At 50.6% G+C, this 71,244-nt stretch overlaps 1 protein-coding gene and 1 pseudogene across 1 annotated transcript; one reads left to right on the forward strand and one right to left on the reverse strand.

Moving 5' to 3' along the window:
* Window positions 1–18,510: 18,510 nt before the first annotated feature.
* On the reverse strand, window positions 18,511–41,700 carry IRF8 (interferon regulatory factor 8). The gene is made up of 9 exons (XM_072731381.1): window positions 41,611–41,700; window positions 37,921–38,095; window positions 32,724–32,907; window positions 29,940–30,028; window positions 28,412–28,517; window positions 27,227–27,274; window positions 22,332–22,718; window positions 21,555–21,670; window positions 18,511–20,787 (listed from the first exon to the last, which is right to left on the reverse strand). The coding sequence occupies exons 2-9, from the start codon at window positions 38,092–38,094 to the stop codon at window positions 20,611–20,613; spliced, it is 1,281 nt and encodes a 426-aa protein (XP_072587482.1). The 5' UTR covers window position 38,095; window positions 41,611–41,700; the 3' UTR covers window positions 18,511–20,610.
* Window positions 41,701–65,874: 24,174 nt separating this feature from the next.
* Window positions 65,875–66,284, forward strand: LOC112924541 (enhancer of rudimentary homolog pseudogene; annotated as a pseudogene).
* Window positions 66,285–71,244: the final 4,960 nt, after the last annotated feature.

The following is a 71,244-nucleotide window of genomic DNA, read 5'->3' on the forward strand; positions in this document are numbered from 1 at the left end:
CAGGGGGCGAGGTGAGGCCCTGAAACCAGAGCCCCCGGGGCCAGTTCCCCTTCCACCGCCTGCGAAACATGGGACTTCCACTAACGATTCCTCTTTGGGCGTCACTTGTTCCTTAGGGCAGGACGTGTGGAGCCGGGTGCCTTCCGTCCTCAACTTCACCTTTTCACTTTTCTTATCAGAAAGGTGCATGACTAATCTCGGGAGCCGGGCGCCTCATCCGCATGGAACCACCCTGATGCTCAGGGTCCCTGAAACTTCGCTCCTCTCCCGCATGTGGGTCAAGGTGGGAGCCTGAGGCGAAACGAAATTCAGAATGAGAAGAGCCGAAATAGAAAGGAGAAGAGTCGGGCCGGGAGCCAGTCACACGGCACCTGGAGCGGCTGCTGTCCCTCCTGGCCCAGCTCTCTGGAAGCAGAGCCCGCTTGTCCACTTGTCCCATGTGGCTACTTAAATTCAAAGTGTTTAAGTCGTGACAGCCTCCAGGCTGGTGTCCCGGGTGCCTACTCTTCCCTATCATCCACATAAGAGCTGGAGAGAATGTTCTAGAACCTGGCTTTTATGGGGCCCACACCCATCTCCCGCGGCCAGACTTGGGGGTGGACGGCATCCTCCAGAAATGGACCCCACTGTCCAACCACCCGGACCCAGCCCCACCTGCAGGCCCCTGCCTGACTCAGAATCACTCGGCCTCCCCAAGCCTCGGTTTTCCTGTCTATAAAATGGGACAACAGTAAGGCCCACCCCACCGGGTTAGAACTAAGTCCACTCACCCATAAATTGGGGCTATTCGTTCAAATGTTAACTAAGACTTTCTGAGTACCTATTCATCGACCAAACAATATTACCCGATATTGACAATTTTATTTATTCATTCATTAGAGACACAGACAGAGGGAGAAGCAGGCTCCATGTAGGGAGCCCAATCCTGGACTCAATCCCAGGACCCCAGGACCACGCCCAGAGCCGAAGGCAGATGTTCAACCTCTGAGCCACCCAGGCGCCCTGAGGTATTCCACTCTTGCCGTGCTCTGGGCACTACGCCCCATGTCCTTATGTGGTCAGTGCAGTGATCCAGTGGGGTAGTTCTTATTACTCCTATTTTAAAGATGGGGAATGTGAGGTCATCATGGCAATGGGACCCAGGCTTGAGGCTGCAGCTGCTGCTGATGTAGGGTCACTCTTCAAGATAAAGAGTACAGAGCGGACACCCAGCAAGTAAAGGACCCAAGAAAGGCACATGGAGCTGAAGCTTCGTTAGCCCCATGGTCCACGTGTAGCTAAACTGGGCCTCCTGTGCTGGGTAGGTCAGCTCCTGGGCCTCGACCTCTGCCACATACAGAGACACTCAGGGACAAAGTGCTTGGTCACCCTGGAGCCTCACGGGAGGAGTAAGGGAGGGGAGAGCATGAGGCCCTTGGAGGGAGGCAGGAGAAGGAGTCCAGACAGGCACATGAGTGGCAGAGGTTGGGAGATGGGTACGGGCCCCATAAAAGCCAGGTTCTAGAACATTCTAGCTCTTACATGGATGATAGGGAAGAGTAGGCACCTGGGACACCAGCCTGGAGGCTGTCACGACTTAAACACTTTGAATTTAAGTAGCCACATGGGACAAGTAGCCATCAGGTCAGACAGCACAGCTGAGTCCCTTCAGGGCTCTGGGCATGGAGTCTTGATGTCCAATCTGTGTGGCTACATGATGGCTCCATTGCTGTGAAGACAGCAGATCAGAAGGGTGGCCGATGTTTGCAGCGAGAAGCTACCCACCACGGGGTGGTCAAAGCAAGAGGTGTTGCTGTCCAGTGGGGAGCCAGGCAGGGTGACTCGGTTGTGTGGTGTCTACTGTCCCTGAGACACAGAAGCAGGGATGGAGGGGCAGCCTCGGGGCGGGGCAGGGAGTGGGTTAGGTACAGCCTCAGGGTTCAGGGGGGCGAGGGCCGGGCTCAGGTGTGAGGGCAGCCTGGGGGGGTGGTGAGGGCCAGCCTCGTGGGGTGGAGGGCCGCCTGGAGGGGGCAGGAGTTGAGATCAGGAGTCTGGACTTTGAGGTGCCAGTGGTCCATCTTCTCAGAGAAGTCAAAGGCTGTTCCTGAGACAGTTCCAGAATCTGTCAAACCAGCGTGAAGATGTGGGTTAGACATCACCAGCCTGTGGTGGCCACTTTCTCATGGCAGCAGACGTGGCAGACGTGGCCCCGGCAAAGCACAGCCTTAACAGGTGGCAGATGAGGTTCCCACGGACGACACAGCAGCACAACTCACAAGGTTTGAGCGCCAACCAGGGTGTTTCTCTTAAGCTGATGCACTGTCTCCAAGCCCCACGGGGCAGTCACCACGACCCCGGTCCCCTTACCCCCAGGGTGCCCTGCGTCTCTCCAACTGCCTCTATCTGCTCTGCTGCCAGGGCCAGAGCTGCCAGGGAACCCCCGCCCTTGGGAGCAGCCTGTGTGTGTGTGTTCACTCCTGTCACCCTCACAATAACCCGGAGAAAGAGGTGCCAGCTGTATCACCCCCAGTTTAGAGGCAAGCAAGGTCCAGCACAAACAGAGCCCCTTGCTCAAAGCCACACAGCTGGTAAGGGCAGAGCCAGGCTTCCAGCCTCTTCTAGCGCATTCCAGCACATGCATGGCCCACAGCCACACCCTGATGGTGACCCCAGCATCGGGGCAGCACCAGGACAGTAACGACCGCGTGTGTGGAGCTAGGTGGCTGCTGGGCCCTGCCCCAAATCTCCCTGTGTGCCTTTCCTCCTGAGGGGGTCTCTGGTCCCCACCACCCACTGCAACCAACCGTAGGTTGCTGCTGCGCTGGAGGAAGCTTCTCTCTTCACACTCTAGACTCAGTTTAAAAATAAAGAAAAATAAAACCGGTTCAAAATTAGCACAAGACTCGCTACAAAGAACACAAGACAGTTTCCTGTGTGTGTGTGTGTGTGTGTTTTTTTTTTTGTCAGTTTTTTTTTAAGACTTCCAGAAAAGTTTCCTCTGCAAAACTGAGACCAAAAGGGTAAAAAAATGCAAATATGCTGGTCCAGCCTTGAACCATCTTCTGTACCCAGTCCAGGGCTGCCATAGAGACTCAGGAGAGAGAGAGCCAAGTCCCCCAAAGTCTCAAAAGCTCTGAAAGGGAGCTCCCTAGAACTGTGTGTGGTCACTGTCACTCTGGACTCCCATAGACCAGGGGCAACTCCTTTGACCCTGTGTCCTGAGCCTGACACCGTGCTTGGCTTGATGGATGGGCAGGTGGAGGGGTGATGGAGGATGGATGGAGGATGGATAGGTGGATGGGTGATGGGCGGATGGATGAATGGAGGGGGTGGTGGATGGAGAGTGGGTAGATGGTTGAGTGGCTAGAAGATGGATGGATGAAGGAGTGGTGGATGCATGGACAGATGGATAAATGGATGGCAGATGGGTGGATGGATGGATGAGTGGATGGAGGGAGGGGTGGTAGATGGAAGATGGGTGCATGATGGGTGGTGGGGAGGTGAGGGCGGGTGGACGGGTAGCTAGGTGGGCCGGTGAAGGAGTGAGTAAATGAATAATGGTTATAAAAACTCCATCACTTGACAGCCTACAGAACCAGCCTGAGAGGAAAGGTAGCCAGATGCTCGTCCCTTAAGATCTGGACTCACACGGATGCACACCTAGTTGTGAACCCCCGTTCCCCCACTGTCACCGAGGGACAGAACTGCTAATCCAAGCAGCACCCCTACCCCCAGCCCCCCCAGGCTAAGAGAGTGCTAGCTGTCTGAGCATGCAGGGCCCTGCGTGAGACTGGAGGCAGGAGAGCGTGGTGAACCAAAGCGAGTTCTCAGGTGAGGCAGGACTCTGAAACCTGGCCTGGGGAAGGGGCAGCAGTGTCTGTGGGGTTCAAGAAGACAGGCCCAGACAAGCATGCAGAACAGCAGGGGAGGTGGGAGTCCTCTCAACAGAAAAGGAAGACTTCACGCCAGACCCCCCTGCAACAGAACAGACAGCTCGGTATGAAGGAGTGATCTCCTCATGGCTTCAAGTATCCAAGCCAGGAATGGTGAACGGGGGTGGATTAAAGTGACCTTCCTCCCACAGGGTGAAGGCCTATGTCCTTTCCTTCAGGCCAGTGGGCACTGTGCCTGCTTCAGGTGGTAGAGAAGGCAGAGATGACACTATGGCCACATTCAGGCCTGAGCTGGGGGGCGAGGGGGGGAGGTCTGACAGCTCCATCTTCCTGTCCCCAGGACACTCTCCTTAATGTTCCTGGGCCGCCAGGCAGGAAGTCCACCTGCCCTTCCGGAGAGGCCACATGGGCAGCCCTGGGGCCGCACTAGAACAGAGGGCCCAGAAGACCCAGCCCTCCCGCATCCCGTCCATGAAGCTGCCTTGGGGCTCTGGAGTGGCTCGTGGGCCAGCTGGGCCACCTGGGGGACCTGGTTGTTACCACGTGGAGTGGAAGAACCAGCCAGCTGAGCCCTGCCTGAGCTCCTGACCCACAAAGTCATAGGTAAAATAAAGCAGTGGGTGTTCACACCACTGAGCCTGGGCCAGTTTGTTTGGTAGTGTTGGAGGACGTCCTGCCAGCTGTGGGACAGGCCATGGCGGGGAGGGGCATGAGGGCTCCATGTGGTCCCCAAGACACTGGGATGCTGCATGGTGCAGCTACAACAGGGCCAGGCCCTTTGAAGGTCACTCTCTGTGGTTCAATAAAACCCAGACCAGTAAGTCTGGAACAGATGTGAGATTGGAAATCCCAAATTTGTTGACTGCAATATTTCATCTCACCCCATCTGAAATGCACTCTTGCCTGCCCTCCAAGGGAAGGACAGCGTGCACTCTGCTGGTGAAACCGGTCCTTTGTGCTGTCCAGACAGCAAATGCCAAGCCTGCACCGCTCACCCCTTTACTCCAGCAGGTGTTCATGGAACTGAGAGCCTGCTGCATGCTCTGCACATCATGATACAGGCTCTGGGGATGCAGCAGGGAACACAGACGGACCTAGTCCCAATCTCCTTGAACCTAGTGTGTGGCAGGCGAGACGTGCTGATCAAAAAGAGAAACTCAACACATATGCATATGTAAGTGCTAGCTGAGGTGGTGGACTCAGCAAGTGTGTGCTGTGGCAAGAGTCTTAATCTGGAGGCGGGTCAGGAAAGGTTTTCCCAAAGAAGCGGTACCTAAGCTGGAACCTGAAGGAAGCAGGAGTTAACCAGCCCAGGAAGCAAGGGGGCAGATTTCAGGAAGATAAAATGGTGTGTGCAAAGGCCCTGGGGTAGACAGGAGGGGGGTGGGGAGTGCTGGAGAAGCTCCAGTGTCCCTGGAGCTTGGTCGGCAAGAGGAGCATAGAGACAGCCAGTACCCAAGGGTTTGCTGGACCAGCATACCCAGAGTCCTACAGGCCACACAGAGGGCGTTGGTCATTATCCTGAGAGTGATCGGAAGCCACAGGACGGATTTAAAGGATAGTGCACCATGCTCCTTGGCTTTTAAGAAGCTCACTCAGATCAACTTTCCAGTGAAAACCTTGAGTAACTGCTAAATGAAGGATATTTTGTGTCAAACCCCTGGAAGGACCAGAGAGCCATCCCTGGTCACTGGTCTCCTGTGCAGACCAGGTGACAGGTGCCCAAGGCAGAGAGGCCAGAGTCCGGGCCACCCCACCAGCTCCTCTCAGTTACCTTGAGAAAAACCCCTAGTGTGTTGGGGCCTGTTTTCTTCCAGAACATGGAAAGGGGTTCAGGAAACTACCCAGTGAGGAAGCCAAGCAACCAAGGGCAACATCCACAGTGAGCAGTCACGTGATGGGACGTGTCGAGAATGGTCCCTCACCTCGGGGGTCTTCCTGCCACGACCAGGAACTCCGATCTAACCATGACAAAAACACCAACAAACCCAGACTGTGGGACAGTTGACAAAGCACCTGACTGGTGCTCCCCAACGCCGTCGAGGGAAGTCTGAGAAACCGTCACCACCCAGAGGAGCCTAAGGAGACAGGACAGCGGAGCCCAGCGTGGGATCCAGAGCAGAGAACAGGCAGCTAAGGAAACGTGAATAAGGTACGGGCATAGCTCATAGTAAGGCACCCAGCCCAGCCCGCTCATTGTGCCAGAGCCACCCTACCGAGGGCAGGCCCTCCTGATGGGGATCGGGTGTGGGGTGGATGGGAACCTCTGGCACTACCTTTGTGATTTTTCTGTAATTCTAAGACGGCTCTTAAACATAAAGTTTTGGTTGTTGTTGTTTTTTTTAATTATGATCCCCAGGCCCCGTATCCAGAGCAGGTTCTGGCCTGGACAGGGTATGGGGCTGATCTTTGCTGAGGCTCCTGCTTGTGCGATGGCCATCAGGGGGCCAGCTTAGGGGCCAGTGCAGCTGCTCCCGCTGGGTCCCTCCCGATGGATGATGGAGCCACAGAGACAGAGTGATCTGCAGTCAGGGTGCCACGGTCAGGATACCTGCCCTGGGGACGGAGACGGGGCTAGACACTCTGAGGTCACTGTCAACCTCAAGATGCCAAGGCCCAGAAGGGAAAGGCCACCAGGTTCAGGAGACCTGGACTCAAGCACAAGAATTACATCCTTGGCTTCGTGGCATGGGAGCACTAGTCTGCAGGGCTGCAGAGAGAGGGGGGCCGGGCCGGGCTGCTGAGCCACATACCCCTCACCTGCGGCACTCCTCACAGGGGGCTGCCACATTTGATCTCCTGTAGTGGGCGCCAACGGAGAACAAGGGTGGGGCGCGGCACCCCTGAGTTCTGACAGCTGTGCCATTGATGAGCAAGCCATGTGACCTCGAGCCGGCCATGCCTCAGTTTCCCCATCAGTAAAAGAGGAATGACCGTGATAATGGTGCAGCCAGGAGAGGGGACATGGGAAATGCTCCCGAGAGGCGAACTGTCGTGCACGGGACAGGAGCCTGATGGACTCATGGGTGTAGACCCAGGCATGGTGCATGGGTGGTGGCACGCATCTGTGGGATTGCTAAATAATGAACCAAATATCTGCAAGAGAAAACACTGAGTGTCGCACAGTGGAACGCAGCGGAATCAGACACAGGACAGGTGAGGGAATGAAAGAAGGCACGTTCCTTGGAACTTGGTGGACTTTGGCCTTGTCTGGTGTGGTAGGCCTCTGGCCCCCTTCGTCCATCCACCTGGCGTCTGGTCAACAAGCTCCTTTCTGGCTTAACTGGAGCACAGAGGTGCCTGCTGTTCACAGTTCACACTTGGGCCTGATGCCCGTGAGCAAGGGCTGCACCGTGCCTCCCACGAAGACACAGCGTGGGGCCCTGGCCTCCACAAGCTCGGGGCCATGTGTGTCGGGCCCACCGGCTGGGCCACCCTCTCTTGGAAAGGCGTGGCATCATGACTAATTCATCTGTGTGCGAAGACCTGTCAAGGAAGAATGAGAGAAGCTAGGGAAGGGGTGCCCGTGCCTCAGGAGCGGCAGAGGTGGCATCACAGGAAGGCGGAGTGATGCTCCCTATGGTGACAGACCGTCAGCGCCCGCCTTTGCACATGGCCCTCCACTCATCCCCGGCCACACTGGGAGCAGGGCGACTCTGTAAGTGGGAGGGCTGGGCCGGGGACACGAGGTTGCAGAGTCTGGGTGCTTCTCCAGCTGATGTGGGGAGGAGAGTGCAAAGGGGACCAGGTATGTGCCTCGGGGTACTTGAGACAGCAAGAAGTAACTGTGGAGTCAAGGGGGTGTCTTCCCTAGAAAAGAGGAATCCCGGAGCTGACAGCCCAGGCTGGCACTCCCCTGCACAGGCTGGCGGCAAGTGGGCATCACCTCCCTGACCCCAGCCTCAAGCCGAGGAAGGAGTGGGGAGGCTTTCCCAAAGCCCCCAGCACATCTTGTCTTCCCAGTGTGGGTGTCATCACATGCCCCTTCCTGAGCCAGTTACTGTCGGGGGCAGGGGGGTGACCGTCACTGTCAGAGGAGGGGTCGGGAATTACGGCCGGGTCGGGAAGGGGGATCCTCGCCCTGAATCATGCTGGGGTGGAGTAGATGCCTGAACAGAATCAGGGCTCTGTGAGCAAGGCAGAGATGGTGAGACGTGTCCACTGCCAAACAGCTCTGTCCCTGTCACTGGCCAACTTCAGGCAAAGTCTGCTCTGTCCCCGAGACTTGGGTGATGTGCTTACATCACTGAGTCTTGGTTTTTTCCATCTCAGCAATGGAAATAATATTGGCTACGATGCTTGGGAGGCGCGGAGGGGAAGACTGGTCCTCGGCAAATGTGAGTCCCCTTCCTCTCGCCCACAGGACACGCAGTCACTGCCCTAATGTACCACATCGGCCATGGAGACTTCGCCGTCATCAGCACAGTCCATGAGCCGAGATCTAGATGTTTCCTCCAGACTCGCAGAAGCTCTCTCGGGTCTGGCCCTCGGGCCCAGGGACACACATCTCGGTCCTCATTCTGCAGATGTTCCAGCCATGAGAAGACCCTCATCTGATGAACAGTTCAGAGAGAACACAGGGTCCACATCAGAGGCCAGCGTGAGGGTAAGTTCCAGAACATTCTGGTTGCTTCTGAATTTGCAGATCCACTCATTCCTGTGGTGGTTCCTGCATCCGATGGCCCTGGAGTGCCTATGAAGTGCTGGGGAGGAAGCCGAGCACCCGGCTGGCAGAGGTCGGGTCGTGTCTCCACACCAAACACGTGGGGTTTTTCAAACCTCGGTGGCATGTTCGAAACATTCCCGACTGAGATGAAACAAGTTGTAAGCCTCATTTAGAAAATCATCCCTTCCCTCCCACACAAGCCACACGATGTGCCTGCTACGTTGTTCAGACTTTCCAACTACAGATTTCCTTTCAGTCAAGCCTGAAAACCCAGAGGAAGCTCAGGAAGGCATCTTGAGAACGGCCTGCGCGCCCCATGGTTTCGGGTGGAAATATGGTCTCTGCTGTGACTACATCGTGGTTGAATTTCACACCAGAGAAAGGAAGGACCGACTTCAGCCTCAGAACGAGGAAGGCCGTAACAGTCACACACAACAGAAGCGGCAGTGGCAGCCGGTCGGGAGCGTGTGGAGGCTGTGTACCCCCATCCCCGACCCCGCACCCCCGGGCCAGCCGAGCGCTGGCCCCACAGGACTTGATGCAGAGGGCATGGCAGAGAGGGAATGCCCGTGAGGATGGGCTGGCAGCAACGAGTCAGGAGGAAGTGGCTTTGTGAGCTGTCGCCCTCACAGCAGCCCGAGAAGCAGAAATTTAACCACACAGAGGGGTATGGAGCTATTTTCAACCTTGGGGTTTTCACCCCGAGTTCCCAAAGCGCTCGGGCACCCAGCTCCTGTGTGACACCATCAGGGCCCTGGGCTCACAGGAAAGGACAGAAGAGAAGACAGAGGGCACCGGGAGCAGCACGGCCCTGCTCTGGACCCTGGGTCACGGGGCCACGCTGGGCCTGGGTCTCCTGTCTGCTCCTGCAGGAGTACGTCCCCTCCAGCTGCTGTAACAGACCCCACATCCCTTCTCTTAGAGTCTCTGACCACAAATGTAGATTCCGGAGGTCAGAGGGACCTGGGTCTCTCGGGGGCTCAAGTGAAGGTGTCAGCAGGACTGGTTCCTTCTGATGCTCCAGGGACAATGTTTCCTCCCCTCATTCAGCTTCCAGAGCCCACCGTCCTCCTCGGCCCACGGCCCCTCTGCATCTCTGAAGCCAGCAGAGCGACACCGTCCAGTCTCTCCCCCATGCAATAGGAGAAGCCCACAGGGACGCCGGCCCCCACCCAGACCATCCAAGGCCACCTCCCCATCTGTAGAGCGCTTTCCACCGTGAAGGGAGCTCCCGCCCAAGTTTGTCCTGAGAACTACCCTCTGGACATCGTGGGGGTATCACCCTGTCCACCTCAAGGTCCTCCCCTCTGGAAGTTTCTTAAGATTCTGGGCAAGGGAGTGAGGCCTCTCCCAAGCTCCCTATCTGCCGCCGTGCTGGCTGATGTTCAGGGCGGCCCGCCTTCCCCACGACCGTGCTGTCCTGTGCGGCCTGCCTGCTCCCATGCATGTGAGGCCCGTCCCCGTCCTGTCCACGGAGGGCTACGTGGGGCTTGGGAGCGCTGACTGGCCTGTCCACGGTCATACAGGAGGGAATGGCAGAGCTGGGTCCCTGACCCGTGTCCTGCCCGAGCCCAAGGCCGTGGCCGCCTGGATGGAATGACGTCCTGGTGTCTGAGGTGGCACTAAACCACACTCAGCTCGGTGAGTCAGGATGAACCCAAGACTTGCCTATCGAGCTCCTCAGCCCACGACTCTCACTCGTTGCTGGTGGGGATACAGAATGGCTCGGCCACTTTGGAAGACAGTTGGGCCTTTTTGTCACAAAGCTACACATCGGCTTAACCTGAGATCCGTAGTGGCGCTTCCAGGGATCCATCCATAGGACCTGACAACCAACGTCCACACAAATGCCTGTAGACCCGCCGGGGCAGCCGCGTTCACGACTGCCGGGCAGGACGAGGACCAGAGCAGCCCAGGTGGCAACGGAGCTCCTGGAGCTGCTGTTGGAGCCTTTGAATGAGGACAAGGTCCAGGCAGGAAAGGTCACACCCGCCGCCATGGGGTCCTACTGCCTCCCGCCCCCCTCCCACGCGGCCCCCTTGCTGTCCTGACCCTCTATGTTCAGCTGCTCCCAGGGCAAAGCCCTCCTGCCCTTGGCCAGGGTCCCATGTGGTCCTGAGCGTGGGTACAGAGCCCACCTGGTGATGCTGGCAAGGACAGGAGCACACGCTCCAGCAGGAATGTGGGAGACTGTGTGACAGCATGGCCAAGTCGAACACGTGCACACAGGTGACTAAGAAATCCGAATTCTGACGTGTGTGTGCACATGTACCAGGACGTGTACGCGGTGCCATCGGTGACAGCCAAACCTGGAACCAGACTGAGTGCCCAGCTGTGGAAGGAGGCAGCAGTCGTGATGAGGGAGACTTAGCTTGTAACTCTAGTGTGTGACGCCCCTTGCCAGGCGTGTGTTCAGGGGCTGAGTGCTGGTAAATGTACAGATGAAAGCAGGGGAGTGGTTACCCGAGGGGTGCGGGTAGTGCTGGGCCTCCAGCTGACATCATCCCCCTCAGTGTCCGTGGGGTGCAGGCAGGGTCAGGAGCCAGGGGGCTCCCCACCCTAAGCATCCTCTCTGTGGCTTCCCACCCACCTGCCAAGGGAGGAAACTGAGTCACACTGCTGCGAACCTGGTGGAGGGGGCAGGGACCAACCTTTGGTGCCGATAGGTCGGCAGGCCTGAGATGGAGGGAAGTGATCCCAGCCAGCATTCTTCACTCTCAGGAAACGAAAGGCACACTTTAGGGAATTACCTTGAGTTTCAGAACGACCTGTGTCCTGCACCTTCCCCCAAAACTTCCGAAAAACAGGCTCTTCTTGAGTAAACTGTGTCTTGGCTGGAAGTCCTGCAGCTTTCGCTAGGCCAGATAGTTGTTGCAATCGTTTTCCTTATGCACATGGGCCCTGCTTTGCTTCCCCAGACCTCTGGAGGGGCCCCTGCCCGCCACCTATGGCAAGCCCGGGCCCAGCCTGAGCCGCCTCCCCACCGGCCCCCCAGTCCTCCCTGTCCATCAGGGCTCTGCCCCTGCCCCGCCACTGTATGCCCCTTCTCGGTCCTGGGAGCCCCCCCCGGCCTGTGTCCCCTGCTGGCACATGGGTCACACACTGCCTGAGCCCGGGGCCTGCCCAGAAGCAAGCACACACTCATGCATCAGGAACTGTTCTTTAAGCTGGTGCCATGTGTGAGGGATTCAGTGCAGAGCAAAGCAGACCCTGTCTCTCCCTCGTGAAGATGAGCATCTCCCATGGGGCTTCACCCTGGCCCCGTTGACGTCTGGGGATGGATAACTCTAGTTGGGTCAGTGGGGAGGGTGTCCTATCCACTGGAGGGTGTGAGTGGCATCTACCCACTAAATGCCAGCAGCCCCCACCTCTCTAGTCGTGACAACCAAAAATATCTGTGTGTCCCCAGGGGCGAGCCCCTGACAAGTGATGAGAATAAGACCACTAATGCAAAGAAATGTGGATGCTTCTCAGACCCCAACTCCTACAGCCCTGGGAGGAAGAAGTAGCCCCAAGGTGTGCCAGGAACTGTCTTGGCTCACACTTAGAGGGGTAGTATCAGGGGCCTGGCTGCGTCCCCTGTCCTGCTCCCTGCTGCCAGTGCATGGATGGGTTTGGAGAAGAGACGAGTGTCATTGACACATGGAAACTCAGGAAAGAGGACTCCTCTGCGTGAAGAAGATGCCAGTGATCAACCCACACCAGCGAGGGCCCCAGGGGAGATTTGCAGCAGCTCAGTATCTCCAGTGCAGGCGGGTCTGAGGCAGAGGATGGCACACGGCTCCAAAAAGCTGAGATCAAGGACCAGGCGGGAAGCATATTCAGCTCTGGGGGCCGAGCAGTCTCCGTCATTACACCACAGCAGGCATGGGAACATGCAAACAAGTGAGCGTAGCCAGGTTTCAGTTAAGCTCGACAACAGGCGGTGGGCCAGGTTTGCCGGACGCACTGAGACCTGGTGGAAGAGAACCAGAAGAGAGTGTGCGGAAGCCAGGACCGGCAGGAGCAGAGCTGTCACCACCCAAGGTGGTGGCACCCAAAGGGACAAGAAGAGGGAACGGTTCCTGGGGCCCAGGGACAGTCATGTGCAGACCGCTGCCTTGGGAGCAGCACGGCTAACTCCGGGAACTGCAGGGAGAAGGCCGGCCTCTCTCCTCCTACCCTCTGACCTGCTGGGCTACTTCTGGCTGACGAGGCTGGAAGCCAGAGGGTGGGGGAGCCTGCTAGCACTCCGGGCAGTCAGCATCAACTGGACACTGGGGGGAGAGGCCCTCTTGGGAATCTCTTAGCTCCCGGTGTCCAATTCCACGCCCACTGAGCAGTCTGCCAAGTTGCTGCCCACAGGGAGAGGCTGGCCCCAGTGCTCCACGTCGGGCACCAGGCCAGGCCTAAGCACTGTGCGTGAATGACCTCGTGCCATCCTCACATCAACCCCTGAGGGCAGGGCAGCTACCCTCACAGCAGCCATGTGAAGTAGGAGTGACACATCATTTAGAGCCCAGGATACTGAAATTTGAGGAGGGAGAGTCATTTCCACGGTGTCTCACAGCTAATCAGCAACCCAGGCAGGATTCGAACCCTCAGCCCATGTATCTGCCCTTTGCGGCTGCACCTGGCTGAGAACTGCATGCTGCTTTCCCCACCTTTATTCCCCTCACTTCCCCTCTCCAGACCTACCCCTCCGCTCCCCACCTGGCCTGTTGCCCGGTCCCCAGTCCCCCGGCCTCCGTCCCGTGGCCCTGTCTGACCCAGTGATGCAACAGCCCGGCCAGCCTTGCAGTTGAAATATTCCGAAATGTACAGTAGACCAGGCCATCTGCTTCCTGCAAGCATTGCCTCTGCCCCTGTCAGGACCCCGAGCAAACGTGCAAGTGCACCAAAGCAACAGTCATTTTATTTCTGGGCTCGGGATTTCTAACTGGCCCGGATTGCTCAATGCTTGTTTTGGACCGTGGAGCAGGGAGGAGGTCAGGAGGAAGGCTCCTGCAGGTGCTACAGGAAGGGAAATGATGAACAGAGGGTGACATCTGGGGCTGTCCAGCGCACCGTGATTTCTACCCCCAGAAGCTCTCCACGAGAATAGCAGAGTCCCTTCCTCTCGTGCTTCTCTGAGACATGCTTATGTTCCAGAGCCTTTGTTCTTTCCTGCTCCCTCGGGTCCTTACAATTTGGAAAAAGGAGGAGAAGAGCATGCCCTCCACGTAGAGGCGGTTGATGCCTGTGGGAGCAAAGCCAGGACCCGGGGGCTGTCTCAGAAATGTCCCTCCCAAGGAAGCCTAGCTCCACAACCATGAGCAGTCCCAGGTTAGCTCAGATGCCCTGTTTTCACTGATGAGATCCCCGAAGTCGACTCACACAGCTCACCCATCCCGGCAGTTGTGGAAAGTCTTCCCATCTCCTCTATGCCCTCCACACGCAACCTAAGACTCCCTGCACTCTGGCGTGGCGCTGGCTGGCTGTTCCTGGTCCCCTCGCTCTCTCCCTGCACATCAGCTCAGTCCCACTCCAGCTAGAAGCAACCCGTCTGGGAAGGGGGGAGAGGCAGAGCTGAGCTTCCAGTAGAGCGCTCTCCCCGGAAGACCTGCAGGAGGGAGAGGTCTGGGAACGCCCCATCATTCCCCATCATTCCTGCTGCACTCATCTAACCCCGCAGGAACATCTGGGAGTGCTCTCCTTTTCCATTTGTGCAGGAAGGAGGTGATGGGAAGGGAGTGAATGTGTTTTGAGCACCTGTGATGTGCAAGGCAGCTTGGAAGACCCGTCTCCCTGAGCCCTTCCCGGCCACGTCCGGTGCCACTTGTTTCCACTGCCAGAGCACTCACACGTGGGCCCCTCACTCAGAAGCACCAACCGTGCACCTCTGCCCGCCAGGCCTGGTGGAAGCCGGTCCTCACCTTTGCTCCAGAGCAGACAAAGAATAAGAAATGACATGATGATCAACCATTGTGGTATCATTATTTCCTTAGTTATACAATTTCCACATAGTTTTAGTCATTATATAATCATTGAATAATTCCTATATTTATAAAATTAAATCTAATGAGAGATAATCAAAGAATTCTAGAATAGGCAAGTACATAAACAATTTATCATATTACTGTTTAATAATTAGCAAATAATTGCATATAGTTAATATAAATAAGATTATTTCTTAGACCTATTAAAAGTCTTATCAAAATTTAAGAAACATTTAAATTAAAAATTATTAATTTTTAAACTTATTGAAATTTAAGAAAAAGTAAATTAATTACATAAATGATAAATTAAATATAAATATACTGTTTTTTTTAGCACTTACAGTGGCCGGGTACTGATGTAAGCCCTTTATCCCCACAGTCTTACAGATGAGGTGACTGAGGAACAGAGAGTTTGAATGATTTTCTCTAGGACCCACAACTGATGAGCCCTGAGCTGGAAGCTGAACCCTGGGCTGTCTGGCACGTGGTCCCTCTACAAGACAATATTGGGTGACAATACTTCATGGAGCAGCCAGTGTCCCAGCAGGTCCCCTGACCCTTCCCGCTCCGGTTAGACTGCCAACCCCGGCTGCCGGCCCCTGCAGGGGGGCTGAGGCTTCTGTGGCCACCAGAGCCACCTTCTCCCGCATTCAAGCAGGTGGAAACCAAGTCACTAACAGCTCTGGGAGCAGCCTCACCCAGCCCCTGGTGGAAGGGGGTGGACAAGGGTCTGGCTCCCTGGGGCTAGCCCTGCAGGACCCGTGCGCCTGGCCATTCCCAGGCCGGCAGGAGCGTCACCTCCCCAGGCTTCTCCTCTCCACCAGCTCCTCCTGACACAACCCCGCATGCACCCTCCTCACCCTCCATCCTTGTTTCTGCTCTGCTTCCAGGGGCCTCCAATGCAGGATCCCACACAGCTGCTCAGGAATGGCGTCTACGCCGAAGAACTGCTGGCCATTTGCCCAGCACCACTGTAAGCTGCTTTGGTGCGCTCACTCCACCCTCACAGGCAGCCTACGAATGGGAAAACTGAGGCATGGGGTGGGGGATCTTCCTCACCTGCCCTCACTCACTCAGCTATGGGTGGCGGAGCTGGAAGCTCCATAAACCTTCCTGGCCCCCACAGGAGCCAGAACCCATGGCATGACCTTTCCTTACATCTCGTGCTCTCGCAGACACATTTTGGCAGAGCCCTAGTGTTGGGGATGACAGCAAGGAAGGCGGCCCTGCCTCCCCCCAAGAGGTGAGGAGCAGAAGGACGGGAGGGACCAGGGAAACCCACACGAGGCCCTCGCCACCCCCAAGAAGTTCCCTGGTTGCTGCACCCTCACTTAGGGTGGGGACAGGGTCTTTTTCACACAGTAACACCTCATGCTCTCACCCTGATCCAGTGATTGGTATTCCCAAGGGAAGCCCTACGTTCTGAAGAAGGCGAGTGTCCATGACTGGGCTCCCACGGTGGATTGAGGGAAAGGTTGACCTGTCTGGGCCTCAGATGACCAGGGCAGAATGGAGCTGGGCTTCCAGGCCGGGGGGCAGAGGCTATGTTTCCACGAGGGTAGGCGGGATGCCTGGCAAAGTAGAAGATGTTTCATCCCCACCCAGTGGTTTTCAAACACGACTGCCAGCTCCTTGACACTCCTGTCATGGAGGGGTGGGGACCCTGCCCACGATCCTTGGTCTGGGTGGCCTATAACTGCTTTGACTGATGCAGCATGCATTGAGGCCAGTTTATCAACAGCCGCCTGCCCTGGACTGCCCTGGGGCCGCCGTGTTGTGAGGAAGGCCCAGCTATACGAAGAGGCCAAGCGTGGCCTCAGCTGTCCCCTGCCTCCCAGCACTCCCGGCCCAGGCCCTGGACATGTGGATGAAAAGGTCTCCGGATGATTCCACCCCCCAGGGCACTGAAGTCATCCTCCACTGTGTGAGCCTTCCCAGCTGAACCCCCAGACTTCGCACAACAGGGGAAAAGCCAACACAGCTGTGTCCTGTCTAAATTCTGACCCATGACATCCATGAGCAAGATAAAATGTAAGTTCGAGGGTAGTTAGAGGGGTAGCTGCTCCCATTCCTGGAAGACTCAGTCCAGATGACAAGGCGGCCCAACCAAAACAGAAATGCACGCATTTTCCTCTTGAGGCCTGAAGTAGATCAAGCTGGATGAGGCACCCCTTCCAAAGACAACTTGCACATCAGATCAAGGACATTCAGAAAATGCTGGATCCAATGGGTTTCTTAGCACGAGAGAGAACTTGAATGTGCAACATGTCGTGCACATGCCCAAGAGGAAGATAGAGATTCTGAGCAGGTCAAGGCATTTACTGCTTCCCCTACTTTTAGTAAAAACAGCCACACTTTCCACTGAGAAGCCACCCCTCCTCCCTCAGCCAATTGAGCTGCTAAAATTACAGTCATTTGCTATAGATCATTTTTTAGAAAGAATTTCTAAATATTTCTGAGTAGTCGGGTTGCAACACTTTCTCGTGTGGAGAGTCTGAATCACTCACACAAATACCTTCTTCCTGCTTCCCACGGTGGCCTCTCCATGGAGAGTCGCCAGTCCAGGAGCACGAGGCCTCTCCTAGGACCCCAGGCCTTGCAGATCCTGTGGATGCTGATCCCAGGGCAGGGGTAGCATCTTAACCCTCTGGACATGACAAAGGAAAACCAAAATTTTCCATCCCTAATGGATTTTACAGAAGTTAGTGCACCAAGGGGTGATCACTCAGAAAGTGATAGTTGAATTATCTTCATAGAAGAAAAAAAAAGTCTTGATTTGCATAAATGTTTCTAGAATATGAAGAGGGAAGGCTGCTTATTTGACCCAGTGTCTCATGAGCCCAGTCCCACGGGCTGCCCTTGGTTTGCAGAAGCTTCTCGTCCAGAGGAGGTCCTACATTTCAAGAGTCAGGTCACCTCTAGGACCCTGGGGCATTTTCAGAACTCCTGGCCATTCCTGAAGTATTGGGTCCCTGAACCTCCTCCTTGGCAGATGAAAGCACCCCAGCCTCCCTTGGCCCTATGGGAAGCTGAGTGAGAAGGGTCTGTCCACCACGGTCTGCAGAGGCATGCTGAACTCCGGCAAGAAGCAGACTCTGTCCAGTTTCCACATTTGACCCTGAATCCACAAGCAGAAAATGGTTTCCTGATAAACAAAGTTCTGGTTGCAACATGGGGGAATTAGGGTGACTCAGTGAGATTTCTAAGAGAGCCAATGACTGGCCAGCAGCCACCCCTCCGGGGGTCATTGGGCCCCGCAACCTCAAGCCTCGCAGCCAGGCCTCATCAGATAGCCTCTCACCCCAAGCTGTCCCAGGACACTAATGGCCACAGTCCACCCCCCATGGGCCCTGCCTTCATTCCTTCATCTCTGTGCCGAGGATGAGACCCATCCCAGGCTTACGGGGCTTGTCTGAGGAAGCCTGTCACCTGTCAATGGAGCATGGTGGGGAACGCTTGGGAACACCATGCCCCCTGGGTTGGCTGGGGTCTGGGCCCCCCTGAAGCAGACTGATCTGTCCTTGGTTGTTCAACAGGTACCTCTCATGAAGCAACCTCCATGATGACCAAACTAGGCCCCTCCTGTCCCTGCTGTATCCCCTAAGAACCCAGCACAGTTGAGTATGTGTGTGAATGGAAGGATGCACATCCCCATCATGTGTGGCCAACCCAGCTCGGGGTCCAGCACCTTCCAAGATTGTCCTATCCCCACCAACCTCCTCCTCCCTTCACACCCTCTGCACTTTCCTCCATCAGCTCACACAAACCCAAACAGGCTCCCGGACCTCAAAAAAACAACCTAGCATGCCCTGCATTTTCTGCATCCAGAAAACTCTCTGACCTACAAGCCTCTATACCTTTTTGCTGTTGTTTTGGGGATGAGAGAAAAACAAGCAAAAAAAAATCCTTGAATCCTCCTAGCGTGGCACTGTTTCAATTCCCCCTTAAAGGACCCAGAATCAGGTAAAAATGATGAAATATTTTACAGTGACTTTAACAAAACACAAAGCACGAATCAGCTTTTTAAAAAGCACTTTATTAAAATAAAGAACAAAAAAGATCAATATACATTTTAAATGGATACAAAAATAAATATTCATTTAGCATATTCAAGATAAATGCTTTACCATTTGTTTGAGCTAGACACCGAAACCCACTGTTCTCTGACATACTTTTAGAAAACAGACCTATTATCCTTGATAATGTGATGCTGGCTTTGTTGGCTAAAGAGGAAAAGCCACTTTTTTTTAATTTCCCTATGTTTGCAGGTGGAATCAAACACTACCCGAGGGGCCCAGGATGATGGAGTCTTGCTACACACGCGACGCCTACATCACCTTCATGAAAGTAGCCATGGGGAAAGGGAACAGGCATTGGATTTGAAATTAGGGACCCATGGTTACTAGGCTGCCAGGCTGGCTAAGTTGGGGCCCACAAACCCCAGCTTCTCTCACATGGCAAAATGAGTGTTGACAGGTAAGGCCCCTTCCTGCCCTTTCACAGTGAGACTGAGCCAGGGTGGCGGCAGCCAGTGATGCTGCTGCTGGGTTATAAAGGAGAAAGAATGGGGCCAAGGCTCTTCTCCCCACCCCACTGAGAATGGAGGGAAAGCCAGCAGGGCCTCCCCTACCCTGCCTGCTGTCCATACTGAAGATGGAGCTGGCTCCTCCCACCCCTGCCACACAGTGGGCACCTGCTGCTGCTCTATGCTCACCCTGGCTGGCCAGCCTCCACCAGTTCCTGCACAGCACACAGGACACACAGCCAGGGAAGGGGCACCCTAATCCCCAACATAGCAAAATACAACTCCCCCCGCCCCCCACCCCAGAAAAAAATGTTCAAATGCTTTTTAATCATGAAAGTGGTTTTAGAGCAGTCATGGAGATGTGTTATATGCACAAGACAAGGTCGGTGGGAAGGCTGACCTGCCCTTGCCATTTTGACATATTTCGGGGTAGTCACTGTATCTTAGTCGCTAGGAAATAACTTGAGTCCCAGCATAGGACCCCTCTGAAGAGAATTCAGTATGACCTGAGGCCATCTGGCACTTCAAGGAGTCCTAGGGAGGGAGAAGACACCATCCCTGCCACTGTCCACCCCAGGACCAGGGTAGTGGTGAGAAGCGCATGCCTCTCATCCACATCCTCCAATCCACCCGAGCCACACCCACCACATGCTCAACACCACCAGCTGGTCTATGGGTTCACTGAATCGAAGGCACAATCTACAATTACTTTTTGCGTTTGTGGTTTATAGCCTGCTCACTTGATAAAAAAAAAAAAAAAAAAAAAATTCAAAGCAGTTTACAATAGGACATGTGAAATAGGACAAGTAAAAGTATGAATATTTTTTAAACAGGTCAAAACCATTTAGAAGAAAAGAGCAAAGTATCAGGGATGATTTAATTACAGAAATGAAAAAAAAATTTAGCTATAAGCTTCCTGGCAGTAAGGCCCAGAGGGAAAATTGTCATGGTCTGAAGGTGAGAACACACCAGTTCGTCTGGTGCTGGACACGCCCTCTGGCAACGTGTCCTGGGAGGGACGTACATTCCTCTAACAAGCCTGGCGTTATGCTCTCACTTGCTAAAGAGAGGCTGTTATCTAAGTATTTCTAAAAAATCTTATTAACATGCTTCACAGTAAAGGCACTCCACATCGAATCAAGCATATGAAATCATCTATCTATAGCTCTAACACAAGGTAAAGACAAAAAAGCAGCCTTGTTCTGACAAGCTGATCTGAGATTTCAAATCTTTTTCCCCGGAAGCAGCTATGGGCTAGGAGAATTGAATGCCAAGTCTTTGGAAAGATCATTTATCTCTGAACGCTGAGAGAATCTGGCAACTAATGATAATTAGGGGAAATGCAGGGAAATAAATGTTTGAATCACAGATTATAGTTACAGCATCCAGATCATTTGGTGCAGGTTTCAAAGTAGAAGTGTGACGCGACTGTTTTTAAACGTCAAGTCCTCGGGGAATGCCCTTACTAAATTAAGAGCAGAGTGAAGCATCCCGCCCCAGGTCAGAGGGATCCACATCTTTAAATAATTACAACAGTAATTGTAATAATGAAACATGAGGCATGGGCAGAATGGGGTGCCCAGGAGAGGCTTAAACCGTGATTTGCTGGTTTTCTCTGAAAAAAGGTCTCTGGTGTGAGGCACAGATGTCTGGAAACATCCGGAAGACCTGGTCTGGCTGGGATTCCTCAGGAGGCTGCACCATCGAGCTGGCGCCACAGCTCTTCCCAGCTTCTTCCACCAGCTGCCGGGCATAGAGCTGCTCGATCTAGATGGAGGGGCACAGTCAGACGTGGAGGTGGGAAGTCCACTGGGACGGTCTCTGACTCTAGCCAGGTCCTCTCATTATCCAGTCCAAAGCTATCATTGAGAACTGCCCCAGGAGTCCCCAGTGAATGAGCCCCAAATAGGCAGGTGCATGGAAAGGGTAAGTGATATTCCTGCAAAGACTCCTATGTACAGTCCCAATGCAGTCCCAAACTGGTAGCAGCCAGTGTCCAGAATTCCACCATTAGAGTGGAACTTCTGGACTAGATTGCGTAAGGGCTTGCAAAGCCTTATCTGTCTCTCAGACCTTAAGTCAGTTGAACGTAGAAAGGTAGAATCTTGCTAGGGGGTTTTGACTTAAAAAAAAAAGGCAAGGGGAGGGATGCCTGGGTGGCTCAGTGGTTGAGCATCTGCCTTCAGTTCAGGGTGTGATCCCATGGTCCGGGGATCGCGTCCCACATCGGGCTCCCTGCAGGGAGCCTGTTTCTCCCGCTGCCTGTGCCTCTGCCCCTCTCTGTGTGTCTCTCATGAATAAATAAATCTTTAAAAAAAAAAAGGCAAGGGGAGAACACATAGATTGTGAGTCCCAGAACATGAGAAGATGGCTCGAAGGTGGCAAGAATCTACTAGCTCCACTTGAGGTCTCCCCAGGCCTGCCTCGGCCCACAGGTGGAGTCCCCTGCCCCTACTGCCTGTTCTCCAGCCCAGGGATAAGTGGAGTCCCGACATGGGGGCTGGGAGATGCAGCCCGAAGCTGCCCATTCTTACCTGCACCAGAATGAGTTTGGAGCGCAAGGGGGTCATATCTGGAAACTCTTCTCCGAAGCATAGCACCACCCTGCTGTCGGGAAGCCGACTCTGGTGGTTATAGAACTGCTGAAGCTCTGGAAAGACAAGGAAGGGGTGCTGTCTATCTATCCTCTGCCCCAGTGGGCGCCTCGGGGCTTTCACACCTGAGCTCATGCCACTTGGCCCACCCTCTGCAGGGCTCCTTCTCCAGGGAAGCCACCTGCCTCCCTCGGGAGTTTGCAGGCCGGGTGGCAGGAGACCTGACCCAAGCTGGAGGCCGATGCCGTTACAGGTGGAGGAACAGAGAGCAGACACAGGGTAGGGAGGTGGCCTGCCTGATTGCAGCCACCCTGACCTTCTAGGAGAAACACAGGACGGGATGCTAAGCCTATGTATGCCCCACAGAACAGCAGCTCATGCATGCCATTTCTGTGTGCCAGCATCGTCCAAGGACAAGGTACAAGGTCACCGTGTCCCAGAATGTGCCACATGGATCCCTGGGGACCTTGCAAGCTGGGGCGGGGCCTCTGCATTTCTAACCAGCTCCCAGGACCTGGGACAGTCCACAAAGGAGCTACAAGGTGCTAGGGTCCTTAATCCTCCCAGCAGGCATGAAGGCAGGGCTCAAAGAAGTTCCCCAGGATGGTTCAGCAAGAATGCACAGCCCAGGACTGGACCCAGGGGGACACCCCTGCTGTGCCCAGGAAGGGGGCGCGATCACGAAGGTGCAGGGCAGCAGGTTGCAGCAGTACCGACCTCGGAAGAACTGGCTGGTGTCGAAGACCTTGACCACCTCGTCACGCTCCAGCTTGTTGGGCCTGTCCTTGCACACCACGGCATTGCCGCTGCAGAACACGCGGCCCTGACACAGCCGCCTGACAAGCACGCCCTGCCGGCTGCTGTGCAGGAGCACGCCGCGCTCCAGGTGCCCGAACAGCTTCCGCGTCACCTGCCGCTGCCGCTCGCTGGGGATGGCGTCCGCTGGTGGGAAGCGCACCAGCTCCAGGCCCTCGGGACTGTACAGCTTGGCACTGGGCAGGCCTGGCTGGCTCAGGGACAGGCGGCAGCCCTCGGGGCAGGTGGTGGTGGTCTGGCCCACCAGCTTGCCCCCGTAGTAGAAGCTGATGACCATCTGGGAAAAAGCTGCAGGAAGGAGGGGTGCAGGTCAGGGGCTGCAGGGAAGGGGCCTCCCCAGCAGGTCTTTTCTTGCTCCCCACCAGTGTGTGGGGGGTGGTAACTGCTTGTGTGCCTGGGACCTCATGCACCCCTTCTAGAAATAAAGTTTTTACAAGTATGAATGAATACACAGAAGGGCTACGGAAACCAATGACTCAATATAAAAACCACTATGGTGCTCTCCACTCTCTGGCAAAGGTCACAATGACCCGTACAATTTAGAAGTTAGTGAAATCGCTCCATCTCCCAGCTACTGCGTAATTCTGGTAGACAAGGTCCTATAACACACACACACAGGACACACCGTATACACTGTTTTCCATGCTCTGCAACAATGTGGCCCACTCCCTAACTCGTAACAGACGCAAATGCTAGATCAGGACTCCAGGTTAGGAAATATATAGAGACGCGATCTTTTCTTGACAAATTCACAGTCCCCCTGGGGTTCCTTGGATTTTAAATCATAACTCTCCCCCAAACCCTTCATCTAAACCTGTTCTTGGAAGAGTCTGAAAAATGTTCAAATTAAGCCAGTGTTTCCCTGAATCAGCTACGTTTAGGATTGAGGGCGGGTGGCAGGGACACAACATGAAGTACACGGAAATACTATTATTCCGTTTTCAATATTCTCTCAGGCTCGGGTCACCTCAAGAAGCAGCCTCAGCTTGGTGCTGACGGATCCTTCACAGGAAACCCTGACCGACTCCTTTTTAAACAAAGGGAGAAAATGGGTCTCTCAGCCTCGGGCAGGTGGTGTCGTCGGACCAGAATTTCTGAACAGTGCTTTGACCTCTAAATTCCTACTTACAGCAAGTGGCACTGGTTCACCTTTTACAGGCATAGATGGTCTCCATTTAAAATAAGTCTTAAAAAGTGACACTTAGTGAAAAGTAGAATGTTAATAGTAGAACAGGTGGTATCAAGATATGAAAACCCACTGCAAAACGTGTGGTTCAAGTGACTGAAGTTTGGGAACCTTTAAGCTAGGGAAGGAATGAAGACAACAGCTAACTTCCAGGACAGTCCCAGCGAAATCTGCATTTTAATATCCTTAAACTATAAGAACTACATGCACTATCAGTGAACTTGGTGAGTTTGGGGCACCTTCTAAGTGTCCTAGATCTGTCCTGGGATGCCCCCTTGGAACCACACAAACTGTGAGCTGCCCAAATCCATGGTGACCCCTAGAGTTGTGCAGTGCACCACCCACACAACTGTGAGGGGCAGACATATTGGGTGGTCACCTGGGTTAATGCTGCTATGTACCTATAATTCCTCGGACCCTCCCACTCACTGGGCTCTGCTTAAAAATCATTTGCTCAAAGAATAAGACTCCCGCTACCGTTCACAGGCTCCACGTTCTTCCATTTGGAGTTAAATGGCATTCTAGAATCACGCAGGGTTGGGAGCTTCAGGTGTTCCGATCTGATTCATGTGACATGTGGGAGGCCCAGGGAGGGTGGGGGGTCACCTGGCTGTAAGTGGCAGCGCCAGCATCTGACCACACGTCTGGCTATGCCCTGTTCACCACCCCGCCCACCATGCCAAGTCTGTATCTGCATCTCCTGATGACACACTCCACTTCCTTCACTCCACAACAATTGCATGAACTTTGTCCCAGATGAAGGAAACACTCTGGATGACTCTGTCACCATTCTGCACCTCCGCTCTGCCACTGCCAAGGCTTTCTTCCTACCACCACCTCTGGGCCAGTGAACTGCTCCCTTGGGAGCGGCAGACAGTGTTCCACAGATGCCTGGGGGAGGCCATCCTGGTGACCCCAGTGCCACAGGGCAGCTTAGCTTGGGGAAGGTTTGCGCTGGAAGGGCCTGAGTGAGGACCACTGCACCCAAGAGGTAAGCAGCAGAGGCCCACGGAGAAGCCACCACTGAGATCACCATGTAACTCCAGCCAGCCCTTCTGCAAGTCTCAGCAGCCAACTGTGACCTGTCCTGTCCCCCCCCCCCCCCAACAGCCACCTGCCCACCGGGGGATGGCCTCACCACAGTGGCAGCAAAGCAACGATGCCAGGAGCAGAGATGTCCTGACATGGGAGCCCAACTGTGGGACCCGAGGCAAGCAGTTTCATCACTCTGTGCCTCAGTCTTCCCACCAGCAAAGAAGAGAATAGCAGGACCCAACCCCTCAGGTGGCTGAGGACTGCATGAGCTCACGTTTGTGCTTAGCACATGTAAGCACTGCACCAGCAGCTACTACTACATAAATCAGAGTAACAGGACAAGAAGCTAGCTGTGTAGATGAGACTCCTGAAGTTCTACATCCTAATTCCTGGTCTATGCAGCATATACCAGGAGCTGTCCTCACGTGCTGTACCTACCTGCACATTTAATGAGGTAGAGGCTCCTCATTATTATACCCATTTTCCAGGTAAGGAAAAAGGCATAGACAGGTTAAGGCATCTGCTCTGATGGCACAACTGCTAAGTGGGGGAGACCGGACTCACTCGTTTCCCCAGCACGCCCATTCCACATCTGGGTTCTTTAGCACTGAGCCCCACTGTCTGATTTCAAATGCCGCCTGCCCCCCCAAACATAGTGAACACAGTTGAGAGCGCGCATAGGCAGCCATGGGCACATTTAGATCCACCAGGGCAGTGGGGTATTGTTAATCCAGAGTTATGGTCAACATTTCACTTGGGAAGCTTTCACATAAAGATCAAGACTTCTGATCTCCCCAGGAAGGTGGGGAAACTGAGGCTGGCAGTGTCTGAAGTCTATTGGGCACCAACTAGCACTGAAGAGACCAGGGGCAGGGGCCTTTCCACTTCGCAGAGGAGCCCGGCACTCCCACCACCCTTCACCCGCCTGTTCGCTCATTATCTCGCCCCTGCAGCGCTGAGAACAGGGGACCCCTGCCATCGACTTATTTACACAGGTTGGGGTGGGGGGGGATGACCTAAACAGAAGCACCAAAGTTCACAACTTCTAGAAGAGTGTTGTAGGATTTTCTTTGCATGAAGCAGTGTTGTGGGTTGCTTCACTCACTGTGTGCTTCGACAGCTCTGGAGCAACTGAGCACACTTCCTCCTCACCCAGATGCCTCAGCCCTGCACCCGGCTCCCCACTGAACCCAGAAAGCACTGGTCAGCAGACTCCCCAGGCCACAACCCAGAGCTGACTAGGTCAGAGGCCTGACCCCGTGAGCCAGGGCCTCCCAGAGCGGGGCCGCTGCTGCGTGTGCAGGCTGCAGCCAGGTGCCTGGCTTTGAACCCAGCAACCTGCTCGCTAGCGGGGTGACCCTGACCAGCAATTTTACCTGTAAGCCTAGGTTCCCACATCTGGGAGGCCAGAGTTGTGACAGTCCCCTGCTTGTGGGGCTGCTGTGCAGTGATAGGAGTGCTATGAATAGGAACATCGCTTCTCTGTCATTTTCTTGCCTGGGTGAGAACCTGCCTCCACCACCCCAAATACTTGTTCCATTTGGGCCTCAGTTCAGACACCTGTCTGAGCCCCATTTCCCTCTCTGCACCAAAAGGCCTCTGGTCCCCCAGACCTAATGTTCTGTGGCCCATCCTGATGATTAAGGCTGTTCACTTCTCACAGACCTGCAGCTGTTGGGGAACACACCAGTTTCCTTTGCTCTAAAGACACTGTCAGTGAGCCAGAATGCAAATTCCAGGGGCCACTGGCAGGACGTCTGAATCCCCAGCATAATGAGACAAAAATGTGTCACAGAGGCCATCTCCACCTATAAGGGACAGAAGCATGGATGGGACAGTCTGAGGCTATATCCTAGCTCTGCAGCCCATAAGCTGTGTGACCCAGGGCTTCTGAGCCTTGAAGTGGGAACAGTAACAGCACTTGTCTATGAGTGATGGAAGGTATAATGAGACGTGGCCATGAAAGTCTCAGCACTGATTCTGGCACCTAGTCAGCATTCAATAATGTCAGCCACCATCATCATCGTCACCATCCTCACCACCACCACCACCACACCATTATCATCCCCACCCCACCACCACCATCATCACAATCATCATCCTCATCATCACCATTAATTAGTATTATGAACTTGAGTATGGAAGAGAGTCAAGGAAATGGACGCTGGTGACAGACACTGGTGACGTTTGTTGACCAATGACGTCCCTACCAGAAAATTTTAATCACGCTACAGTTAATCCTCACCATACACCAGTGAGGTTCTGAGTAGGTCCATCACTCTGCCTGGGGTCACACAAGAGGGGCAGAGCTGGTGATGAGCTGTCCACATGCTCTTGCTCCTGCATAGTTATGCATAAAGAGCCCTTTGGATCTATTTGTTGGTCCAATCTGAGAAGAGCCTCAAGAAGGCTAGGCCCTTGCTTTCTCCAACAGAGGAGGAGGACTTGGGGTCCTGACTTTTGACACTAGATCGGCTTGTCCTGGACCCTTGCAAACCCACTGCAGGTCCTTTGAGCTCTGCCTTGGAGAGTGCCCATGCCCCACTCTGCAAACCCACCCAGAGCACCTCCGTACCTGAATGGTGCGCATCATAGGCAGTGTACCCCGTCACTAGTGGGAGGCCTGCCAGAGAAAGAGAAGAGCAAATTCAGACGCAGTCGTGTTGGGGGGTGAGGGGAGGAGAACTGGCTCAAATGCTCCCTTCTCCAGAAGTTTCTTTAAAAGCCACAGGCTTCTGCGGACTTTGGGATTTCCCACCCCCCAGCACGGTAACCTATGTTTCATAAACCAGACCTCAACTCAACCAGCAAAGAGGAGGAGGAAGCGTCCTCTGTGCTGTGGGATTTCTGACCAAGTGTCAGTGTGACGCTCTCAGCCCACATCTCCTCCCACCCCAAGGCCTGCTCTAGAAATACTACTAGGCTGCGTGCCCACCAGCCAGGCCCCATCTGCAGGAGGGGCCCTGGGGCCCTGAGCTCACTTTCCTTGAGGGGCCATCACAGTGCAGGGAGAGGGGACTCTCCTGGGGCCCTGGACACAAACCTGCCCCCCCATAGCCTGGTGACCTTTGAAGCCAGTTGGGCCACAGTCACCTCCGAATCTCCTGCAGAGTAACAGTAGCAGAAAGAGGCTGAGAGAGCAAACACAGAAACCCGCACTCGTGGAGGAGGGTCACATAGTGGAAAGTGAGCGGGTGTGAGGGAGATGGCATCAGAAGCTAAGTGATGCATGAATGCCTCATTCAGGCCCGTGACCCCTTGGGACAAGTCCTGGTGTTCCCATGAGTGGGCTGAGTCTCAAATCATGTACACAACCTCCCCCCATGGGATTCACATCCAGGGCTCCAAGTGAGTGGCTGCACCGACCTGGCCCTGGGCTCCCCTCGGCTCTGAGGGTCCCTAATGATCTAAGAGAGTAGCTGGCAGGCCCGTGTGGTGAGGTCAAGTGCAGCTGAGAGCCCCTTCTCCCCTCTGGCCTAGGTAGGGCTTGCCACAGCCACAGGAGCATGGGGGCAAGCAGACCGCTCCTAGGGGAAGGGTCTATGGGCCTTCCTAAGAGGCAGTAGTGATGGCAACCAGGGGTACCTCTCTGGGCTCAGTTACCTTCAATAAAATAGGGATCACGTAGTACCATGGCCCTATCTGCCCCCGGCTGCCTGAAGGCAGAAAGGAGTGAACACTGTAAACCACTCAAATAAGCCCCAGTCTCCCCCCGCCCCATGTGGGAAGGGGGGGGCGGCTCCTGAACTCCCATCCTTACCTGCACTGGGCTGCTGCACCCACCAGTCTGAGAGGAGCTGGTTCCTGCAGGCCTCCGGCGGGGAAGGGCTCCTTTTGACCACCCCCATGTAATCGTCCACAGAGGGCTGCAGAACAGGGGCGAGACAGAGGAGCACTGTGGTCACTGCACTTCCAGGGTGGGACTCTGGGGTTGGCTTAGACTTAACCAGAGCCATACAGTCCCCTTTATCCCACGACAAAAGAAAAATATTACTTTGCATCTTGAAAGATCCAAGACAAATCCAGCAGGCTTAGCGATCAAGCCATGTGCCTGAATTACAAGCCTCCGCAGGACCCCTAGAAAGCTTATGGCCTTTCTGTGAAACCACCTGTTGCAAAACAGAATGGCCAGGTCAACCAGCTGCTCCGATGTCCTGGAAAAGCAGACAGGTTCTGGGACACCCATGAACAGTGGCACTGGACAAACTCTGCCATGACTTTGCGAGTCCTGCTTAACACTCCACCTCTGGACTTTCAACCTCTGACCCATTCCTTAATGGATGCTGATAAATCTGATCAGCAAACATTTTGAAATCTGCTTTTCTTGGGATCCCGTTGTGCCAACCCAACCACCTCACTCTCTTAGCCGAGTCAGCAAAAAAAAGCCTTCTATAGAAAATGGGACGTTGCTGGAGACATGAAGCCAGGAATTCACTTGGTCTGCTGCCAGAGACCACCCAGAAACTCAACATCTGCCATCCGCAGAAGCCTCAGGCCGCTTAGGGTAGGCTGCATGTTGTTATCTGCATTCACTGACATCCCAGCTACTCCTAAAAATTCTGCTATCGCCATGTGAGTATTAGGAAGAACTTCTATAGCACCTATACCACCTTTTATAAGAACCGTGTGGGATTATTTTAGCTATGAAATGTACACCTGGTAATACCCATAAAAACAGAGGGAAGAGGCTGATGTTAACAGAAAAGGGTACCTGTATAGCTAAAACCGGTAACCAAAAACCCACGTGTTTTGCCTTAAGGAGACCCCATTAAGTCTTTACTTATAGCCTATTAACTATGAGTTTACATACAATTCTAATGAGTGTGATTACAGGCCTTTCCAATCCGACAAGGCCTACCAGCTGCAGATTGTAAGACAGGCAGCTCACCTGCATTGAGAACTAGCACCATCAATTATCCAAGTCATACAGACAATCCCAAACTGCAAGGCAAGTTTACTTACATTTATTCACTGTGGCCTAAGAAGCCAAGTGAATACATGATGCATTTTTTATGACTGCCATTCAAAAAGTTTAAAATAGGACACATTTACAGCTGGAGCAAATGTCAGCGGCACAGAACAAGTTGCTCAGCCCGACCCTTGGGATGAAGTTGGGGAATGAGGTGAAGGGGCTGGCCAGACGGTGGAGGCCAGACTCACCTTCCATCCCAGGAGTGGAGAGATGCTTCCCGAGAGAGCCAATGGGCTCTGGATGCCCTGCCAGGGCAGGAGAGATGCCGTCCCTCACCGAAACCCACATGGCTTCTGCAGCCAGGGCTGGACCTTACCTCCTTGATGAGCTCATCGATTTCAGAACGACCACACTCCATCTCAGTGATCTCGCTCACACAGCCAGGAGTCGCCATGCCTAATTTGCCTGTGAAAAATTGGACAGACACATGACAAATGGCCCTGTGGTATCACAGCCATCATCGAAGCCATAATCAGTGTTTTGGGGGTTTTGTTTGTTTTAATGTTGAGTTGAAAGAAATAGAAGAAAGAAAGAAAGAAAAGAAAGAAAAGAAAGGAAAGGAGAGGAGAGGAGAGGAAAGAAAGGAAAGGAAAGGAAAGGAAAGGAAAGGAAAGGAAAGGAAAGGAAAGGAAAGGAAAGGAAAGGAAAGGAAAGGAAAGGAAAGGAAAGGAAGGAAAGGAAAGGAAGGAAAGGAAAGGAAAGGAAAGGAAAGGAAAGGAAGAAGGGAGGAGGGAGAGAAGAGAGGAGGGAGAGAGAGAGAGAGAGAGAGAGAGAGAGAGAAAGAAAGACAGAAAGAAAGAAAAAGAAAGAAAAGTCAGTGAGTATCTTCCCTGGTTTGGAAAAGGCCTAGATATTTTTTCCCATGCTGCTTCAGTTGTCTGATCGGCAAAGTCAGAGGGAGAAGTCGGTTTTGTTGCTTCTAACTCAGAGGACAAGGATGGTGGTGTGGCCAGGGCCCCATTTGCTGAGATGGAAAATGAGTTCCTATCAGACATGCTTCACACCAGGCATTCACCACCCATATGGGTTACATTTACAAGCCAGGCTGTTTGAAGATACTCAAAGATTTCCTGGCAAAATGTGTGTGCAGATTGGAGTCATTTTTTAAAGTTAATTGACAGGAAATGTCTCTGTGGCCTTTCCAAATATACAGCGTGCATCTGAGTGCACACACCAGGCACACGCACACAGCGCACCAGGATAACAGGCTCCGTCAGGCATGGCCTACAGGCACATAGTGGCCCACAGCAAGCACCCCACACCAGGCTTGTGTCCCCCCCATGCATCACCCCCAGGCCAGAGATCCGCCTTATCAAGGGATCAGTGTGCCAGGTTTTATAACTAACACACACCTAACCGACCCATTGTTCCATCCTGACTGAATCTTGATTCTACTTTGACAGACTCGAGAATTCGCTAGAAGCTGCTGGTGGGGGAAGTAAGGGGTAGAGGGGGCACCCCCAGTGTAGCTTGCAAACCACTCAACTACAGAGCAGAGTGGGTCCATTTAGACATTATGCAAATGCAGCGTCCCTCTGCCGCCTGAGAACCTGCTGCTTCTCTAACATCCATCCTGGCAGGTGATGCTGGCCGCACCCCATGCTATAAACAAGCTGGGCTCACCTGCCAGTTCAGGCTTGGCCGATCCTGGGGGTGGGGGACGAAGAGAAACTTCTCCATTCCCTCAAATCACAAGTCATTTAGTGTTGATGAAATATTATCCAGGACTTGGAGGGAGGACGGAGAGATGCCCCTGCTCCCCTGCCCCCACAGAGCATTGCCTATGAGACCTCCCTGTCAAGGTCACCTGATTGTCCAGGGGAAGGTCAGTTTGTTTGACTCACTACTGACTACCTGGGTTTCAGGGTTCCACTAAGTCAGGTGCTGATTTACACACAATTAAACTACAGAAAACCAGCACCTCAGAAACACCCCCCCCCTCCCGAACTATAGTGGCTCGCCAGGGTGGGATGCCCATAGGCTGGGCCCATGGATGGTACATCACCCAAGCCACATCCTTGGCCACAAAATCTCTGTCCTTCCGGGGAGGAAGAGCTAAGGGATTCTGAACCACGCTCACTACAGATTTGGAAGAGTCACAATTTTAGCTTTTTTTTTTTTAATTCTCAGTCAACATTTTCAACCTTCGCCCAGTAGGAAGAGCTCAAATTCAGATTGTCTGCACAGCGCCAGAGTCTGGGGGCTCTGCCTCTCTCAGGCACCCTGGGCTACTAAAAAGCTTGGGAGAAGAAAGTAATTAGGCTGTCATGGTCTGGTTGCTACATCTCATGGCTAATCAATGTGTCTGAAGAATGTTCTAAACCAGGGAAGGTCACAAGCTGTCGTGTCAGGGCCACTCTGCAAAGGGTTCTGGAGCCCAACCTGAGCCCACTGCCTCCTGGCTGAGGTTCAATGTCTGACCAGGGTGTGGAAGCTGGGCAGTGGCTCATGAGGCAGGAGCCTCCTGCTTTAATCCCTTCACAACTGCTATCGGGATTCTGGAGCTAGAACACCCATGCAAATCATCACATCCCAGAGCTCCCGAGTAGAGATCAGGATCTAACCATGTGCTGAGGCATGTCTGCTCCCTGGCAATGAAGCCAATGGTGCCACCATCCCCAAACGTGTTCAAGACCTTCACCCTCAATCCTTATCACCAATCCATCCACCCACTGACTTTTTGTCCCCTATACCATCCCCTAGCCCCCTCTGGGAAGCACTAGGAAACAAGGAATTCCTCATCCATCCACCCTGCCCAGGATGCTTGCTCCTGCTGACAGTGCCATCGTGCCTGGGGGCGGGGGGGGGGGGGGGGGGGCGGTTCCACAATGGGCTCCCGGTCTGATGGCAGGGAGGGTGAGCAGCAGGAGGCCACCCTTGAACCACCCCTCCCCATCCTTTCCTCCACGGGCATAGCCTCTCTGTCCACTGGGAGCAGCCACCTGGCCAGCGGACAGCGGCTGAGGTCAGGGCAAAGAGCTCTCAAGATCTGCTTATGCAGAGGAGAGGACGGGCCTTCCACCCCAGACCCAGGCTCTCTGGTGGGGGGCTGCAGGCTGGCCAGCCCCTGCTGGGCTCAGCGCCTGCCATGAATAATTACATTTTTGCTCCTCCTCAGGGACAATCCGGTAAACTTTGTATGGCTCAGAGATGTCCAGCTGGGACCGGTCTGTCACTTCCTCAAAATCTGGGCTCTTGTTCAAAGCACAGCGTAGCCTTGTCTTCCAAGTGGCTGGTTCAGCTTTGTCTCCTTCCTTAAATTTCCCTTTGAAAACTGCCCAGGCCTGAGAAAAAGAAAGGAACACATGAGATAGGCAGCCGCCCTGCCCAACCACAGATGGCCACGGCCATGGTCAGGACCGGCACATGCTCACAGTCCTGACAGTCGTCTCTGGGCATTGGCTCTCATTCCAGGACTTGCAGGGCTCAAACACCTCAGTCTTGAGAAGACCTGGGCCAGAAGGCCCACTGCCCCTGCCTGCCCCCAGGTCATCCAGCTGAGCCAGAATCCAGCCCCTGCCCCTGGCTCCTCCACACACACATGTCTAGGATCTGCCCCCTGTGGAGCCCATGGACCCGAGGGCCAGGAGGAGCCTGAGGCCAGCTAGTATAAAGAGGAAGTCGCACATGGTTTCAACTACAGTGTTCAAAATAAAGAACAATTTGTTGCTTTTTCAAATCAACCCCTAGCTAAAATTTAGCATGAAAAGGGAACAGTTGCAAGAAGTCTGACTGTGGTCATCCAGGCCCTGCTACTTTTAATAGACATTGTGTTTTGCATTTTGGCTTGTATTCGAACCTTCCCTGCCCCACTGCCAGGGCCCTGTTTGAAAGACAACGAAATGTTTTCTGCCTCTCTCGGTTTTGCACAGCTGTTCTTGACCTCTCCAAACCTCACAGTCTCAACAAGGACCAGACATTCAAAGCTGGAAACCTATAAAAGCCACAGTGCAGAATGGGGCAGAACTTAAAAAAAAAAAAAAAAGAAAGAAAGAAAGAAAAGAAAAAAGCAGACAAACACATGAATGGGCATAGTTTCAAGATTTCAAAATTGGAATCCAGACACACCAATGGAGGGGGGCACGGGGGCTTAGTGCTGTCAGGTTAAAACTTTGGGTAGCAGACAAAATCAGAGCCACCTGGTAGCCAACGCTAATACAAGGGCTGGAGGATTCGAATCCTCAGCACCACTCAGGAAGACGCAAGTCTTCCCAAGGTGACCCAGTCCAGAGTTCCGCTGCAGCCAGTGTCCTGGAGCTCAAAGCCTGCACCAGTGCCCCAAGAGCTCGAGAAACACAGATCCTTGGGCCTCAAGCCCTGAGATTCTCATCCGTAAGCATGGGTTAGATCTGGGAAACTATCCTCAGCCAGCATCCCTGGGACTGGTGGGCGACCAGGGAGCCACACTTGCAGGAACTCCATGACACCCCAGCTCCATCTCTCATGGTCCAGGCCTCCTTTCCCACACATCCCCTCTGTGGGGGAATGTTCCTGTTGGTGCACAGAAGCATCACCCCCTTCTTTGACACAGACATAAACCTCCCTCTGAGGTAAAGGGCTTCCAGTCCCTGCCAGTCTTTAACTGCAGCACTTTAACTGCATCGCAGACCATGTGTGCATTTATTTTTTTCAAGGAAGGCAAACCACATTCACACTGAACACTAATTTCAAAGTTCTGTTATGTTAAATCAGTTTCTCTAGCTCAGAACTACTGATACCAGGGGTTGGATCATACCTTGGGGTGAAGCCATCCTGTGTGCGGTTGAATGTCTAAGAGTATCCCTGGCACACGAGATGCCGGTTGTGGCAATCAAAAATGTCTCCAGGCATTGCCAAGTGCACCCTGAGGAGGTAAACTTGCAACACACTCCCCCACACCACCCCACTTGGCAAACCACTGGGTAATAACCCACATTACAAGTGGGCCTTGAAGACCTTAGGTTCAGAGGCAATGTTAGGATCAGCTGGGCCTACTGCCCTGTCCTCCATCAGGGGCTCACACTCACCCGTGAAGAAAGCCAGGACGCCACAGAGCAAAGCGGGGACCCTGTGGTTGGGAGGTGCCGGGGGTCAGCATCAGGTACCTTGCTTCCAGCACTGCCCTAGGCCCTTTCAGGGGCTCTCTAGCTGGCTCTAAAATATCAGCTTAGCTGCATGATCTGTCAAGACGCTTCTCAAGCTAACACCAGAGGGAGCGGAGTGATTCCAGAGTCCACCACCGCTGGCCAGTCTCCACCCTGCCCTGGCGCTCAGCAGCCATCAATAAACCTGTGGCCATGGATGACTCCTGACTGAACGTTATTGTCTCATCTCGTGTTTTAAAAATCAAATGTGGAGCACCAGGGTGGCTCAGTGGTTGAGCATCTGCCTTCGGCTCAGGTTGTGATCCCCGAATCCCAGAATCCCAGAATCCCAGGATCGAGTTCTGCATTGGAGCCTGCTTCTCCCTCTGCCTGTGTCTCTGTCCCTCTCTTTGTCTCTCATGAATAAATAAATAAAATCTTAAAAAAAAAAAATCAAATGCTATTTTTTTTTTTTCCTCAAAGGCCTACTGAATTTGAAATACCTGTACTACTAAGTAAGTTGTAGTTCATTTAGGCCCATCACAATGCTGGTCAACGGGAGATATGACCATCGGCTTTATGAAAAGGATGTAAAGTACTTTTTTAAAAACAAGTACGAGTAGGTATGAGGGCCTCCGTATACTCAGGGATGGTACAAAATGAGCTCAGTCTTTTTCAATCCCCTGTCTCCGGCTTACACAGTGAGGCTGGCCACACAATCACACCTGCAGACGGTGAAGAATCTTCTGGTATTAATGGCTTCTTACGCTCCACTAAATTTTCTTAACTCACTGATTTTTGAAAGGTTTTCTTTGGCCCAAACTAAAGGTTCTCTACTTAACCAGAAAACCCATAAGCTGGCTCCATCCACCCAAGGCCTGACTGTGGGCTCTTGCCCCAGCAAAGGTGCGTCTGGGCATCGCAGGGATCCACCCTCAGAGGATAGCAGCCAGCTGGCAAGACTCTGAGGAGCGCCACGTGGGTTCTTCCCTCATTTCTCACCAGTGTGCCACCCTCCCCGTGGCCACCAGCCCTGGGGGGCGCCCACATCTCCCTCCCACCCCGCTCCTGCTGAGATTGTGGGCTCCTTTCAGATTGCCACACTGAGCGACTGCGTAATGAACGGAAGCATTGGGAATCTTGCACATTTTTCTCAACACTGTTGAAACGGCCATGGAGAGCATTGCATAAGACGTATAAATCTGGGGCTGGCTTTATTTCATTACCCCTAGAGCCTAAGTTGAAACAGGGAGCAGGGTGAAAGGAGAAGCCTTGCATGGCCACCAGGAGCCACAGGCAGGGACAGGCCACCTACTGGCCCAGCCTCTATCCCCTCCTGGAGGTTTCATTGATGGTCACTCACAAACCGAGCCCTCAGCACCCCACACATCTGCTTATGTCCATTCATCCTGGTCATCATCAGCAACCCAAGAGATTCTCAGTGAGGAAGGGGCAAAAACTACCGGCTTGAGGGCAGGCATGCTGCCAAGCACGCTGCAGATCCCAGGATGGCCCCATAAGAAGGAACTACCTGGCCCTAGGTGTCAGTGATGCCAGGGCTGAGGAGCTCGGGCTCGTAGCCATCTATCACCTAGAATTCCCAGTGGACCCTGTGGACCTTGGGCACTGCTCAAATTTAGCTGGAGTCTTTCCCAAGAGAGGTTCATACTGATGCCAAAGGCAAAATGCCTCTACAAAAGAGGCATCCACAGCATCACCAAGAATGATAAAGGAGCAAACAGTAACACTGCAAATCCTGGCAGGACCCAGGCTCTGGACCTGATGAGAAGAAATCTGCTGGACACTCGGGCTACACAGGGCCCCATGAAGGTGAGTGAGTACAAACTGTCTACATGTGTCCACTCTCCAGGGAGAGAGCTGGTAACTGACCAAAGAGTTCTGTGACCCCAGATCAGAGATGTAACAGAATTGTAACAGAAACGTGGAGCCCACTGCAAATGCCACACAGAGACCCGAAGGGCCAAAACACCTCTGAAGCCAGCTGTGACCTACTTGTGCTCCACTCTGGGGCCAAGGCATGATCTTCCAAAATTTTTGTTCATTTGGATCAGAGGATTGTCATCCTCAGTCATCCAGTGCTGCTTAGGGTCCTGCACACCTGTGCTCCCTCCCTCACCACAGTCTGGGGGCCAGTGCCCTCCCTTCTACAACTCAGCCTGCCCCGCCCTCCCTCATCCTCACCCACTCTCCCCTCCCTGGACCCTGAATGCCTGCAGAACTAGAGGGGCTCTGAGCCACCTGTGGTGCATCTGTTTGCCATCACAGAAGCCGGGGCTCACCATGACCCAGGGATCCAAATCACCCCAGGTGGGGGAGCTGCATTCCTGGAGCCTCAGAGAAGCCCGCAGGTGACAATAATCCACAGGGGACTCTGATAACCCAGCTGGGCTGCCCTCGCTCCTGCTCCTCTGCCTGAATGTTGGTGGAATGGCAAGAAACCTCTGCTGGTTGGCACTTAGGGTTGGGAGCATGGGCTCATGGTGGGGCTACCTGGCTCCACTGCCCAAGAGCTGTGAGATCTCGGACAAGCTCCTTGTCCCTGGTGCCTGGACAGGAAAAGAACAGCACCCACTGTAGAGGAGCGTGCAAGAGGAGAAACAAACATGTGGGTCAGGCCTGGCACACAGTGAGCTCTCTTGCTCAGAGCTGCTGGTAAACAGCAAGCCTCTCCATGCTTGGGCACTTCTTATTCTCAGGGGAAGGAAGACTATTCTTAGACCTCTGCTGCAGGTTCAGGACACCCCACATGACCCGGCCCCGGAAGCAATGACAGATGGTGTCTCTCTTGTCTGAGCTGACGCTATATTGCCAGGCAGAAGTAATAACTTTGAAAGTACAAAGACTTATTATGCCCTTCCTAGAATTCGTAATGGAATTTAGATGGTAACCCGGTGAGGGTAAAGGTCTGGGTCTCAGGGCCTTGCATGAGTCCTCTCTCTCCCTGACTGTCAGCCTCATGCAAAAGAAAGGGTAGGTGGGGAAGGGCCCTGGATTACCCCCCCGCCAGGGAAAGGCCAACGACAGCCAACTGACCTCAAAGGGGTTCAGTCACACAACAGGTGTGTGGAGACACACTCAGCACTCAATCTATGTTTCTTTAACAAAATTAGATGGCTTTTCAAGCAAAGGAGAAAGATGTCACTCAACGCCTCCGTGGGCCCGAAGGGAAGACAGCAAGTGCTGGTGATGTGGGATAGGAGTTCCAGTCTGTACCTTAAAAATGGATGCATCCACTTCCTGGTTATAATCTTGCTTGCCAGCATGTTTCCAAGGGATCCTGAACATGCTCTTCTCATCATTTTCCCAAATCAGCCCCGGGTACATGTTGCTGTCAATCTGCTCAATCAACCACTGCCGAAGCCGCCGGCCACCGTTCCGGTCACACATCCTTGGAAAGAAAAAAACACGTTCTGTGAAATTACAAATATCATCTCATTAATCACAGCACCCCATGTACTTGGGAGTCCAGAATTGCTGACAGCATGATCAGAGGGCTGCAACACAGGTGCTAGCCTAGGGGGAAATCCACAGACCCCAGGACCCTGAGCCACCTGCCGTGGGAAGAGCATGCTTCCCTGGGCCCTCTCAGTCCTGAAAACTGAGACTCTGTGGGGCATCTGCAGCTGCCCTGCACCATATACCCACCTGTCCTAAGGTTCTGGCTGGTTCTGCTTCCACCATTCGCCCCTTGCTCCATTCCGGACAAACACAGCCACGTCTAAGAGCACCATTCCATTTTTAGCATGACGTGGGGAATAATCACTTTTATTTAATTTCCACGTCCTTTAATAAGCAGCTCATCACTCTCAGAGCCAACTCTATCACTTGATGCCCAGTCTGACCCGTGTCTATTGGCAAATAGGACATCTGTGTGCTCCAAAAAAGGAGATCCTCAAAGATAGCCCTTCTAGATTATTCCTTCAAAGCTGGGTTAATGATAAGAGCAAGAGTTTGTGATTGAGACAGAGCTAGAGTCCCCTTGAGACCCACCATCTCCCAGCTGGGTGACCCTGAATCATGATTTAACCTTGGGAGTGCCAGCCAGGGGGACTGAAGCCCTAGAGTAACTATCAGTACTGGGCATCCTTGTGGTGAAGGTTCAGAGGATGCATATGAAGCACCTGGGGCCATGCCTGGACCTGAAAAGATTCTAACAGATGCTATTGCCCCAACTTTCTTGCTCAGGAACCCTTACAACCAATTGGAACAAAAAGGAAGATCAATTGGGGCCATAGGACAAAGCAAAGTCAGCTGGGCTAGACTCTTCCAGAAGGCACCAGGATTTGGGGACCTCACCAGGGTACCCAAAGACATCCTCTAGAAGAAGACTGTTGCCAGAAGAGGCAGCTTTCCCAATAGCAAAGAGAAAAAGAATAATCATGCCGTATCGACTCACAGCCCACATTTACAAGAACAGGGGTGGAAATCCCCTAGACAGTTGGACAGACGCCCACCAAAAAAAAAAAAAAAAAAAATTCTATTCTTCTGATTAAAGTGTGACCTCTTTGGGCAAGCAGGTGTGAAATAATCAGTAGTGACAAGACATAATGTCCCCAAGAATATGGTCACATCCAGAGCCATGCTGGTCCATGAAGCAAGAAGTACAGGATTTGGAAACCAGCCTCCCTACAGGTGTGGGATTGGAAAGGGGGCCCAGGTCCTGGGGAGAAGGAGAGTCCCAAATGCCAAATGTGCCTTTTCCATGCCCACAGGTGGACGTAAATGGGGTGAAGCAGGTGGTGGAATAGGAATTGGACTTGGATTTGGAAAATGCAGACCCAGCAAAGGCTTTTCTCCAGCTAGGCCTTGGGAAAACCACCTGAACCTCTCTGAGGCTCTCCTCCCCTGCAAAGTGAATGCACCTCAAGCATCCCAGAATTCCAAAACAGCCCCTTATGCTTATATAAGTACAGATTTAGGAGGGCAGAGCCTGGGTGGCTCAGCCAGTTGTGTGTCTGCCTTTGGCTCAAGTCGTGATCCCAGGGTCCCGGGTGGATCTTCATGTTGGGCTCCCTGCCCAGTGGGGAGCCTGCTTCTCCCTCTCCTCCCTACTCATGCTCTGTCACTATCTCTGCCTCTCTCTCTCTCAAATAAACAAATAAAATCTTCATTAAAAAAAAAAAAAAGATTTAGGAGGAACACCTGGTGAGAGAAAGGAAACATGCCCCAGAAGATAACCTAGCACAGTACTGATTCCTGCAGGCCTTCTTGGAGGAAAGACAGAAGAATCTCGCCTCCCTTGAGGAGTGAGCTGTGTGCAGGAGGAGGGTGAGAGGGGCCAGAACACAACAGAAGCGGTGGTATCTGCGGATCTGTCAATTCAATGAAATGTGCCCACTTATTAGGACTTTAGTCACCCTCTTAGCACGAGGTTTATAAACCAGAGTCCGCGCTCCGGGAGCCTCCTGAAAATAAAAAGCAAGATTTTGTTTGTATGGGCGTTTTTCTAGAAAGTGGGTCAACACCTTCTTATCAAGATTTCTAAGGCACTCATGACCCCCAGAATTGTTAAGGACAACTGTCTTGGTGATTTATAAGGACAGGAAAAGAGAAAAGAGAGAGGGCATGGATAGGAAGAGTGAATCACAGAATAGGAAAACTGGACAATACTTTAGAAACCATCTAATCCAGCCTGCCTGCTCACAGGAGGAAACACTGAAGCCCAGAAGGGCACCCTGACCCCCAGGCACCCCAGCAGACTCTTATTTTGCTTGCTCTGCAGAGAAAAGCCAAGGTCACGTTACAAGATCTAAGCACATGGCCAGTCCCACCTGAATTTTCATGGAGAGCACCTCTAAGATTCTAAGTGGCAATACAAGCCTAAGATTCTAGCTCCATGACCCACAATGATTTAGTGACCGCTAACCCATTAATCCCGTCAAGTGTCAAGCCAGAAAAAAATTCATAAGCCTGGTCACATGTTTATAACTTCCTCTTCCTTGATTTTTAGATAATCATTCTCTTTAAGGGCCAAGTCCTATCTGGAGCTAATCTGCATCCCAATAAATGCGTCCCAGGAATCAGCTTCCCAGGCGGGAGGTGATAAAAAACTGCCCTGCCCCCACCCAAGCCAGATTCCAGGATGTGCCTAGGAGGTGCAAGACTCACCTCCCACACCTCTCAGGGCCCCGAGGTGGGGCGGGGAGGTATTTGCCTGGTGGCCACACAGCCCCATGTCCTCCACCCCTAAACCAAAAGCATCAAAGCTATTTGTCACTTTGGCCTTAGTCTTTCTGAAATGACTGAACCACTCTCAATTCTTTTCTTGGAAGAGCCTCCCATAATCTCAAAGGGCATGCTCAGAACCTTCATTTCAGGACCAGCTCCTAACTCGGGTTTAAAAGAAAGAAAGAAAAAAAAAAAAAAAGTATGTTACATCCCCCTACAGGTTGAAAGGACAGTTTAAATTCTGGAACATTCAGCCTCCAGTCTCTCCATCCAGCAAGCACTCCACAGCCCTGGGGTGAGCAACATACCTCAACCGGGAAAGTCTCCCCTTTGCCTCGAGGCGCATTTTACGCCCAAATGCCTTTTAGCTGTGAGCCCTGCAGGGCTAGGGCTCTCTGGGCAGGGACCCCTGGGGTCGGACGGGTGCGGAGGGCGCCCCGCTGCGCCAGCTGGCTCACCACCCCGGGGGTCACTGGGCGCTTCCCAAGCGCTCCTCCGGGCAGCAGGACTTGGGCGGGACCGGAGGGCAGGTCTTGCAGTAAAGAGGTCGGTCCTCCCCCTCCTGAGAAAGGCCATCCTAGGGCTTCCACGCAAGCCAGACTTTTAAGAAAAATGGGATTTTGGAGGGGCAAGCATCAGCCGCCGGGGGACCCGCCGCCCGCGCTCCGCGCCTGGCCTGCGGGCCTGGGCTCGGGAGGGAGAGCCGGGACCAGGAGGCCGGAGCCCGCCGCCTACCTGCCGCCGCGCGCCCAGCCCGCCGCCCGCCTTCGGCGCCGCCGCCCGGTTCCCACGCTCCCGCCGCCGCGCTCCGGGGATGCGGCCGTGGCTGGGGCGCCGGCGCGGGTCTAGGGCGGGGGCGGGCCCGGCGCGCGGAGCGGCGGCCGCGCGGGCCAATGGGCGCGGGCGACGCGCCGCGGCCGGCCAATCAGCGCGGGCGCCCCGCCAGCGCCCCCCAATGGGGGCGGCCGGCCCGGCCGGCCTTCTTCGAAGCGCTCGTCTTTCCGAGAAATCAGTTTGCGCAGAGGCGGTGGCTGACGGTCCGGGTGTCCTTCCGGGGTCTGCGTCGGGGGTCCCGGGGGCGGCGCGGGGCGGGGGTGTCCGCAGAAATTCCCGAGGGGCCGCGGGGGCGTTCCTGCGGCGGGGCCCGCGGGCGGGGCGCGGGGTGCGAGTCCGATGGCGGCAGACGAGGTGCTGCCGGCCCGACGGCGGAGGTCGGGGCGCAGACCCCACACCCAGGGCTCCGGGGTGGGTGGAGGTGGAGAGCGGTGGAAGTCACGGAGCGGGTGGCGGCGAGGTCAGGGCTGCAGACGGCCTGGGGTCCCTGCACCGTGGCCCCCAGCAGGCCGGGTCAGGGGTCAGGCCCTCTCGGTGAGCGCCCCGAGTTCCTGGAGCGCAGGGGAGGCATCCCCCCCTCCCCGCCCCACACCCGGAGGAGAGGAAGACCCTGGTCACGTGTGCACACCTGCCGCGGCTACTTACAGACCTGGTCCTAGGGCGCCAGTCACTGCCCACTGACCCCGAGTGTAGAGGAAAGAAAAGAACGAAAGAAAGAAAGCCCAGATGTTTAAAAAAAGTATCTGAAGATCAGATAAAAACAGGATTGTCCAGCATATTAGGGCCAGAATGTCCAATTAGGGAAATTTCCATCATAAATCCTGTTGTTCCCCAGAAAATGTCAATTGTGTTGGGGGGGGGGGTCCTCTGTGTGTCTGCACCCAGTTTCCAGCCGCTCCTGGATGTTAACTGGCATTTCCTATTTATGGTGGAGTGGGGGCAGCAGGAGTGATGGAAATGACCAAGAAAACCCTGGCAACAAGGGAAAAAGACACATTTTTCCCCACATTCAGGTCTAGGCACCCTTCTATAGAGAAGAGTCAGAATCTTCATTGACTTTAATTGCCTCTTTGGCCAATCATACACAAGCAGCAGTGTTTACTAAGCCATTTATTCATTAGACTTTTCAAGAACCTGTGAAAATGTTTGAGCCTGAAAAGGAAATTTTATTGGTCCCAAAATGCAAGAAGTACACTGCAAGCTTGAAATTTTTTTTAAGATTTTTTATTTATTTATTCATGAGAAACACAGAGAGAGAGAGAGCACGGCAGAGACACAGGCAGAAGGAGAAGCAGGCTCCATGCAGGGAGCCCGATGTGGGACTCGATCCTGGTACTCCAGGATCATGCCCTGGGCCAAAGGCAGGGGCCCAACTGATGAGACACCCAGGGTTCCCCTGCAAGCTTGAAATCAATAAATGTTTGAAGAAAAGTCCCCCAAACATAACGTGCCAACTTCAAATTGTAATTTATTTACTGATAAACATTTCATTGTACTTGAAAACCACATGTAAGTTAGAAATCACTTGGTAAGAATTTCCTAATACCATGATTGCCAGGAAGTCATAGCAATCATAAATTAAATGAGTTCCCTGTCGCCAAATAATTTCAAATGAAAACTATTTTTTCAAAGCTCAAATTCTTTGAGAGTATTTAGATAACATGGGAGTATCTTGATATGTTTGTTATGATGTGGGACAAGCTTGCAGAACTCAGAAATTCTTTAAAAAGTCTGTGTGCGTGTTTATACTCATATCTTTTCAGAAATGTGCCCCTTCAGCCTGCCCAGATTACTAACCTACCTGCCCACTACACAAAGACGTGTGCCCAAATTTCCACTCAGCGTTCCAGTTAGATCAAGAAAGGAGCACCCAAATATAGAGAAGTCAGCCCTGGAACTGTCAGAGCACGTATTACTGGCAGTAGGTGTCACTATATGCATTACAGGAGCTGTTCACCATATACCAGCTTGCACCGCAGCTGCTCCTGAAACCCCCTACTTTCAACGTGGTGATTCTTCACTGCCTGGGAACAATTTCTAACCTTATCTGTTTAGTTCTGTTCTTATTTAATGAGGATTTATAGAGCAACTGCTATGGGCTAGATCTGATGCCAAGGACAGGAGACCCAAAAATCAAAAGTGTCTCTGATCATTCCTTCCTCTCCAGTGACCTGCCAGCACCTCGTAATCCGGGTACAGTTCACCTTCATCTCCACAGCAGCCTACGCCTCATCCTCCATACCACGTCCCTGTGTGTCCTCCTCGCTGCCCCCCCCGGCCCCCCTCCCCCCGCTGCAGCCTCTCCCCCTACAAGGGTTTCCCTGTGACTTCCCAGCATGTCCAGATGCTCATCCTGGCATCTGAAAACCACACCCTCCCAATCTGATGGATGGCAGCCTGCCACCGTGGTCAGAGCAGCACATTGCGAGGTGGGCCCTCAGTTCAGATCCACATTCCTGGCTCACCAAATGTGTGGCCTCGAGCAAATGACTTGACCTTCCAGACTTTTGGTTTCCTCATCTGTACAGTGCTGTTGATGATAATATTATGTGAAATTATTTGAAATCGCCAATATTCAGCTATTTTCTCCCCACAGAAGGGGCTGTTTTGTATGGTTCAGCCTAGTATTCCTGCCTCTTAGGATTAGCGAGGACTGCCTGGGACCACGAGGGCACCGGGGAAGCTGGGGACTCTGTAAGGGAACCTGAGAAGAGATTTCTCAGGGAGGAACTTTTCTTTTTCCAGTCCACCTCTCCTTCGCACCTTCCAAGCCAGGCTTAGGGAGGGGTGTTCAAGAGAGCCTGGAAAGGTGGATGCTGGGAGGACAGGGTAGACTCCCTCCTAGAGAAGCCAGAGTCACCTGTGGGTGGGAGGGGGTGGGGTTCTGCCTCCTGGCCTGGAAACCGACAGGTGGTGGCACCCAGGGCTTCTGATGAGTGAGTCCTAGCTTGCTACTCTTCTTCATCCACCAAAAACAGAAACCCTGCAAATCTCTATTCACTTCCTAAGGCTGCTGTAACACCTCATCTTTCAGTTCTTCAGGTCAGAAAGCCGAGCTGGGTGGCACGGGGCTAAGATGGAAGAGTCCGTGGAGCTCTGTTCCTTTGTCTTTCGGCCTCTTCCAGACGTGTTCTTGGCCTTAGGGCCCTTCGCTCTGTCTGAAAGCCCCGATGGCCAGTCTCCACATCACATCTCTTCTGCCTCCCTTGCAAGAGATCGAATGTGTATGCTCCCCCCGGAATTCCTATGTTGAAACCCTAACCATGCTAGAGGAGGGCACTAGGAGATGAAGCCTTCGGGAGGCGATCGTTCTGGCCGCGGTGGCGGAGCTCTCCTAAGCGGGAGTGCTGCCCCTGCAGGGGGGACTCCGGGAGCTCCCTCCACCTCTGGAGGGCACGTGGAGGCAGCTGTCAAGGAAGCAGCATCTGCCAGCATCCTTAATCTTGGATTTCCAGCCTCCACAGCCTCAAGAGACGAACCTGTGCTCTTTATAAGCAACCCAGCATACATACTCTTTCACTGCAGCCTGAGCAAACTGAGACATCCTTCTGTCATATCTGATAATTACCCTGTGATAACATCTCCCACCTGCATAATCCAGGACGGCTCATTAGCGACTTCAATTCCACCTGCAACTGTAATTTCTCTTTGCCATGTAAAGTGACGAGTTTCCAGCACCACCGGTTAGGATAAAGTTGTCTTTGGGGCCAGTGTCCTGCCTGCCACACCATCCTTAAGACCCAACTCAAGCCTATTTTTCTTTCCTTACCCCAGCCTTTGACCCTCATTTTAAACACATGGGCTGTGGCCACACTGAAATCTTTACTGCATCATTTGGGACTTGATGTTCACCTCGATGAATGATTTCACTGGATTCTCCCTAAGATAAAGCATAAGACCTTTTTCTGGTTTAGCACCACTACTTAGCACAGCACTGAATTAGGGGTGCCATATGTAGACACGTGTGAGTTTCAGTAATCCTCTAAAAGGACTCATGAGCTCACCATAGAGTCGTACTCACAGCCCTGACGTGTTATAGGGAGATGGCCCAAAGCAAGATCAGCAAAGGGACAGGCACACAGGCAAAGTTGGGGGGAACGTGCACCAGCTTCCTGAGCCCTCTCTCACGGGCCACACAGGACACACTCTGTTCCCCAGCAGCACATTGTGACAACACCTGGGAAGTGATGTCCACTAGGGAGGCTCGCCAGGGATGTGGCAGTCAGAGTTTTCCTGGGGGTCAGTCACATGAGCACTCTCCTCTCCCTGGCACAGACCCAAATCCCAGAGTCCCTGGAGGAAAGCAGGTGTTCTGCAACCACCACATTGTTTGCACAGTGTCAGCACCAGGAGCCCCTCTTATCAGCCCTGCGAGTGGGGGACCCTCCCTGAATCCAAGTTCCCAGATGCCAGCTGAGGGCTGACCTCACCAGGAGGCCCTCCTGGGGACCATGCTCTCAGGTCTCCTGCATTAACTCCCTTGTGCACATGCTCCTCATTCTGAGGTGTTTGTTGACTCGCAGAAGCTGCCACACGCTGCCACTATGGCTGTATCCACCTGCTATTGGCCTACTGTGTTTACTTGCTAACTAAGGTGAGTTGTGTTTTCTCCTGCTTCCCAAGGGCCCAGCATTCACTGGACCGTAGGAGTGGAGGCAGGCGGGATGCAAGCTTCCCCTGGGGCCTCTCTCTGAGTGCCAGCACCTCCATGGGGATCAGTCCACCTGGGAACAAGGGCCCCTCCCAGCCATGAGGCCCTGCTGACTTCACCAGATGCAAAAAACGTAGGCGGATTGGAAGCTTTTTAAGCTCTTTTCGGCTTGAAAGTTCTCGGTTTTCCCTGCTCTGTGGATTGCCCACGCCCCGTGGTGCCTGCCGGCTACATCTGTCAGCCATGTGGATCCCGGGGTGCACCACTAAGTCTCTGTCCTCCCAGGCTTGACTCCAGTGCCTTCCAAGTACAGCTCTGGGCAAAGGAAACATGTACAGTTTGGGATTTTTTTTTCCTGATTGCATATTTTCACGAAACCAACAAATGGCCACAGAATCAATCCCGTTTGAGATGTCACACTGACTCTAAATTGAGTTTTCTGCTTCAGACCACATCCATGTTAATGATATAATTGCTTTCCTCCGAGAGTGGCAACACCACATCAGAGAAAAGGTGGCTGATTGCAAGCAATGGTACGGCTGCTGAAGCTGTGAATGGGCAGCCAGAGAACACCGGATAAACAGGCAGAGGAACAGGACATAGTGAGTGACCTGCAGTCCCCAGAGCGTTCATCTGGGCGGAGAGATAAGAAAGGCTTCAGAGAACACGGGGTGCATGGGCGGGGGGGGCGGCGGTGGCCAGGGCAGGCCACGGGTCAGAAACGCGGCACAGGCAGGACAGGACATCAGCTGAAAGAAAACAGTGAGGTGAGGCAGGCAAAGATCCCTTAAAGCAGGGCGGAGAAAGCAAAAGCCGCAAAAGAAAAGCGAGATGCACCGGACTTCACTAAAATTAGGAGTTTATGTTGGTTATCAGGCAGCGTGAAGAGCCCCCAGCACGTTGGGAGAAGCTCACCACACCCATTTTCAAGAAATGACTTATACGCGAAATGAAAAGAAGTCCTATGCACCAGAAAGAAAAAAACAGATTCCATCTCCACCCCCGGCAGGGGCCACGGACCGCCTGGACCCTCTGTGCCACCAGATACCACGGGCCATTTTCGAAGAAACGGGGTAGGCACAACGGCTAGCGTGGAGTTGCCCCCTACTCGGGAACAGGTGAGTTGGTGCTTTGTCAGAATCCGCTCGGCTGTCACAGAACACGTCTCTACTGCCATGGATGTGGGCCCCGTACCTGCGGATTGCCCGACTTAACCTCCAGTGCGGGCTTTAGGCACCACGTTGCAATGTCCTGGAGCCCGGCCGAGTGCTCAGGCTTTCTGAAAGAAACGTGACTTAATTGCACCGAGCTGATCAGCTTTGAGAGAGACCTTTCAAGTCACTGAAGTGGTTTATGTGGGCGTGAAACAAACGGTGCATTTGAATCAGTCCTCCTTCCTTCTAAGACTATCGAAATTAAGGTTCCTTAAAGTATGAAGTCACATTCACACTCTGAGTTTCCATACTAGTGTCTACCAAAAGACACAAGCACTGCACTAACCAGATAGCCAGAAAGCACACAATTAGGGGGATCCAAATCATCAGTCGGGGAAATGCAAATTCAAAACCACAGTAAGGACGCCCTGGGTGGCTCAGCTGGCTAAGTGTCTGCCTTCGGCTCAGATCAAGATCCTGGGGTCCTGGGATCAAGCCCAGCGTCCCACTCCTTGCTCAGCGAGAGGGGTGGGGGGGTCTGTTCCTCCCTCTCCCTCTGCCCTGCTCATGCGCTCATTCTCTCACTCTCCAGAGTAAATAAAATCTTAAAAACAAACACAATAAGACACCACCAGAATGGTTAAAATTCAGAATGGTTAAAATTGGTTAAAAATGGTTAAAATGATACCAAATGTTGGGAAAGGTGTGGAATGACGAGAACGTTCACACACTGCTGCCAGGAGTCAAATTGGTAAATCACTTTGGAAAACATAGATTGAACCTATGCTTATGCTATGCTCAGAGCTTCCACTCCTAAATATGTCCCCAGGGGAAATGTGGGCAGGGAACACATCCTCTAAAACCCACATACAAGAAGCTCAATTGTAGCTGTATTCAGAATAACCCCAACCTTGGCCTGGAAGCAGCCCGAATACCAACCATGCTCGAGGCACGAAATACTAGGCGATGAAATACTAGGTAATAGTGAGAAAGAACGAAGCATCACTGCAGCCCACAGCGAGGGTGAAGCTCGCAGACGTAGTGCTGAGGGAGAAACGCCAGGGCAACAGAAGAGCCGAGAATCTGCTTTCATTTGTCCGAGCTTAGGAACAGGCAATACTAAGGCAACAGAGGTGGGAGCGGAGGTTCCCTCTGGGGGCTGGGACTGGGGGTATGAGAAGGAATTGACTGGGCTGAGTCACTGGGGAGCCTTCCTGGGGCTGGAATGTTCTGCATCTTGACCTGGGCGGTACATATGCAGGTGTGCACATACGGAAAATCCATCCTGCCGTACCCAGGGTTCGTACAAAAAATGAATACAGCGGCAAAGGACAACTGACCACCTGAGGGCAAGCGACAGGGCTGTTGGCTCAAGCAATATCCTCTCTGGAGATCAGAAGGAAGACTGGGCTGTGTGCAGGGGCGGTGCTGGACGGCAGGTGCAGGAAGTGAGGGATCCTCCTGAGAAAGCCAACCACTGCTTGAAAGTTGGCAGTTTATCCAGGCAGATAAGGGACAGACCCATTCATTGGGTTCAGTTGACACAACACAGAATAAATGGCCACAGTTTGTCAGGGTGTGTGTGCGTGTGAGCATGTATGCACATGTGTGTATGTGTGTGTGCACAAGTGCTCAGTTTTCTCATGGAAGAGGCTGTCTTCCAAGAAAAGGGGGGATTTCCTTCAGGTGGTAAATCAAGGCTGATTCCAGAGCCTCTAGAAGGAAACTGGATAAAACTTCTTTGCGCTAGAAATGTAAACTTTGACCCCATGTCCTTTCATGCAGCTTCTCTTGTCACTGAATCAATAGCTCTATTTGTTTAAGGTGGATTAGATGGTTATTTACTGGTTGCTAACGATGTGGGAAACAAAGACAGAAGGAAATGTAGATAAAATTAAATATCCTTATAACCGGGATCCCTGGGTGGCGCAACGGTTTGGCGCCTGCCTTTGGCCCAGGGCGCGATCCTGGAGACCCGGGATCGAATCCCACATCAGGCTCCCGGTGCATGGAGCCTGCTTCTTCCTCAGCCTGTGTCTCTGCCTCTCTCTCTCTCTCTCTGTGACTATCATAAATTTAAAAAATATATATATCCTTATAACCCACAGCCCATTGACAAATACTTGAGGCAGGCGGAATAAGGTTCCTCCAGGGAGCTCCTGACTGTCTTCATGTGAATGCCTGGCTTGAGGGAAAAACCACCTTAGCCGGACCATGGCCAGGTCTCCAGTATCCTTGGGGTCTCCTTTAGCATATGAAAATCCTTTGGGAGCTTCTCTTATCTTTATTTCCCCCAACCCCAAAGTATATGATCAGTTGTTCCTCACAATCCTGGGCGGCAGCTCCTTCTGCCCCTGGCTCTGGTCCCCAGGCTTTAAGAAAACCACCATTTTGCACCAAAGATATCTCAAGAATTTTTCCTTGGCTTTTGGCTCTAGATCGCACCAACCTCACCAACATTCCAAAAACTACATCACTAATGTTGCCCTCGATTGATCTCTTTACCCTGGAAGGATGACAACTAAAAATCTGGGATAAGTCTCTGTTCACATACTAAAATTCATTATTTTTAAATGCATCATTGATTCACTTATCTGATTTTTATTCAATCCTTGCAATGCGCCAAGTACCTAATTCATAACCATCCTCCAAAGGAAGGGTGGGAAGCAAAGTATATAAAACTTTAAATAAGGGACGCCTGGGTAGCTCAGTGGTTGAGTGTCTGCCTTTGGCTCAGATCGTGATCCCAGCTTCCCAGGATCAAGTCCCGAGTCAGGCTCCCTGCATGGAGCCTGCTTCTCCCTCTGCCTGTGTCTCTGCCTCTGTATGTGTGTGTGTCTTTCATGAATAAATAAATAAAATCTTATAAATAAATAAATAAATAAATAAATAAATAAATAAATAAATAAAACTTTAAAGAACTGCATGAGGTAATTCAATTTTTTTTTTTTTTTGCCTTTCAAATACACACTTTATATTCGTACTGATTACTAGCAAAAGAGCTTGAAACAGTCCTGAAAAAGAACAGTTTTTTGGAGTAAAAAGGTTCTAAGCACAGACCAAAAGTACTTTAACATTTGGGGCCATTGGGGATCCCTGGGTGGCGCAGCGGTTTGGCGCCTGCCTTTGGCCCAGGGCGCGATCCTGGAGACCCGGGATCAAATCCCACATCAGGCTCCCAGTGCATGGAGCCTGCTTCTCCCTCTGCCTGTGTCTCTGCCTCTCTCTCTCTCTCTGTGTGACTATCATGAATAAATAAATAAATTAAAAAAAAAAAAAAAACATTTGGGGCCATTGTTAGGAAATACTGGTTTCCTAAGCTATCAATTCTGACATGTAGCATAGATGAATGTCTTTAAATTTTAACGTGCATAAGTAACACAGGGCATTTGGGGTGGGGTCAGGACCCTGTGTGCTCAGCCAACAATGTTAAATAATCCAGAATAAGTTTATCCATCCCCATCTTCAAGTTACCTTTGCTGACTTGCAACAGACAACTCTGATAAAAGTACAGCATAAGCACAGGAAAAAAAAATAACATGACAGCAATTATTTATCTCTAAATAGAGCCATGGGCTCTGAGGATTCAAAGAGACATTTAAGACAGTGTGCCAGAACCCCATCTTCACACTGGTCCTGAAATGGGACCGAAGACCTCACCACAGTCCCCGTGTGTCGACAGCCTTCTTTTTGGACTCCTGCGGCACGTGGGGTTGTGTGTTGCTCCTGTGCTCACTTCGCTCCACGGAAGGATGGACTGTGCTTTCCAAATCCCTCTGAACGTGGGATGACGTGCCCGGTGCAGGGGAGGGGGCAGGTGCCTCTCCCCTGGAACATGGAGGGAACAGGGGCATCCTTGGCTGTGGCAGGCTTTGGTGGGAAGTGCTCCTATGTCATTGGGAGAGCACTACTTAATCCTAAATGCCCAGGGCCCTTGCAAGTTTATGGTCGTGATTCCAGGGGTGCTCAGCTGAGAAAGCAGGAGACTCTTGATCTCGGGGTCATGAGTTCAAGCCCCACACTGGGGGTAGAACTTACATACATACATGCATGCATACATAAATAAATAAAGATTGTGATTCCAGTTCAGCTTCACTGTCACTGACAGGTGTTTGGTGAGTATTTCATCACCTGAGGCAGTTAGATTCACCCCGGGTCATAAGCTGTTATGTCATAATCACATGGTTGTCTGTAATGTGCCATACAACTGGCAACAAAGGAAGAATGCAATGAAGAGTTAAGCCAGAGCTGGTTCCCAAGGCCAAGGTGCAGAACAGGGACCCTCACCCCGCATTACAGAACTCCACCCCAAAAGTGAAGAGGAAGGGCTCGATGGTGTGACGACCCGAGTGAAACTGGCAGCAGTCACTGCAATCTGCAGTTTGCTTTCTGTTTTTACAAAACACTCACTCTCAGGCCTTCTCCCTTGGTTCTCCAAACAATGGCACAGGTATGATTGCACCATTTGACAGATGGAGATGGTGAGGCTCAGGGAGGCTTAAAGCCCAAAGGTCTCCCCACTCCTCCATGTTGCTTTGCTCAGGGACATAGGTACAACTGGGGCTGGAGGGAGGAGTTCTAGGTAGATTTAGCTCAGTATCCCAGCTAGGGCAATTCAGAAGAAACAAACAAATAAACAAAAATAGAAAGAAAGAAAGTCATCCAAATTGGAAAGGAAGAAGTAAAACTGTCACTATTTGCAGGTGTCATGGTATTATATATCTAGAAACCCTAAAGACTCCATCGAATACTGCTAGAATCAAGCCTCTGTCTCCCCTTCTGGAAGAGTAAAGGGTTCAACCAACCAGCTGCTCCAGTTTCCTCCAGACCTGCAGGCCTCCTTTCTCCCAGCAGAGCCAGGCTACAACTGCAAAGCATGCCAACTAGGAACTTGGTGGGGTGACATTTGGGAGAGGATACAAATGGCTGAAATTTCTTTACAAGTTAGTCATTTCCTTCCTGACGGCCTTCTCCTTGCTCTGAGTTCTTTGTTTGCACCCCCATCACCTACTCATGTAAAGAAACGCATCATCGCCTGTGAGCCAAGATAGAGATATGTGCAAACAACACCCGCTTCCCCTCTGCTCCTGGAGTAGGTGTGAAGGCCACATTTGTGTGAGGGTCACACAAGTTCACACCAAGCCTCTGGAGCTGCACACACCCTCTTCTACTTGTCCCCAAGTCTTGGGGCTGCTCTCAGGGCCCCTGAGTGTTTGGGACTATCTCTTCATAAAATAATTTCCAGGGACTCTTTCTCAAGTGTGAGTAAATGGAAAACCCATTTCATCCCAAGATGTAGGACTCTGGAGAGATAGCATGTGCTGCTGGTGTGCGCTGAGATTCCCCAGTACTAAATAGGTATACTGCCATCTCAAGCAATAGGTGCTAGATTTCTTTCCCCTACAGATAGTCCTCATGTGTTTACCTCCTCATTGCTGCTTGGTTTGGGTTGTTTACTGTCTCAACACTTGAACTTCCTTGAATGTATGAGTACGTTGAAGCCTGCCTCCCAATATGATGGGATTAGGAGGTGGAGCCTTTGGGGATGGTTAGGTCTTGAGGATAGAGCCTCCGTGATTGGGGTTAGTGCCCATATGAAAGGCTCCAGAGATAACCCTCACCCCTCTGCCACGTGAGGACACAGTAAGAGGTGACCAACTATGAACCAGAAAGTGCCCTGTTATTGGAACTGACAAGGAGAACATGACTGAATAGAGACTATACTATGTTCATGGATTGGAAAACACAACATCACAGAGAAGAGTCAAGACAGTGTTGCCCGATGATACTGAGGGTTTGCCCTGCCCAATGTCCAGTCCTGTCATAGAGCAGCCAGGATGGAGGGACTGTGGGGGCAACCGAGGTACAGAGCGAAAACCACGGAGCCATGGGATCAGCCCAGAAATGCCCTATACATGTGGAAATGTGACACGTGACCAAGGAGGCATCTGGGAGTGAGAGCCAGCAGCCAGAACAGCACACGCTAGTAGCAGAAATCCCAAGGACTAATGCAGGATGGGAACCAGGCTGGAAGACAGGGGTCAGGCAAGAATCAGTGTGCTCACACGGGAATGCAGAGAAGGCACAGCGAGGACAGGGAGGGAATTTGACATTGCTCCTTGATCCAGGACTCACTTTTCAATGTGTTTAGGAAATGTATGCATGTACTAGAGATTGAAAAATCAAGAGGAATAAAGAAGAGTGACCATAATCTCCTCTCTCAGGAAGCCTAAGGCCTCTCTCGCATGGATGAGTGGACAGGTACACAATCACTATATTCAAAGCAAAACACATATATGGTTAGGACATGGGTGGTGCCGGCACGTGGGAGTTCAGAGGAGAGATAGCAATGCACACATGCAGCCCACTCTGCTAAAGTGGATGAAGCTCTTTATCCCAGGCTGCTTGCTGGAGCTCCTAGGTGGTCTGGGGAGGTAGGAGGTGAGGCAAGGGGCAGGCTGAATGCCAACACCCCCACCGGCCACATGCAGAAACCCAGATACAGCAAAGCACAAGGGGTCACTCAGCCAGCAAACAGGAGGAGAAAACCCCTTTCTCTGATGTGAAGGCAGTAGGGCTTACCTGCTTTCACCCCAACTGGAACGATTAATCAAGAAAGATTTCATGGAGGAAGCCACATTTGAAAGAGGCCTTAAAAGGTCAAGAAAGCCTTGTTACAAGTAGAGGGAGAAAAGACCCAAGTGGGAGAAAACATCATGCTAGGGCCCCTGAAGAGGCAGAGAGTGTGGCTTCCTCTCTTGGACAGTGTGTTGCCTCGAGAGTCTAAGGAGCAAAGTGGATCACGGGCTTGTCTAGTGTGCCCAGGGGACAGTGGTGGTCACAGAGGACTCGCATCCAGGTTACAGACAGGAGAGGGAGCAACGAGTGGGGTAGGGGTGGGAGCTGTGCGGAGGTGGGCTTTCTGCACCCAAACCCAAGTGATGTGCTGGGATGCAGGTGGCCCCTGGGAGGGCCATGATGTGGCGCGCCTCTATGGCCATCTTCAGCTCAGGTTGGCCACAGGAGAAAATAATTCATTGTGTCATTTGGAAAAGTTTTCCGTGGGTGGCTGGTCTCCCTGACTGTGAACCTGGGGGTTTCCAGAGAGCAGTTCTCCTTTCCTGGCTCACAGCTTCCCCCAGCTGTCCAGCAGGGCAGAGTCTCTGCCACCGTCCCATCCCTCACACACATACCTAGCCCCAAACCAGACTCTACGCACAGAACTCTCGTTGTGTAGAGCCTCGATTTTTTTTTTAATGTAGTTTCAATACCGTAATAAACACTATACACAAATCCCACACTGGGAAACAGTGTTTTTGAACTGTGTGTCTCTGCAATAGCCAAGCGTCCCAGATGTCACTTGGGCCAACTTTGCCAATGAACTGAAATCCACAGAACTGGGAGCTTTAAAATGGTGGGTTTGATGGCACATGCGTTCTAAGTTGAGATGAAGAAATGAGCAGAAACTGGCACAGAACAGCAGTGGTAGGTCCCGGGAATAGAAAAGTTTCCAGCTCAGGATCAAGGTCAAGTTTTAGCTCCTGTGCGATTTCAGAAAAATGATCATGGAACGTTCAAACTAAAATCACCAAAATTTCACTGTGCGCCAGTGTCCCAGGCAGTTGAACGACATGGTTTTCACCCAGCGTTTTCCACTTCTCTCTTCTGGTTTTGACTGGAGGAAATTTAAAAATTATGTCATTCAAAGGCATTGAGGTTGCCTGTCACCTCACAGCGCAGACATCGTCAGGAAAGGACAAAGGAAGAAAAAGAGAAGAGAAAATGCAAGGGACCTCGGGGCAGAAAGGGTGGCCAGGCAGGTGACATTTAAGCCGAGAGCAAAAGAGAGGAGGCATGGGCCATGTGAGCTGGAGGAGAACCAGTGCCATTGCCACAGGGAGTCATGTGGGAGAAAGTGGTTTGTAAAGGACAGGGCACCCAGCCAGCCCTGACCCTGCAGTGGTTTCTAGTGTCTCAGGAGAAGTGGCAGTGGGCAGGGGATGTGGGTGTCAAACTTGAGACCTACCCCGAAGCTGAGACGCACCATCCCAAACACAGTGGGAGTTTCCTCCTGGCAAAGAGGCATTTAGCAAGTGTCACGCTGTAGAACGTACATGGGGGAGATCTCAAGTCATCTCCATCCAGTGGTTTCCTGATTAGACCATTTTTGAGAGTAAAGAAGGAAAAAGAGGCACTTGTCAGTGCTCACTGTAACTTGATACTGTTCAGAAGCTTTTTAAGGAGGGGATGGGGAGCATGGGGAAGCATGAGTATTTTCAGGTTGTGAGTCAGGAATGCAAGCACATTATAGCAGCAAAAATCACGAAAGTTTTGACAACAGAGATCAGTAATCGTCTAGGAAGAGCACAGGGTCCTTAACCTTTTTTGTGTCATGGATTGCACAGTGAGTTGAACGGTGACTCCTCCAAAGAGGTACGTCCACACCTCAAGACCCAGGACCAGGGAATGTGACCTTATTTGGAAAAGGAGTCTTTGTGGTTGTAACTAAATTACGGATCTCAAGATGAGATTATCTGAGACTTAAGGTATCCTTATAAGAAGAGAGGACATGGGCAGTTAGGGAGAGGCCTCAGACAGACAGAGGCAGAAATCTGAGTAACAACAGCCCAAGCAAGGGACGCCCAGGGTCGCCAGCAGACACTGGAAGCCTGGAGACAGACACAGAGTGAGTTCTCCAAAGTCTGCCGACACCTTGATTTCAGGCTTCAGGCCTCCAGGAGTGTGAAAGAACAAGTTTCTGTTGTTTTCAGTCATCCAGTTTTTGGCAGTTTCACAATATGAAATGTGAAGCCTCAAATGATGACTTCTTTCTTTCTTTTTTTTTTTTTTTTTAAGGTTTTGTTTATGTATTCATGAGAGACACACAGAGAGAGACAGAGACATAGTCAGAGACAGAAGCAGGCTCCCTGTGGGGAGTCTGATGCAGGACTCAATCCCAGGACCCCAGGATCACAGCCTGAGCCAAAGGCAGATGCTCAACACTGAGCCACCCAGGTGCCCCTCGAACAATGACTTTTATTGGAATAAAGGAACACAAAACGCCTCTGTGACACGTCCTCCCCTCAGCTGGCTTGTTTGGGGCACGACAGCATCCCAGCATGCTCAGTTCATGGGGGAGGCTTTCCAAGGGGCCCAGCTGGTTCTCCAACACAGGGTCTGCTCAGACTCAAGCTGGGCCTGCAGCAAATCTGCTCAGCTCACAATGGGATCCAGTCCTCCTAACTGGAGGAAAATAGACTATGATGACCAGTCTTTCAACAAATACCACTTTTACTTCCAAAACATTTAAGATAATCTTACCCCAAAATCACCACTGCATTCAATCTCAGAAACCCAAAAGGACTAAAAGTATTAGCTAGCATCAGGTCACAATGTCCCCTGATCCAATCAAGTTCCCTGAGACTTGGTGGGAAAACCAGCCACCAGTTGCCCTTGGTCAAACGCTTGAGATTATTCATGGAGAGAAAAATAGAGATCTCCCAGAATCAGCTCTAGATCAGACCACCATGTGCAATTTACAGATCCCTTCACCCCCTTTAGCACCTCCCTTGCCCCACCTCCAGAGAGCCATGGCCTCCACCTTGGCAGGTGCCAACCTTGCTGGGGCGTCCCAGCCAGGGAAGCAGGGCGACCCAGCCTGCCACTGACTGAGCCCCATGCTTCCATCCACCTCTACTTTAGTAATGGGGCAGACAACACCTGGAAATGGCCCCCCAGGATTTCCTGCTCTAATCCCCAGGGCTGTGCAGGCGATGGGAAGTCATGCCCTGATTATATATATTAAGCGACAAAAGGGATTTTGTAGTTAAGACTACTGATCAGATGACTTCGAGTGAACCAAAAGGAAGATTATCCAGTGAGTCGAATCTAATCACATGAGCCCCTTAAAAGCTGAGTTTTCCCCAGCTGATAGCAGAGGGGGAAGTCAGAATCCAAGCATGAGGGGCCACATGGAGACCATAGTAGGGATGTGTGTGGCCTCTAGGAGCGAAGACTGGTCCCCAGATGTCATCCAGCAAGGAAACAGAGAACCTCAGTCCCTCGACCACAAGCAACTGAATTCTGCCAAGATCCCAAGTGAGCTTGGAGGCAGGGTCTCTCCAGTCGAGCTGCAGGGGGAAGAGTGTCACCCAGCTGACCCTATGAGGGCAGCCTCTGAGGGCCCGAGTGGAGGACCTGGCTGAGTCCACATGGATGTTGGACCCACAGAACTGGGAGACGACAAACAGCTGTTGCCAGAAGCCACAAGTCTGTGGCAGCCTGTGGCACAGCAGTAGGAAGCTGACACAACCCCTGTGCCATCAGAAGTGTGCCAGTGATGGCCACTGGCCCCTGAAAAGTCATGGAGAGAGAAAGCAGCAGACAGAGCCTCCAGCACCTGCTACTGGGCTCTCCCCACTGCTGCCCAGTGCAGTAGAGCAGCCTCCAGCCATGTGTGGCCCTTGAGCACTGGAGATGTGGTTGCTATGAATGGAGATGCCCCGTAGGTATAAAATACACCATGTTTTGGAGACTCTGTATAAGAAAAAAGAATGTGAACTATCTCTTTAATAACTTTTATATTGATCACATGGATCTATTGAGCAAAATGAACAATATTATTAAAATTAGTTTCATCTCTTTCTTTTTACCTCTTTAATGTAGCTTCTAGAAAATTTTAAATCAGGCTTGAGGGTCACGTTGCAGTTCACCGGGCAGGTGCGCCGGCCTGTGCACTGCCCTGCCTGACCCTCACCGCTGTGCTGCACTTCACAGGAGTACAGTGGTCAGTGTCTGAGGGCGAGGGGGCAGGGCCGGGATGGGCATCAAGGTTGTCAGAGCCAAAGACTGTGTCCTACTGCCCAGGGGACTGCCCTCCCAAACCACCATGATGTCTGCATTTTCAGCAGAGGCTGAACATCCTAAACCAAACAAAGGCTTCAGGCGGGGACAAAAGCACAGGCTGATAGGCTTCAGGGAAGTATTTTGGAGTACTGAGAGACCTCTCATTCCCCTCAACATTCTGCCCTAGGAACTGTCTCTGATCAGCCCAGAAACCTGGATCACCCCCATGAGCAGTAGTGCAGTCGTTAGGGACATCTGGGGTCCTGGGGCTCCTTCTCTGCGTTATCGGAGGCTATAAGAAAAGAAAGTTCATGATCCCCACAACGTGATCAATTTTTATAAATGCCTTATATTAGCCACAGTTAACTTTAGTAAGTTCCCCCCAAGATCCCTCTGGCCACCAGAAGGGGCACATCCTCCTGTGGGCTCACTGTGGGCACAGAAAGGGCAGCAGCATCCTGTGCTCCAGCCAAGTATTGAAGACAGCAGCATGTAGGTCCCCCCACACACACCCGCTCCAAAGGCCAGTCCTGCAGGGGGTTGGGGGCCAGGGGTCATCCTTGACACCAGGAGAAATGAGGGGTACTTGCAACCATTCTGGAAGTGAGGAGCTAAGGATGTGGCTTGGTCCCTCATAATTATTTATTGTTCATCCATCTTGCCCTGCCACATTTTACACTCTATTGGTGTCCTCCTTCAACTCATATTCCATTTGTACTCCCTCTTAGAAAAATTTAATCCATTTACAATCCAGTGTTCATTGTGTTGAGAATGGCAGGTTCCAAATTCCCCTTTCTGTAGGGCTGTTATTATAATTGCCGAGCCTGTCATCAAGGATGCCAAGATCTGCTGCGCACACTACCTCCCAGAAGACCTCCTTGGGATTGCTTCTGGAGGTGTAGGTCGAGGGAGGCTGAATGGTGTTGGTGGGGAAATCTCCAGGGTCATGTTTTGAAATCCATTCTATACTTGTTTTTGGTAAAAACATGTGACACTCTCCGTTACTTCTCAAAAAATCTTGCTCTAAAGATGCTGACCTCGCTGACATGGACTGTGGCTCCAGCAAGGAACTAGGCTCCTTCCTGCACATCCCAGGATAGGCTGAGCCTGACCCTGGAGAATGTGCTTCCTTCTGAGTCACAAGACCCAACAGGGGTGACTGTGGGTCGGGAAAAAGTAAAATGCTCCACTCAAGTTCCCAAAGTCTCGACGCACAGGTTATAATTTTTCTTGTGCTGGAAATGAACCAAAATTCTTTCATTTCAAAAGCTTAGCTTTGCCATCAAGCCTTTGCTTGTTTTAGTTTTTATTCCACAGTTTGCCCTGCCAGCCTCTCAGATGGCTAACTCTGAGCGTGCATGTCTGAATCTCGTCTTCTGCTTAGAACTGAAAAGGGGAGCTGGGGACCTCCAACCAGCCCCTTGCTCCTCTGCTCCCTCGTACACTGCATCTTTCTTGGGTTTATGCCTTTTATTTTTTTAAGATTTTATTTATTTATTCATAGACACACACACACACACACAGAGGCAGAGACATAAGCAGGCTCCATGCAGGGAGCCCAACGTGGGACCGGATCCTGGGTCTCCAGGATCACACCTCAGGCTGCAGGCGGCGCTAAACTGCTGCGCCACGGGGGCTGCCCGGTTTATGCCTTTTAAACATTGATAATCGATCTGTATGTGCGTGTTCACGACAGCACTATGCACAACAGCCAAAAGCAAAAACAATGCAAACATCCGTCAATAGATGAGCATACAAACAAAATGTGGTCTACCCTCCAATGGAATATCATTCAGCCTTAAAAAAGAATGAAAGTCTGATTCATGCCACAACATGGATGAGCCACAAGGCCATGACACTAGGAAGAAACTGGACACAGAAGGACAAGTGCTGAGTCCACATGGACAAGGAATACACCGTAGGCAAATCCGTAGATTGGGAAAGCAGAGGGCAGTTACAAGGGCCGGGGGAGAGGAGGGTAGCTGCTGTTTCATGGGGACAGAGCCTCAGGTTGGGAAGCACAGAAAGTTCTAGAAACGGATGGTGGGGACGGCTGCATGGCAGTGTGAGTGTGCTGAATGCCACCAAGCTGGATGCTGCACGATGGCCAAAAGGGGATCTTTTATGTCATGTATATTTTACCACAATAAAAAGGTTTAAAGACATTCTCAGCAATAGGGAAAAATGGATGAGCTGCACTCTTTAAGTGATAAATATTAACCTTATGAAAATGAAAACTTTCCAATACTGACTTGTTGAGTCAGCAGCTAACCAAGGAGTGTAGGATGAGGGGAAAATGAAATTGCTGTTTCCTTGAACTCGTGCAAAAAAAAATCGTATGTAAATATATTTTGTCTTCTGTAGGAGAATTAAAAGTTAGCATTTTCTGATAGATGATAGATAGATAGATAGATAGATAGATAGATAGATAGATAGATGATAGATAGATAGATAGATAATAAAATTTGAGGAGAGATGCCAGGCTGGTTCAGTTGGTGGAACCTGGGACTCTTGATCTTGGGGTCGTGAGTTTGAGCCTCAGGTCAGGTATACAGATTACTTTAAAAAAAAAAAAACTTAAAAAAATTTGGGGGGGGGTAGTGGAGAAAGGACATAAAGATCAATTTCCATGCAATTCTATAAATTGCTTGTTTTTATTTGCTGACTCTTTTTTTTTATTTGCTGACTCTTTTGTTTCCCTGCTGTCCACCATCAATTTATTTTAGAGAGTAGCCCCCTATTAAAATTGGTTTCACTTTTCATACAGATAAAAGATGTAGGAATTTTCCACAGTGTAGAAAAACATAAGGAAAAATAATTTCCCCAAAATTCAACACCCAATAAAAATACCACCAACACTTGTTTGACATTTTCCCAAACCCCTTGCTATTCTAAAGGATGTAGACTAGCTAGGTTAGAAGATGGATGGATGGATGGATGGGTGGGTGGATGGATAAGATTACATTCACATAAATAAAATAATTGTTCTTTTCTTACTCAACAAAATTTGTGGCAATTACTTCCTACTAAAGGGTCCTTTTCAGAGGCTGGCTGATATCTCAGGGTGTGGATAAACCATAGTTTATTTAACCAGCTCCATCTCCCATATCAAACATTTCAGTTACTTCCAATTTTGCCCTACATTAAACAATGTTGTATGGTCATCCTTGCCCATTAGACTTTGTGAGCATGTCCAGCTACCTTCCAGAAGTGTCTAGATCTTGGTTACTGTGTGGAAGAATATGCACTTGAATTTTTTTGAACATTTCCCCCAAATTGCCCTCCAGAGGAGCTGTGGACGTTTTATGTTGCTGACAATGGTGCATGAGGGTCCCCATTACCCTGAACCCTGACCTACACAGGCCATTGCCACACTGCCTTGCCATGTGCCAATCTGATGAGCAGAAGGTATCTTGCTACTATTATTTGCAACTCCTGAGCAGTAGTGAGGTGGGCAAAATATACCATTTTTCACAAACTGTAATTATAGGCAGTTTTATGTGTTCATATTTGAGTTCCCTGCTCATTTCCTTTCTCACTTTTACCTTGCTCTTTATTAATTTGTAGGTTTTTAAAAATATATACCTTTGTTACATACTACAAACATGCCTTCTCAGTTTGTCTTTTCACTTTATTAATGTTATTTGTTTTACTTTCCTGTACAAAGCTTTTTGATCCTCGGGGAATCGGATCTATGAAGGTTTGGATTAGTGCTTCCAGATTTCATGTCATGTTCATAAAAGAGTCCTCCACCCCAGGATTATAAAACATTCACCCTAGTTCTCCTTGAGTAGTTCTGTGTCCGTGTTTCACATTTAAATATTTAATTCCCTCCTAAATTTATTTTGATATAAGAAGTTGGATGTGGATCCCCACATTTTATTTTAGATTTTATTTATTCATTAATGAGAGACAGAGAGAGAGAGAGAGGCAGAGACACAGGCAGAGGGAGAAGCATACTCCATGCAGGGAGCCCGACGTGGGAGTCGATCCCAGGTCTCCAGGATCAGGCCCTGGGCTGAAGGCGGCACTAAATGACTGAGCCACCCGGGCTACCCCTGGATCCCACTTTTTACACCCAAATGACCAGCCAGTTATCTCAAAATCTTACTTGCCCCCAATGACTTAAGATGCTCCCCTTGACAGTCTTCATTTGATATGTGAGGTCATTTCTGCATTCTTAATTTTTCCCTGGTCCATCTTTTCCTGCCTTGTTATGCATGCAGTTTGGATATTCACATATTTCCTCAGACCCTGGACCAGAAAACACCCAATCCTTCCTCCATCTCAGCACAACCAAACCCTGAACAGATCTCTGGAGCTACTATGTGAGAACCCCAATGAGTCAATAACAGCAGGTGGATTCGGGGATGGGGGAGAGATAAAAATTCAAACAACAACTGATAGGGTGATGAGCTTCCTGAGAGTTTCCCCTTCTTAGTTCCAGACTTTACCATAGGAAAGCCCAAATCCTGGAACTATAGAGTGGATGTGGGTAGGAAATTCTCCAAGAGAAATATTCTCTTTCTGCCCTGAGAATGGGAAAGGGGGTTCCTGAGGAACAGATCATATGGAAGACCCCCTTCCTATTCTTTCCTTTTCACCATCCTGCTCCTGCCCCCAAAGTAGCCCCCATCACAGATCTGCTCTCTCAAACTGAGGGGAAACTCTTCTTTCCAGCCAGAGGTGCCAGGAAGGAGGCTCCTGGCAGTCCAAAGTCTTTCTCTTGCCTTTTGCTGCTTTACCCTGAGGCCAGAACTATGCAATAGTACAGGAAGGCTAACCCCCATCTTTCTAGACAGAAAAGGGGACCTCAGGGCACATGGGTGGCTCAGTCAGTTAAGCATCTGCCTTCAGCTCAGGTCATGATCCTGGGATCCTGGGATCAAGCCCCACATCAGGCTCCCTGCTCAGCGGGGAGTCTGCTTCTCCTTCTGCTTTTCCCATACACACCCACACTTGTGCTCTTTCTCATTCGGGCTCTCTCTCTCTCTCAGTCTCAAATAAATAAAATCTTTTTTTTTTTTTAATAAAGAAAAGGGGACCTCAGGAGAGGAGGCTCTGGAGAAAGATTTTGATCCTTTAAAGCTGTGGATAAAACCCTATGCTCACGCTCCAAGTTGCATATGTGCACACAGCGAAGGCTTTGAGAAGTGAACCACAGTGTGGCCGGCTACTCGAGTCCCAGACTGGCCCCTGGGCAGTGTGCATGTGGAGTGACAAGGTTTATGCTATAGAGGCTTTCGAAACTGAACAGACTCAGAACCACAGCCCACAGAAGGTAGGTCAGTACTTTGCAGCCTGAACTTAACCAGATTGGTAACCTCCTAAAACAGAAAAGGAAATGTTCCCCAGAGGAATTTAGCAAGAACCAGAGTTTCATAAATAATATTCCAAATATACATGATTTAATCCAAAAATTTTGACCTACAAAGAATCAAGAAAATCTCAACAACTCTCAAAGCCAAGATGACCCAGATGTTGGGATTACTACAGCCTTTCCATGCTTCATGAAATCAGGGAGAGTGCTCAAAACAGAGTAAAAACAGAAGTTCTCAGCAAAGAAATAGAAGCCATAAAAAAGAAGCAAATGCAAACTTTTTTTTAAGATTTTATTTATTTATTCATGAGAGACACAGATAGAGAGAGAGAGGCAGAGACACAGATAGAGGAGAAGCAGGCTCCATGCAGGAAGACTGACAGGGGACTCCAGGATCATGCCCTGGGCCAAAGGCAGGCACCAAATGGCTGAGCCACCCAGGGATCCCCTGCAAACTTTAAAAGTAAAAATTTCAACCATAGAAATTTAAAAGATCATAGCCCAATTGCAGAATAGATGGTAGAAGTAAGAATCAGTGAGTTTCAAGATAGATCAATAGAAAGGATTTTATTTGAACAATAGAGAGAAAAAGATTTTGAAAAATGAACAGAGACAGAGGGGACTGTGGGAAGATATCAAAAGGTCTACGACTCATGTCACTAGAGTCCCAGAAGGGCAGGAGAAAGAAAACATTGCATAAAAAATATTCAAAGAAATAATGGTAGAAAATTTCCCAAATTTGGTGAAAGACATAAGGCACAGATTGAAGAAATACAATCAATCCTAAAGAAGATAAACCCAAAGAAATTCACATCCCAACATATCATAATCAAATTGCTATAGTCGGGCAGCCCTGGTGGTGCAGCGGTTTAGCACTGCCTGCAGCCCAGGGCGTGATCCTGGAGACCCTGGATCGAGTCCCACATCAGGCTCTCTGCATGGAGCCTGCTTCTCCCTCTGCCTGTGTCTCTGCCTCTCATTCTCTCTGTGTGTCTCTATGAATAAATAAATAAAATCTTAAAAAAAAAAACAAATTGCTATAGTCAAAGGGAAATAGTCAAACGTGAATTAAAAGACAGAGACTGTCAGACTGAATTTTTAAAATATCCAACTATTGCTATCTACAAAGAATCCACATCAAAAAAAAAAAAGAATCCACATCAAATATGACATAAAAAGGTTAAAAGTGGATGGAAAAACATATATCATGAAAACTGATTTTAAAAAGCTACTAATTGGGCAGCCCAGGTGGCTCAGCAGTTTAGCACCACTTTTGGCCCAGGGTGTGATCCTGGAGACTCAGGATCGAGTCCCGCATTGGGCTCCCTGCATGGAGCCTGCTTCTCCCTCTGCCTGTGTCTCTGCTTCTCTCTCTCTCTCTCTCTCTCTCATGAATGAATAAATAAAATCTTTAAAAAATAAAAATTAAAAAAAATTAAAAGCTACTCATAAGTTTAAACACGGGGTTCTCATATGACCCAGCAAGCATATTTCTTGGTATATAACCAAAAAAAATGAAAACCTAAAACTTGTACATGCATTTTTCTAGCATTATTATTCAGAATACAAAAAGTGGTAACAACCCAAAAGTCCATCAACTGATGAACTGATAAATAAAATATGTCCATACCATGGAATATTATTCAGACATAGTAAGTAATGAAATACTGACACTTGCTATAACATGGATGACTCTTGAAAATATTATGCTAAGTGAAAGAAGTCAGATACACACACACAAAAAAAATTACAAGGTTTCATTTATATGAAGTGTCAAAAATTGATAAATTTATTGAGCCAGAAAGTAGATTAGTGGTTGCTTAGGGCTCAGAGAGGACTAGGAGGGAAATGGGTATTGATTGCTAATGAGTACAGACTTCCTTTTGGGGGTACCAAAGTGTCACAAAATTGATTATGTGATGTTTTCACACCCTGTGAATATACTAAAACAACAACAACAACAACAACAACACTGAATCGTACAGTTTAAATGAATTTTATGAATTTCAATAAAGCTGTTCATACTAGGAAGGAAAGCTAGCTAGAGTGGCTATATTAATATCAGATAAAATAGTTTCAGAACAAGGAAAATTATCAAAGATAAAGAGGAATGATAATATGTGATGATGAAGGTCAATTCATCAAGAAAATGCAACAACCCTAAATGTGTGTGTACCTGAGGGCAGAGGATGAAAATGCCCGAAGCGGCAGGCAGTGCTGGGGCTAAACTCGTGTGCTGGGGTGGCATGGGCTGCAGTGAGAGGGTCTGGTGCGACATCTCACATAATTTGCGGGTACAGCCTACCAAGAGGCCAGAGGCAGAACTTAGGCTGACTAGGAGTCTGTGAATGCACTCATGGAAGGTGTTTGTAAAATGTATGAAGAACATGTGACTCCAGTAGCCCCTCTATCACACGTGATATCAGTCGGTTGTTTGATCTTATCGGTTATCTGGCCGACCTCAGCCGTGCATACCGAGCTGATACCCAGACATATCAGCCTCATAAACAAGGACTGGGTTCAAGAGAAGATCCACGTGCCCCTTCGTCAGCAGGCCCAACAGGCCAGGGGAGAGCTGAGTTGGAAGCATGGGGGGAGGGGCTGAGAACACAGGTGCATATAGCATGACGGGAGCCTGTGGCTAGGATTGAATGTATTTGATAACAGTGAGGATCTTGTTCCATATGAAACCCTCATTGCCCCTTTCCTCCCCATTTTTTTTACTTAAATATTTAGATGGAAGTTGCTTTTGGAAGTTAATATTGGTTCCAACCCTTCAAATTGTTCGTACCTGCTTTACTGCATCCACTCAACCAGCTCTTCTTCCAGTCGGGGTGGGAGGGTGGTGACAGCTAAGCCATTATGTCTTTGAGATAAAGTCATAGTGAAAAACAAATATTCTTTAGTTTAAAAAGAAAATATGGCCAGCCTGGGTGGCTCAGTGGTTTAGCGCCGCCTTCAGCCCAGGGTGTGATCCTGGAGACCCGGGATCGAGTCCTATGTCAGGCTCCCCGCAGGGAGCCTGCTTCTCCCTCTGCCTGTGTCTGTGCCTCTCTCTCTCTCTCTCTGTCTCTCATGAATAAATAAATAAAATCTTTTTTTAAAAAATGTGGGGACATCTGGGTGGCTCAGTCAGTTAGGCATCTGCCTTCGACTCAGGTCATAATCCCAGGGTCCTGAGATAGAGTCTTGCCTCGGGCTCCCTGCTCAGCCAGGAGTCTGCTTCTTCTTCTGCCCCTCCCCCTCTTTGTTCCCTCTCTCTCTCTCTCTCTCTCTCTCTCTCTCCCTAACAAATAAATAAAATCTTAGAAAATAAGAAAATATGTGAATACATTATAAAAGTGAAAACAGAAACAAATTCTAAAATTATACTAGATGTCCACACTCTACTCTCAATAATTGATAAAGCAAGTAGACAGAAAATCACCAGGAATACAGAAGACCTGAACAACCAACTTGCAACTAACTTGACCCAATTAACATTTCTAGAGCACTCCATCTAACCAACAACAGAATACAGTTTCTTCTCAAGTGTATATGGACTTTCATCAGCATAGACCATATCCTGAGTCATATAACAAAACTTAGCAAATCTAAAATAACTGAAATCATACAAAGTGTGTTGTCTGCCCATAATGGAATTAGACTATAAATTAATGACAGAAAGATATTTACAAAATCCCCCTAAATATTTGGAAGTTAAACAACATACTTCTAAATAATCCTGGGTCACAAAGTAAATCACAAGGGAAATTATAAATATTTTGAACGGAAGGAAAATGAGAATACAACTTATCAAAATTTGTGGGATGCCAGTAAAGCAGTGCTTAGAGGGAAGTTTAGAGATATTAGATGTTTATGTTAGAAAAGAATATGGTTTTCAAATAAATAATCTAAGCTTCCACCTTAAGAAACTGGTGGGGGGGTGGGGTGAAGAAGAGCAAATTAAACCTAAAGCAAACAGAAGGAAGGAAATGAATAATAGTAGGAACAAGTATGAGTTGAATTTAAAACAACAACAACAAAATAATAGATTAAAAAAATCAATAAAACCAAAAGTTGGGGAGTGCCTGGGTGGCTTAGTGGTTGAACGTCTGCCTTTGGCTCAGGGTCGTGATCCCAGGGTCCTGGGATCAAGTCCCTCCTTGGGCTACCCGCAAGGAGCCTACCTATGCCTATGTCTCTGCCTCTCTCTGTGTGTCTCGAATGAATGAATGAATGAATCTTAAATTCTCAGTATCTTTTAAATAAAAACAACACATACACACACACACACACACACAAAGTTGGTTCTGTGAAAAGATCAAGAAAATTGATAAACCTCTAGCCAGATTAACCAAGAAAAAAAAAAAAAAAGACAAAAGCTACCAAAATAAAGGACAGCACACAGATCCCAGAGATACTGAAAGGAGAGTAGGCTAATATTATAAAAATTCGATGGCAGATTTGACAACTTGGGTGAAATCTGTCAGTTCCTTCAAGGATACAGATTACCAAAAGTCCCTCAAGAGGAAATGGGTAACCTAAATATTCCTATATTTATTAGATAGTTTGTAGCTTAAAAATAAAAACTTCCAAGAAAAGACCCCAAAACTAGATGATTTTACCAAGCACCTAATGAAGGTATAATACAAATTCTACAGTTTCTTCCAGAAAATAAAAGATGACTAATCACTTCCTAAGTCACCCTTGCGTCCATTATTACCCAGATACCAAAACCAGAGAAATACCACACAGGAAAGAAGATCTATAGCCCAAAATCCCTTGGGAACGTAGTTGCAAAAATCCTTAGCAAAATATTAGCAAATCACAGCCAGCAGTAAGGGAAATGCACCATCACCAAGTAGAGCCTATCCCTGTTGGGTCAGCATTAGATCAACATTAGAAAACCAACCAATGTATTACAATGTATAATCCGCTGTATTAACAGACTAGAGAGAGGGGTACCTGTCTGGCTCAGTCAGGAAAGCATGTGACTCTTGTTCCTGTGGTTGTGAGTTCAAACCCCAAGTTAGGTATAGAAATTACTTAAAAATAAAATCTTTACAAAAACAAACAAACAAAAAAACCCCAACAGACTAAAGAGCAAAAACCAAATGATTATCTCGGTAGGTGCAGAAAATGCACTTGACTAAACTCAACATCCATTTATGATTTTTAAAAAACACTCTCTTGCAAGGGGCTCAGTCAGTTAAGCCTTCGACTCGGTTTCAGCTCAGGTCATGATCTCATGATTCTGGGATCAAGCCCCCCTCAGGCTCTGCACTTGGTGGGGACTCTCTCTCTCTCTCTCTCCCTCTGCCTTTGCCTCTCCTCTGCAATCACACACTCTCTTTCTCTAAAATACATAAATGGCAAATACCCACCATTTGCTTCGACATGGCTGGAACTGGAGGGTATTATGCTGAGTGAAATAAGTCAATCAGAGAAGGACAAACATTATATGGTCTCATTCATTTGGGGAATATAAAAAATAGTGAAAGGGAATAAAGGGGAAAGGAGAAAAAATAAGTGGGAAATATCAGAAAGGGAGACAGAACATGAAAGACTCCTAACTCCGGGAAATGAAGTAGGGGTGGTGGAAGGGGAGGTGGGTGGGGGGTGGGGGTGACTGGGTGACGAGCACTGAGGTGGGCACTGACGGGATGAGCACTGGGTATTATTCTATATGTTGGCAAATTGAACACCAATAAAAAATAAATTTATAAAAAAATAAATTAATTTAAAAAAAGAAAATACATAGACAAATCTTAAAAAAAAAAAAAACTCTCAGCAAATTAGGAATATAGGGAAACTTCTTTAACGTGATGAAGGACATCTATAAAAAACCCACAGCTAACATTACACTTGATGTTAAAAACCAAATGCTTTCCCCGTAGGTTCAGGAATAAGGCAATCTTGTCCACCCTCACCCTACAGCACTGAAGACTTATGTCTTCCAAAAACCTATACCACAAAATTTATAGCAGCTTTGTTCATAATTGCTAAAAAATTAGAAACGATCCAGACGCCTTTCAGTGGACAACTAGATAAACGGCGGTATGTCTGTTCCCCAACAATGGCACAGTATATGGCATCCATGCAAGGGGTTACTAGTCAGCACTGAAAAGGGATAAACTATTGATTACACACAACAGAGATAAACCTCAAATACATTATGTGGAAGAAGCCAGACCCAAGAGATTCCTGCACAATCCCACTTATATGAGATTCTTGAAATGGTGAGACTAGAGGGAGGGTGGTGAGGTCCACAGTTGCCCTACATGAAGGGTGGAGGGAGGGTCTGCCTGGGGCAGCATGGGGAACTGGGAGGTGGAAGTGTTCTGTATCCTGATATGGTGGCGGTTACACAAGTGCATGCGTTTGTCAAAATTTAAGACCTACACACACACACACACAAAAAAAAAATGTGTATTTCACTTTATGTAAATTTTACAATAGATTTTGTAGACGCTAGCAAAATACACATACTTCCTACCCATCTTACCACATGTAATCTTACAGAGACACTTGAAATAATTGTGTTAAGTACAAAAAAAAAGGCTCACAGGAATTTGCTTGGAACTGCGTTGAATTTGTGAAATAATTTATGAAGAACACACATTTTTCAATAGTAAGTCTTTTCTGTGTTAAATTAAAATGAATTAAATTACTATTTCTACCCAAGAACAAGTCATCTTTTATGCCTTTAATGGTGCCATCAGTATTTCTCACTTTGGTTCCTACACAATTTTTATGAAAATTTTTATGGATTTTTATGCATTTTGTTGTTACTGTGGATGAAGTGTTTTCTTTTCCATTACAAGTATTAAATTATCATTATTGGCTCAAAGGGAAAATAGAGCTTTGTGAACACATATTTAGTAAGCAGCCACCCCATTGACCTCCTTTGCTGTTATTAATCAGTCATTGATTAACGCGATGATACATGGTGTTGGCATCGCCCATGGATGGTGAGTGCTCTTTCCTCCATTTGTATGTCTGACTTCCTTTTTTAATCACGATGACTAATGCTTCGAAGACAGTGTTAAGTAATTCCACTTTTATTTTCTAGGCTCCACCCACACATAGGAGACCCAACCACCGTCCAGCCTCCTGCTCTCAAGGGCCACTTTTCCGAACCGAGAGACAGAGAGTGGGGTCTGTTCACACTTCTGTCTCTATTTCTCACAGCAACTTCCCAATAATGAAAAGCCAATGACTCTCTGATAGCAAAGATGTAAAAAGGAAGACAGCACACCAGGCTGCACTCTACCACTCAACAAATCAAGGGTCTGCGCTCTCTCCGGCTCCCTCTCACTGCTTGTCCTGCAGGACACAGCCTTGGCCCAGCCTCATAACCTAGGAAATGCCTGTTCAGAGGTGGGAAGCATGGACTCCTAGACCCAGACGGTCACCGGGACTCACCTCCACCTCTCCATCAGAAGTACAGGTTAGGGGCAGCCCGGGTGGCTCAGCAGTTGAGCATCTGCCTTCCGCCCAGGACATGATCTTGGAGACCCAGGATCAAGTCCCACATTAGGCTCCCTGCATGGAGCCTGTTTCTCCCTCTGCCTGTGTCTCTG

This window comes from Vulpes vulpes, chromosome 12 (genome assembly GCF_048418805.1).
Source record: "Vulpes vulpes isolate BD-2025 chromosome 12, VulVul3, whole genome shotgun sequence".
In the NCBI taxonomy this organism is placed as follows: Eukaryota; Metazoa; Chordata; class Mammalia; order Carnivora; family Canidae; genus Vulpes; species Vulpes vulpes.

Excerpts from the sequence above, each read along its gene's own strand:
- IRF8 (XM_072731381.1), bottom strand. The coding sequence starts at position 38,094 with ATGTGTGACCGGAACGGTGGCCGGCGGCTTCGGCAGTGGTTGATTGAG. Across the intron at positions 32,908-37,920 it reads TGGATGCATCCATTTTTAAG|GCCTGGGCAGTTTTCAAAGG; the intron begins GTACAGACTGGA and ends TCTTTTTCTCAG. Across the intron at positions 30,029-32,723 it reads CCCTGAGGAGGAGCAAAAAT|GCAAATTAGGCATGGCGACT; the intron begins GTAATTATTCAT and ends AATTTTTCACAG.